Source organism: Sorghum bicolor, chromosome 3, assembly GCF_000003195.3.
Source record: "Sorghum bicolor cultivar BTx623 chromosome 3, Sorghum_bicolor_NCBIv3, whole genome shotgun sequence".
Taxonomy (NCBI): Eukaryota; Viridiplantae; Streptophyta; class Magnoliopsida; order Poales; family Poaceae; genus Sorghum; species Sorghum bicolor.
The window spans coordinates 15,161,189-15,229,246 of NC_012872.2; the positions used below are offsets into that span (position 1 = coordinate 15,161,189).

Genomic DNA, 68,058 nt, shown 5'->3' on the forward strand with positions numbered 1-68,058 from the left:
CAATTGCGATATAAAATGCAACTCATTGCATGGTCAGTGACTACAACACCAAACCTGCCCTGTGCTAAGGTCTTCACAAGAGTTCATTCCCTGCTAGCTCGAACTCTTTGCAGCTTCAATCATGACTACAACACTGGAGGTTTGTGGAATCTTCATAACTCAAGCTCTTGTTGCATTTTTTTTTCCTTCGCATGCTAGTGAATTGAGGAATAGTTTAGATTCATGCATGATGTCTGGTGTGTCTGTATGGACAATATCAATAATCCTGCATTGTGTCTTTTGTGACTGAATATAATGGAATTAATCTCCAAAAGGATACGTTTTTCAATGTTTTTGTTTTGTTTGTTTGTTTGTTTGTATGGTGGCTGTGCTAATCTGCTTGCGTTAAAACTGCAGACACCACGAATAACGGAGCTCCATGTAAGGATGGACTGCAATGGCTGCGGGAACAAGATCAGGAAGACCCTGAGTGCCATTGATGGTAAAGCCAATTCGAACCTGAAAACTAACAGTTTCTTTTGACTCCATCCATTAATCATTCAGATATCCAGCTCGACTAGCTTGTCACGAGCATGATATGATACTCTAACAAGATTACAAGAGCATTTCATGACATCTTACAAGTTAATAATGGAATGAACCTGCACTGTGCAGGTGTTAGCGAAGTATACATAGATCAAGCAACCCACAAGATCACGGTGGTGGGGATGGCCGATCCTGAGAGGCTCGTCAAGGCCATCAGGAAGACCAAGAGGGTCCCCACCATCTTCTCTCACACCGACCCCGCCGCCACCGCCGCAGCCGAGGCTCAGCCGCCTCCCCCTGCCGAGGCCGAAGCCGAAGGGGAGGCCCAGGCGGCTCCACCACCTCCCGCCGACCCGCCAGCAGCCGACGCCGCTCCTCCTCCAGCAGCAGCAGCAGCAGAAGTAGAGGAGGCCGTACAAGCTGAGGCGCCGGCGCCAGAGAACAAGGAGGCAAAGCCGGCAGAGACCCCGGCGGCCACCGTGGTACGCACAGTACATGACGGGTACGGCCATGGTGGCCACCACATGCACAGTGAGCACTGGGCGAAGGCGAACCACTCCATGGACATGCATGGCGTCAGGTACGAAGCATCACCTTACCTAGCCGAGTACGGCGGCTATGGTGGTGGCTTTCCGGTGCAACAAGGCAGGTACTACATCCCTGCAGAGTACTACCCGGCAAGGGGCAAAGGAGATGACACCCAGATCACTACTATCTTCAGCGATGAGAACCCAAACGCATGCAGCATAGCGTGAGATATGAGACCCATAGTCCCATATGTAGCAATCTGCTCAAGGAATTCGTTTCTACATAAACAGATCATCTAGGCCTAATTTGGCCTATGTACGAATTAATGGCCACTGTGTGATTCAAATATTGGGTTTATGTGATGTAGTAATGGAAAGGGAACAATAAGATGCTTAACGTGTACATAGTGGGAGATGATTTTCCTGGCAGCAATCACCACTATTTTCACTATGCCCTTCATGCTTCTCTCTCTCTACCGTCTCAGAAGAATCTATAATGAAGTTGTGGTCCTGTGTGTATTACAAGGAAGTGGCACAGGTGTTCCGTTCCGGTGTTTCCTGACCAAGTAACTTTTTGTCATGTCTAACAACTAGTGTAGCATGACAAGCATATATGCATTTCACATGTTATCCTTAAAATAAAATGTTCTATGCAACACTGAACCGGAAACCCAAATACATCTCTGCAAGGACTGTACCTTAACAAAGGATGTTTGGGGATATTATCAAAAGATGGTTTTGATTGTCAGTATTGGACTCAGTAAGTATGTTGGGGTCCTTGTACAATTACTGGCGTAAATGCCGTAGGGAGATCGCCAAAGAACAAAGGAAAACCTTCGATGACATTATGATTTATTTCTGGTGGAACATAAGGAACGTAACAAAAGAATCTTTTAACACAAGTGTCACAACCACAACAAGTAGCGGCTCTTTGCAAAGAGAACATACAACAGTTTCAGTTGGCATCTAGATTAGTTTTTTTTAAGGATCTTTAGCTTGCTTTGGTTGGTTTCCTCTTTGTATCCTCCCCGTTTATGCCCCTCTCTAAATCCTCTAAGTTATACATAGGTTGGTTCGGTGTGATCGAGATGGGGGCCGTAATAGGGGGACTACTCTTCTAGTTTGGTTTTCCTTTCTTTTTGTTTTTTCCTTGTCTAATAAAAATATTGGCAAACCTTTTGCCACCCTTTCTAAAAAAAACATATGATTTGTATCCCATAAAGTGCAGTAGAGCAGAACCATGTCAAGGAGTTTATGAAAACATAAGCCCTCATTGTATTATTGATTGAAAACATACAAGTCTACTTTTATGAGTAGTGCTATACTCTAATGCATATATTTCGCTATGCAGAATTCCAGAATGATGTGATCTTGATGTCATTTTTGGGTTTTTTTTAGCATAAGAACGAGGTGTTAATCTTTTTTTTAAGCTAGCACCCAGTACATGTCCTGATGTAATGTACAACTATAATTAAGTTCACTCAGGAAAGTAGAATTCTTTGATAAACTGATAGCACAAGAAGTTACTCCCCCATTCCAAATTGTAAGACGTTAGAACTGACTTTATTTCATTCACCATGAAAGAATATATCTTGACATCTGGTACTTTCAAAAGAAAGGACAAGGAAAATAAGAGGTGAGAAATGCTGCAGGGAAGTACTGACCTGGGGAGGTCGTAACCGGAATATATGACAGGGAACAGGATAAGAGGCCGAGTGTTCACATCACTGGATCAGGCAAACTCTGCACACCATATGTTTTGTTTGCCTGTTGCCATGTCTTCCTGCAATTCACACGCAAGGCCAACTGAGACACATGAACTTGCAAGCATTTGTTCACATGAACTCGAGTAACATTTAACATCGATTCTTGATGTGCCTTAAAAAAGTACTCCAGAGCTGTTTTGTTAAACTATGTGGTGAGACATATCTGAAGACTTCTTTACCCTTCACCGTTGTTTGGACTAGTCTGAACTTGCAGCATGGAGCTCTTCTGAAAGATGGGCAATGGTCATCGTTTCAGGACGAAATATTAATTTGACTTTGCATCATGACATTAGATAGAAGAAGTAACTGACTTCTTTTCTTTTCTTTTTTTGAAACATGAAAAAAGAATTCAGCAGTCGAGAGTTTTTTCCCCTGAGATCTAAGGACTTTCTCTACGAAGGAATACATCTCAACGTAGCACCACATTACAAATTGGGAAAAAGTGGAAATTACAAGTTAGATAAATTAAGTGTAAGCATGAAAAAAAAATGCATCAAACATCTATATATATGTCAGGTTCTATTAGCTCTCTCTCATGCATGTATACGGCTTTGTAAAGTTTTGCCATATCTGTCTCACTGAAATCTTTACAGTATACTAGAACAGGAGCAGAGTTCAGCCGTATCTTATATAGTGTACATAAAAGGGTGTTTTAATAAATTAGTCATGTGTTTCAGAAAACTTAGCAGGCGCACATGATTCGTTGTCAGCTGTCACAGTTACTCAGCTACATCTATTTATATGCTGATCTTTGTACCTCCGTGTCAACGCTAGGGTTGTTTCAGAGAAGACACAGCGAGTGGCAAATCTGAATGTAAATCAAGAAGAGTAGTACAGCTTCAGCATTTACAAATCAAAGTAGACTATGAATTACTAGAGGATATGTAGAATCAAAGTGTACAAAACGTTGTCAGTCTAGCATCCCACGTCCATTTGGCTAAAACCTCCACACTGCAAATTTTCTTCAGGCTCCCTCGTCATGTTATATCTGCATTCTCTTCATGAAAGATTTTTTTTCTTTGCCGTTTATTTAAAGTTCATTAGCAACATATAGAAGCAGGATGTGGTCTATTTTGGAGTCATAGTGGCAATGGTCATTCTCAACAGTAAATGATATTTGCAATTATAAGAATTTTCTTACTCTCATGATCTCATCAGGGATAAGCAACCTAGTCTTCGTACATCTAATCTCAAGTGCATGCCTGTTGTGTCCCAATCGACTTCTGTTGAAAGATGCCCCTCAGGAAACCAGCCACGGCCTTTACGAGATGATAGATTCCAGTTGAATCTGAAATCAGTTTTCCACTGTGGCAATATGCCAAAGAAACCAGAAGAAGATATACCACACAGACGCGATAACAATTAATATTATATTCTGTTAACTGAACTTTGTACATTCCCTTTTCATTACTCAGTGAATAATTCATACTTGAAATAGTAAAAATTATGTGTCAATGACAACCACGCACAAATCACATGAGGCTTTGTATTTCCCCCAAATGTTTTTGCACGAAATTAGCAAGTGTTATCAATCAGATAAAAAAACAGTAACTTTCAAAACAAAAGAAGGAAAGAATCCTCAAAAGTGTGAGTTGATATCATGGGCAATATCAATATTGATGACCAGTCATCTGCACAAAAGTTCTTGAAATTCCTTCAATGGATGAAGACAGCAAAGACTAGGAGGTGCCAACGAAGTTTGCTAAGAGTGAGAAATGCAAATAACAGCAATTCAGAATGAAAATAAACCTACATGGGAAGCGCCTAAAAAATATTTAGCAGCAAACAGTAGATGTTATAAGTGGAAGATAAACCCTCAGGAAAAAAAAATCATAGACAAATTGTTGAGACTTTGCATATCATATGGCATTTGTTGTATATAAGGTTTCCTTATTGGGTACATCAAGGTACAAAAGATGAAGCTACAGGGAGAAGTAGGAAAGCTGGTGTAAGCCCAATCAATCAAATATGTCTGAACTAGAAGAGATACAGATAAATCAGACTAGTAGAACTTGACAATTTCAAATCCTAAAATGTCAGAGTCCTTCTGATATTATTAAATTAGAAAAAAAAGTTCAGCAAAATCATCTAAATAGGACCAAAAGAAGTATTTGCAACTTCACTAGCAGCTTCTGCGACCTTATTCCTTGGCTGCTCTTTCGAATAATCTAAGTTGAACCCATGATCCATTGAAGATTTTAGAAAAAATGATGACACAAGAAAAAACATTATCTCTGGTTCATTACAGCAATGATACTTCACAATGACAATCCCATTTAGCAGCAGAGTACTATCTGACCTCACCTTTTTCTTGTATATAACTGGAGTTTGGTATCTGTTTGATCAGATAGTTCAGTTTTTGCAACTTCTTCCCTTACGCAATGCATCACAAACCTTTGCAGCATCTGCACCATATCCAGCATTATGGACCCTTACTATGTTGGCACCATTCAAAATTCCAGCTGTCACAGCTGCAACAGTAGCAACATCTCTCTCAACTGGATTGGCACGATTGCATATTTCGCCCAAAAATCTTTTCCTTGAAGGTCCCAGTAATATTGGCACATGTGAAGCACCTATACTCATTTTTCCCATCTCCCTCCTAATGGATTCCAATCCCATAATTACTTCAAGGTTATGTCCAGATTTCTTGGAGAAGCCAATGCCAGGATCAAGAACTAACCTCCACAATGGAATCCCAGATAACTCTGCTTCTCTCACCTGTGTGTATAGCTCCAAAGCAACTTCCTTGCAGACATTATCATACTGTAAATTTTGTTCGCTTTGCATAGTTGACGGATCTCCCCTCATGTGCATTGCAACATATGGAACTCCCAGTTCAGCTGCAACTTTAAAAATTCTTGGATCAAGCTGTCCACCGGATACATCGTTGATCATGTGAGCTCCTCTTTTCACAGCTTCACTGGCAACTTCTGCATAGAATGTATCCACTGAGATTAACTTGCCCTCCATCTCAGGAATTTTTGTAATCACATCCAGAACAGGAACCAACCTCTCAAGCTCCTCGTTTGGAGATAATCTCTTTGCAAAGGGCCTGGTAGATTGAGCACCAATATCAATGATATCTGCACCTTCTGAGATTAATAACTTAGCCTGAGAAATGGCAGCTTCCACTTGTTGAAACTTACCTCCATCACTAAAGCTGTCTGGTGTCAAATTAAGGACCCCCATGACAAGGGTCCTCTCGCACCAATCCAACAAACGATCCCCAACAGGTAATACCCTTTTAATGCTTTCTGTTCCAATCATAGACTCACCCCCAAGTTTATTCCATAATTCAAAGAAACCGCCACTGCACTTTGAGAGAGAGTGCCAACTTGTTTCAATACCATCGTCACCAGATGCACCTAGAAGGTCAACAAGAGGTGCTAAAACAAATGACCTCTCATGGATGCGCTCATGTGGCACAATTAGAGTCTCACTATTAATCTCGGAGTTACCATAAAGAAGTATGTCTAGATCGATAGGTCTCGGGCCATACCTTATTCCACCAGTGCGTCCAATACCCTTCTCAATTTCTTTTAGCATTTTAAGAAGCTCATGTGGCCCGAGCCTAGTTGTGCCCCGAATGGCAGAGTTAAGAAACCGTGGCTGATCAGTCACATAAGCAGGGGCAGTCTCATAAAGACAGGCATGCCTAGTGATGTTCACGCCTGAGCTTTTCATCAGCTGCAATGCCCTGTTGAATGTACTGACTCTATCACCCACATTACTTCCCATAGCAATCACAATCTCTTGGTCAACTGAACGGCCCTCAAGTGAGCATTGCGTAGACAAACGGGCCTTGAATGGAACAACATGTCTGGAAGCTCTGGTCAAGGATCTTGGAGGATGAGTAAGATCAGACACTGTCAAAAAAACAGGAAGGGGTGAGTGACCATTAGAGGCTTAACTGTTTTTTATTGCATGGTAGTGGATTTAAACAGTGAAAGCTAGAACTGTACCAAAGTAGTTCTTAGCAACTGAATGCATCTTCCTAACCGACTCCTTAGCATGGAGGAGCATGGTTGAACATATGAGAAGTAAGAAAGCAACCGCTTGATATCGATTGTAGTCTCAGAATCTTTCACATGATCTTTAATCCTTCACATCTGGTAATAGGCAAAACACAGACAAATGTGAGGTCTGAATAAGCCTAACCAAAGCTAAAAATAGCGAGTAAGCTGATAAATGTATCATGCACGTAAAGTTGACAACCACGCCAGTTTTAATTTTAAACTAAAAGTAAATACATGTATGACAAAGAAAGGAAAGATATTGCATTGTGTACTCCACTATCAAAGCTTGGTCACCAAAGTTCCAATCATGCACCCAAAAGAGACTCTGAAAGATAAAAGTATCTGCAGTAATGGAGACCGTATAGCTTTAAAGTTTGATGTTGGAACAAGCAAGAGGTTATAATAGCTGATGGCAAGAGAGCTGATGAGATATAACAGAAGAAATAAATGAACAAAAATACAGAAGTTCTCTACCAAACCTGCCCATACAGGAAGGCGCTAGAAGCTTATGCAAGAGAGCTTGTCAGCTCAAGTGTTTTGCTGCTTGAAACTGCTGGGAAAACATGAAATGCTCCACTGCCATGCCATTGTGGCTATCAGTCCAACGAGGCAACCCAAGTGCTCAAATAGCTCTCTCGTGAATCAGACAACTCTTCCTAGAACAAGATTAGCTAATACTCATATTGCCAGACAAATAAAATTTATCGTCACAGTGATCGAATACACATGCTGACTACCGTTCAATATGAACTCCAGGTTTAAATGTATCATGCAGGGCATATCCTATCCTATCTAATAGGTCGAGGAACCAACTACGCGAGGATATTACAACCAAAAAGAACCGCGCTGATTTACCCCGAAGATCTCCCGATGCTCGGACCTTCCTCGGCCTCTCAAGTCTCGACTGGCAGCAGCCGCTGCCCCTGCCTTTGATGGAAGCAGAGGCGGAGGCACGTACCGTGGCGCCGTCGGCGGAGCCCCCAAAGCGTCCACTCGGACGTGCGGCGGCGATGGTTGGGTGGGAGGGCCCTTTGCTCGCAGGCTCGCTCGCAGCAGGGCAAGGCGGCGAACTGCCGGCTGCGGCTGTGTCCGTCCACACGGGGCCGAGTGCGGAGGAGGCGTTTGCTGTTCTGGGCCGAGCCGCACACCTTCTTGATAGCGGGCCGCAAGCAAGGAACGATTCCATTCTTGGGTCACTCCAACCAAACCGTTGACAACTTGACACCGTAGATAAAAAGCTCCTAATCATGCCACATCAACACACCAACCAACTACCAAGACAGCCAGGGTGTTCTGCTCCCGCACCTACTCCATCCTTTCTTTTTACTTGACGTGGTTCAACAACATCTCAGAAACTGAAAACATCGATATGCTTTATTAGTTTCATGGAGATGGACGCTTGATAACTCTTATAAAGCTAAACCTCATTGGTTTTTTTATACAAGGTATCCATATCATTCCCTACTAAGTGATCCACTAAGGCCTTGTTTAGTTGGCAAAATTTTTGGGTTTTGGGCACTGTAGCACTTTCGTTTGTTTGTGGCAAATATTGTCTAATCATAGACTAATTAGAGTCAAAAGATTCGTCTCGTGATTTACAGATAAACTGTGTAATTAATTTTTGTTTTCGTCTAAATTTAATACTCCATGCATGTACCGTAAGATTCGATGTGACGGAGAATCTTGAAATTTTTTGGGAACTAAACAAGGCCTAAATATTCTATTTCTTTATGCAAGGTGTCCACATCATTCTCCACTAAGTCCATGTTACAAAAAATGACCATGTCATCTATATCATGTGAAATACTTTAAATCTTTAATATATTAACATACAAGTCATGTACATACACTATTTGTTTCATCACCAATTAATTCTTCTATAATGTAACTAAATATTAGTTTTTGCTCTATTAGCTTAGCAATTTTTTACTAGATCTACAATAAAATACATGCAAGTCAAATTCATATGTATACATACATAATAGACTAAATACCATATAGAAATGTTATGTATATAATAATTTATTTTTAAGAAAATCCAACAGCAACGTGCGGGTAATTCACCTAGTATATAATAAATACTGCTCCTAGCAAAACATTTCCATGTGTTTGCGACCATCCAGTCCATCAAAATATGGGACACGAAACGTTACACATCTATTTATTTTTCTCTTTTTATAGATTTATTAAGAGAAATAACTTCCCTTATTAATTAATATTATATATGTATTGTTTTAACATTCATGACTTAAGTTAAAGTTGGCAACTATTAGGACTGTATCAAACTAAAATGCAACCTTGAGGTGATTTTCCTCCCATTACAAAGTATGGACATAGCTGCTGATAAATACATTTTAATTTTTTTTATGTTATACATAGGTTGGTACAGTTAAATATCAAGTTTTATGACTTCCTTTAAAGAAATTTGTAATCCTAACCTCTGATCAAGTTTGTAGGAGTTATTTTTATCAGCGTGTGAAGAACCGGTCTTTCCGCTGATGATTATATTAGGAGAGTTATTAATGTTTTATACCCCTGATATGTAAAATTTTACGTCAGGAGACGCACAAATTATACTAATTTGGGCGGTCAAGCCTTATGTCCAGTGCAAGAAGAAGAGTTTGTTGCTTTGCCCAAGCACTCAAGGTCCTGGTAAGGGTGCGTTATAAGAGGTTGCGAGTGACTTCCACGTGTGAGTGAGAATAAAAACGATTGGAAACGATAAAAATAGAATTAAAATATAGAAAATGAACGTGGTATTATAATATAGAAAACAAAAATAGAAAATAGTTGAAAATAGTTATGAAACTAACTAAAACTGACAATTTTTAATGTTTGACAAAATTAAAAAACGATACCATAATATAGAAAACGATATCATAATATACAAAACAAAAACAATCGGTTTAGAATATTTTCATTCTGTTTTCATCTTTATGTGTGAGTATGTGTTGACTGCTCTATTAGAGCCAAAACAATGCATTGGCGCAGCCAAGACGTTTGTGGAGTTTAGGCGAGACGCGGCATAGTACTACAATACACTCAATATCTACTAAGAGATAAACTAGCTCAAACAAATCTAAGCCATTATTTTTTTATTGTATAAATAAATTAAATAATTAAAAGTTAGAAAAAGGAAAAATTATCCGAATACTGTAGTATCATCGGATGAAACTAAAGTGGACGACCCTTGCTTTCTTGGTTCATGCACACTAGACCCTTCCTTTCTTGTTCGTACACACTAGGTGAAAAATCAAGGAAGCGATTGCGGCAGTAGGTAGTTGTGTGTGTTCGTGTTGAATGCACTAGTTTAGTTTTGGATAATTGATGAAACCCTAGTACTAACCTCTATACTAAGTGTGTAGACTTAATGAGGTTGGTAAATGCCAAGTGATGGAGCAAGTGATGATCATGGTGATGATGGTGATGACCACAAGATGATCAAGTGCTCAACTTGGAAAAGAAGAAAGAGAAAAACAAAACCCTATAGAGATCAAGGCAAAGGTATTGCTTAGGTTTTTGGTTTTGGTGATCAAGACACCATAGAGGGTGTGGTCACATTTAGGATAGATAGCCGTACTATAAAGAGGGCAATTCTTTGGCTAAGCGGTTATCAAGTGTCACAAGGTGTCATTGTTCATGTGCATGCATTTAGAACCTAGTGAGCTAACTTAACTCCTTCAAAGAAAATATTTGTGAAAATGCTAACACACGTGCACATGTTGGGTTATACATTGTGGTGTTGGCACACTTTGAGAAGGAGGTGGAGTTTGAAGGGTAGAGAGAGGATGGGTTCCTCTCTCCCTCCCGCCGAGCTTGCTCGGCGGGATTCGGCGCTTTTTGAGAAAATGAAGTGCATTTTTTCTAATGCGCCGGTGGGAAAAATGGAGAAATCGCGGGAGTGTTTCTCGCACCGGACGCTGGCTTCTGGAGCACCGGACGCTGAGTCTGTGCGTCCAGTGTAGTCCGTGCCTGGCTCAGCTAGGGTAAGGCACTGGACGCCAGGCACCGGACGTTGGCTAGAGCGTCCGGTGTTCTGAGTCCGGTGTTGTAGGATCTCTGGACGTACAGGAAGTGGCCTAGAGGGGGGTGAATAGGCCTGTTCAAACTTTTTCAGCAAAGTTTATCAGTCACACAGGCAAGGGCGGCAGTGAGGCCCTCCCAGGGCGGCACTGCCGGCCTCAACAGAAAAACAAACAGAAGCTTAACTGAATTAATTCAAAGTTTACCCAGGGAAATTTAGATCAACTAAATTTCCAAGCTTCCTGCAAGATAGTAGAGCACGAGTATGTAGCTAGAATGTGCTGGAGCCTCCCCACCAAGTAGATCGGCCTCAAATCCTAACACAAACTCATACACAAGTGAAAGCACACAAGACACACGATTTTTACCGTGGTTCAGCTGTTGCCACAACAAGGCTTGGCCTACTCCACGTTGTTGAGGCGCCCACACTAGGACCGGCTTAGCCACACAGGCTTACCTTCTCCTCGTTCTCAAAGCAAGGATTTTACCCCTTGCCAAGAGTGAAGAATGTATTAGCTGCAAGGGTAACCTTACAAACCTTCCCTTGGCTGCCACACAAGTTGGCAAGCTCTAGGGCGACGCCTAGCCGGCTAGGAGCAAGCTCCAAGAGTAACAAACTCAAGGCTGCCGGCCAAACGTGAACCAAAAGCTCTTTTTGACAGTAGGAATCGATGGATCTGCTCTCCAATCGAAGTTTGCTGCCTTTTCCCTCAAATTTTGATGGTTGGAATCAAGGAATGGCTTGGGGGCTTGAGGAGCAACAATGGAGGGAGAGAGAAGTGAGCTCTGGTCAGTTTGCAACGGTTGGGAGCGAGGAAGATGAGCAGGTTACCGTTTGAGACGGTCTGAAAGGGTATTTATACCCAGCTCTCCAACTGTCACAGGGTAGGGCGGCAGTGCCGCCCTTGCCTGAACCAGCCTGAAAACACCAAAGTGTAGAGAGAAAGAATATGCTGGCTAGGCTTGGGTCTGAGGATGTTGAGGAGCTTTTGAGCCTTTGGTTCACAATTTGATCAACAACTTTGGAGTCCCTCTTTATAGTACGGCTTTTCCTATACTCAAATTCAAACCGAAAATGAATTAAACCTCCTTTGGAGCTAGGAAAGCCATCCTTTAGAAATGGGGGATCCTCCATGGTATTCAACAACCTCTTTGCTATATTCCCTGCTTGTCATCTCAGCAAAACTCATTAGTTCCCTAATTCGGTGGTCATCAACGCTAAAACCCACAATAGGCTTGATTGCACTTACAATCTCCCCCTTTTTGGTGATTGATGACAACCAAATTAGAGCTTACAAAAGATAATAATCATAACTGAGATTTAAATGGTCATGGGCATAGGAGCTCCCCCTAAATGTATGATTGGAGTTTTGAATACTCAAACTTGACATGAAATTCAAGCTTCGTACATTTAGCAAGTGATGGAGGACCTCCCCCTATGTCCATGACCTCTGTGGGGTGTAACAAACTGTGTCACAAGATAACCGTGTATGCATATGACAGTTTATACAAGCAGGACAGCATGCTGCTGTAGTAGAGGGCCTCACTGCCGCCCTGGTAGGGCGCCACTGCCGCCCTTGCTACGCCAGCAAGCTGACAGAAATTTCAAAAAACATTACACCACACAAACAGGTTAACCAATAGAATTTAAACTAATATTTAACCCTGACAAGCAGTTCACAAGTACATGTTCACATCCGAAGCAAATAGAGACAAGTAAGTAGCATTATTACAACTTAAAAACAGTTTTTGAAGAAGCACTCATGCTCACAAACTAACAACTAACACTCTCATCGGATCTGAACATGAAGATCTGTAGCTGCAGTAACGAAGTCCAGTCGAAAGAATTGACCCCTCTAATTTCTCTAATTTTCTCCCCCTTTGGCATCAAGTACCAAAAAGAGAAAAGAAGAGAGAAAGAAGAGAGAACAACTCACTCATCATCGTCATCATCGTCACTGGAAACCACAGCATGACCAGCCCTATGAGTAGTAGCTGTGAAGCGAGAGGCACGCGTGGAACGTCGAGGAGCAGCCGCTGATGTGCTAGCCTGCCGCTGTCTAGCATCATCCCTGAACTGCCGATAGACACTGCCTAGTGTCTCCTGAAGATCTGGATCATCATCATATCTCTGGTGCTCATCTTCATCAGACTCCGTGTCAGATAGGTGAGGAAGATCTAGAAACTGAGGAGGTGGAGCCACGGGTGGAAGAAGAGGTAGACCCTGAACCTCTCTAGCTGCATTTATTGCATGCCTGCTCTCCATCCTGTCATCATACTGATTTTGTGTCATGTAAGAGCAAGTGCCAAAAATAGCCTTCACCCATTCTGCCAACTTCTGAAAGCGCTTCTTCTTCCTTCCATCTCTCCTCTGTGGCACACTGTGGCCTCCCTCACTATGGTATGAGCTCTCTACTGCAGGAGGTGGGGCTGTTTTACCACCTTTGGTTTTCTTGATGTTATACACCGTGTGGCTACAATCCTTAGGATATTTGACTCCAGTCACTCTCTCAATCACAAACATCAGATAAGGAGCATAAGGAAGTGACCTCCTTCCATCATCCATAGCATATGCCAGCTCTACCCATATGAACCTTGGGATATTAAATTTATCCCCTTCTGGAAATCTGGACAGCACATTAGTAATATGTCCATTTAGATCAGTGGCATTGTCTTTTGGGTTGAGTGTCATTTTGATAAGGTTGTTCATCACATAATAGAAACTCTTCAACCCAGTCCTCCTGTTGTTCACTTGGGTTGGATCCTCCCACATAAAACTCACCTCTTGTGGTTCAAACCTTCTCTCATTGTGAATTCGAGAGTAGGTTCTATGGTCATTTCCAAAACCCAATATCTTGCAGAAGGTAATGAAATCAATCCTATAATGTGTACCATCTGTCATCCAATGAACCTCATCATTGTCTCTGTTCCAGAAGTAGGTAGGATGAAACTGGGCAAGTATCTCTCTATTCCAGTCATATTTAAAGGACATGAGAGTGGACAGCTCAAACTTATCACATACTTTAATTGCAGCATCAAAATCAGGCTCCTCTTTTGCTTGCATAGCATCAAAGTCAATGAAATGCATCTCACAAATCTTTCCCTTTCTAGCTGGTAGAATAGCAGTGGCATAGAAATTTGAATGAAAAACATTCCAGAAACGATAATCAACACCACTTATCTTGTTGTGAGCGTAGGGATCCATCTCTCTAGCTTCCTCCACAGCTTTCCAGCTTGCTGCATAATTGACTAAGGGATGATCCACTGTGTCATTAGGTGCCTTGAGTTCAAACTCATCAGTGCTGTCCCTCATGTAGCTGTCATCAAACTCTATAATGTGCAGGGGAGTGCTAGAACAACCTATGGGAGAGATGGTGAAACCAGCCTGCTGCAACATTTCTTCTTGCTGAATATACTGCTGCCTTGCTGCTCTATCATCTCCAAAGAATACTCCAGAGCCGCTGCCTCTCCCCCTACCTCTGCGAACTTGTTGCTTGGTGGATATTTTCCTTTTTCCTCGGTCCATCTATGCCAACAATGAGCCAAATCAAAAGTTGTACATCTGGCATATAGTAGAACATATGTAGAGTCAATTGATCAAGTGAGATGTGTAGAATATGGACTGTGGGAACTCCCCCTAACCAAGCTGGTTAGGTGAGGGCGGCACTGCCGCCCTGCAGAGTTTCTGCAATCCCTACTCTACACTTCATCACTTATTCAATTTACACACATGTGCACCACTGTCCATCATACAATTTCTAAGACAGTTCATAAGCAGACTAAGTCTAGATGAGCATGAGCTTAAAGAGGATGAACAAATGAACTAGGATAGATTTAATCTATGAACTTTAATCGATTCACTTTCCCTTCAATGTATTGAAACTGCAGAGAAGCAGTTGCCAAGGCCGGCACTGCCGACCTTAAGCTCCGGCACTGCCGGAGGGCATCTTTCAATACGTCGAGAGAAATCAAATCCATTCAAATCCATCCACTAAACCTCTTCCTAATTCATCATCCATCCCCTAGAAACTAAAACTTTTGCTCAAAAAGTAGACATTGCATAGATCGGGATAGGTTAGGGTTTCACCTTGCTTTGCTTCCTTGGATTGAGGGGATGAGAGAAGAATGTCCCTCCTTGGAGAGGGAGCAGCACACCCCAATGCACCACTGGAGATGACCAAAGAGGCCTCCTCCTTTCTCCTTCTTCCTCATGGCAGAGAGATGGCCGAAGGGAAGAGGTTCCCTGGAACCTTGCGTGAGGGAGAGAGAGAGACCGAGAGGGGGTGGTGCGGCGCAATGAGGAAGAGAAGGGAAGATCACGGGCACAAGTAGAAAGAAAAGAGAAGTGGGCCCAAGAGATCCAGTCCAAGGCAAATCAGCCTGAACCGCTTAGGGCGGCACTGCCACCCTCCTTGACAGCAGAGGGATTTAAGAGAAATTAACTTTTCTCTATTGCTTTAGACATGAACACATACAACCCAAACACCATGACTAGACACAAGGAAACAATCAAACTATAGTCATGATATTTGAGACAAATTTTTAAGAGGTTTTGAAAGACATAATTAAATCTTTTCAAGCATTTTCTCCTATGCATGCTAGTTAATCAAACAAAGTGTGTGCTGGAGTTCAAACCACGTTACGAGAATCCAAGATATTCAGTTCACTACGCAAAGCACAAAACCTTGTCTCGTCTAGAGGCTTAGTGAAGATATCGGCTAGTTGCTTTTCGGTGCTCACATGACGAATTTCGATATCTCCTTTGGCTTCATGGTCTCTCAAGAAGTGATGTCAGACGTCTATGTGCTTGGTTCTTGAGTGACTTATAGGGTTGTTTGCAAGTTTTATGGCACTTTCATTGTCACACAAAAGTGGGATTTTGGTGAATTGACATCCGAAATCACGAAGGGTTTGCCTCATCCAAAGTAATTGAGCACAGCATGCACCGGCTGCAATATACTCGGCCTCAGCTGTGGAAAGGGCTACACAATTTTGCTTTTTAGAACTCCAAGACACTAAGGACCGTCCAAGGAATTGACATGTCCTCGAAGTGCTTTTTCTATCTACTTTGCAACCGGCATAATCAGAATCTGAATAGCCAAGTAGATTGAACTTGGAGCCCTTCGGATACCACAAGCCAAGGTTAGGAGTGTGTACTAAATATCTCAAGATTCTCTTAACAGCCACTAAATGACATTCTTTCGGATTAGCTTGAAATCTAGCACACATGCACACACTAAGCATAATATCGGGCCTAGATGCACACAAATAAAGTAAGGAGCCGATCATGGAGCGGTATACCTTGATGTCCACGGCCTTCCCTTTATCATCAAGATCAAGATGTCCATTAGTTGGCATGGGAGTATTGATAGGCTTCGCTTTCTCCATGTCAAACTTCTTCAGCATATCAAGGGTGTACTTGGTTTGACTTATGAAAGTCCCTTCCTTCAATTGCTTGATTTGAAACCCGAGGAAGTACTTCAGCTCACCCATCATGGACATCTCAAATCTCTTTGTCATAATCCTACTAAATTCCTCGCAAAACGCTTGATTAGTACTACCAAATATTATGTCATCGACATATATTTGGCACACAAATATATCATTGCCAATTTTACGAGTGAAGAGTGTAGAATCAGCTTTGCCTATTTCAAAGCCTTTCTTGAGCAAGAAATCCTTAAGACATTCATACCATGCTCTTGGTGCTTGCTTAAGCCCATAGAGCGCCTTTTGAAGTTTATAGACATGGTTTGGAAACTTGGGATCTTCAAAACCTGGTGGCTGCTCAACATACACCAACTCTTGTATAGGGCCGATGAGGAATGCACTCTTGACATCCATTTGGAACAGCTTGAAGTCATGATGGGCAGCAAAGGCTAAAAGCATTCGAATTGCTTCAAGCCTTGCCACCGGTGCAAAGGTCTCTTCAAAGTCCAAGCCCTCTACTTGAGTGTAACCTTGAGCCACCAATCTTGCCTTGTTTCTTGTCACCACGCCATTTTCATCTTGCTTGTTGCGAAAGACCCATTTGGTGCCAATCACATTGGTATTGGGCCTTTCAACGAGAGTCCACACTTGGTTTCTCTCGAAGTTGTTGAGCTCTTCTTGCATGGCCAAGACCCAGTCCTCATCCGCCAATGCCTTCTCTACCTTATCTGGTTCAATGGAAGACACAAAAGAGAAATGTTGACAGAAACTTGCTAAATGTGAACGTGTCAACACTCCCTTTCGAAGACTTCCAAGGATGTTGTCGGCGGGATGATCTCTTTGAATTGTTTGGCGTAGTCTTGGATGCTCAACACCGTCTTGTTCTTCATCTAACTCTTCATCAGCTTCAAGCTCAAAAACTGGTGCAAGATCCAGCCCTTGAGGTGTTCAGGAGGTTGCTGCTGCTGAGGGAGGGGCGGCACTGCCGCCCTGGACAGCTTCACTGTCGCCCTGTTGCTGAGCAGCAGGTGTGGCTGACACATTTGCATCGAGTGCATCAGCGGAAGACTTGTCAGCAGCATCTTGGGGATCCTCCTGAGCAGTGGCTTTTTCTTCTTGTGGCCTTATGCCACCAAGGGCCAATTGCTTGATTGCCTCACATGGTGGATCCTCCCTTCCTGCAACACTTTCATCAATATGCTCTACTTGAGAGCCGTTAGATTCATCAAATGAGACATCTACCGCAACTTCAACTCTACCAGAGGTTTTGTTGTAGATGCGGTAGGCATGCTCATTTGATCCATAACCAAGAAGAATGCCTTCATCAACTTTAGGTGCAAACTTAGAGGTTTTGGGCCTTTTGTTGAGTATGAAACACTTGCACCCAAACACTCTAAAGTATGACACCTTTGGTTTGTTACCGGTTAGCAGCTCATATGAAGTCTTCTTGAGTTTCTTGTGTAGGTAGAGGCGGTTGATTGCATGGCAAGCGGTGTTGATTGCTTCGCACCAAAATAGGTCTGAAGTCTTATACTCATCAAGCATTGTTCTCGCCATGTCAATAAGTGTTCTATTCTTCCTCTCTACTACACCATTTTGCTGTGGGGTGTATGGAGTTGAAAACTCATGCTTGATGCCTTCATCATCAAGAAATTCTTCAACTTGGGTGTTTTTGAACTCGCTACCATTATCACTTCTTATTTTCTTGATGGGCAGCCCAAACTCTCTTTGTGCTCTTCTCACAAAGATCTTTACTTTTTCTTGTACCTGAGATTTCTCAAAGACAAAGAATACCCAAGTGAAGCGAGAATAATCATCAACAATAACTAATCCATATTTGTTACCCCCGATGCTTAGGTAGGCGACCGGTCCAAAGAGGTCCATATGTATCAACTCCAATGGTTGAGTGGTCGTCATGATACTCTTTGGTGGGTGTGGTACACCTACTTGTTTCCCGGCTTGGCAAGCACCACATATCCTGTCTTTCTCAAATTCAACATTTGTTAGTCCAATGATGTGGTTGTCCTTTTGGAGTTTGGCCAAGTTCCTCATGCCAACATGTGCTAGACGGCGATGCCATAACCAGCCCATGCTAGATTTTGCCATTAAACAAGTCTCAAGCTTGGCCTTACCTTTGTTGAAATCAACTAGGTAAAGCTTGCCCTTCAAGCGACCCGTAAAGACAATAGAGGAATCCTCCCTCTTAAAGACTTCCACACCTTTCTCCGTAAAGAGACAATTGTAACCAGCCTCACACAATTGTGAAACTGATAATAAGTTGTATCCCAATGGATCCACATGCAAGACATTTGAAATGGAAGAATTTGTTGTGATAGTAACCTTACCAAGACCGACAACTTCCCCCTTGGAGTTATCACCAAATATGATAGATTCTTTTGAATTTGTAGTTGGGGAATATGTTGAGAACATACTCTTCTCTCCGGTCATATGATTTGTACAGCCGCTGTCAAGCACCCAACTTGACCCACCGGAGGAGTATGCCTGCAAAACAAGTTTAGTTCCTTGGTTTAGGTCCCCAATCTTTCTTGGGGCCTTGCATGTTAGTCACAAAAATTTTAGGAACCCAAATGGAAGTGTTAAGATACACATTTCTGCCCTTGCCAACATATTTGGCAATCACCTCCCCTTTGCTGTTATTTTTCAACACAAAGGAAGTATTCACAATTGGGCTTTGTGTCTTTGCCTTTGGTTGATAGAAACTTTTCTTTGGAGTCCCCCTGTTCTGCTTTCTGGGTTGCTGGGACTCCCCCTGAGGCTGGCATACCTTCTTTTGTGCTTTCACAGGCTCAGGTTTGAGGTTGGTAGCCTTCCCTTGTCTGGGGAGAGCGGCACTACCGCCCTTCAGGGCCTCACTGCCGCCCTTGGCTGGCCAGTGGGCTCGGGACTGCTTTTGTACCCCCTTCTGTGCAGGCTGCTCTACACCAACCTTGCCTTTGCTCGTGAATTTAACACACTCAATGCCATTCACCAGGTCTCTTCCATTGGTCTTTCCTCCTTTTGTGTGGCCAAGTCCATCCTTGACTTTGGGATTTCTCCCATCCTTGTAGTTTGGCCTATTTTGCTGAACTTCTTTACCTTGTGGTTTGTTCTCACACTTGGTGTTCAACAGATGTGTGAGCCTCGTGATCTCCTTTTTCATAGCCTCCATGTTTGAAAGATTTGTGGAATACATGTTTATGTCAAGATTATTGCATTTTCCACAACTTTCACTAATGGAGGGAGTACTAGTCTCATTTGACTTAGAGGACTGTGAGGTACTCTCCCAAAGAAGATTGTATTGTTGCTCAAGACCTTTATGCTTTTCATCTAAGCCATAATACTTTTGCTTGAGTGCATCTACTTCCTTCTTTGTGAGAGTGTGGCTTTCTTTTTCTTTCTTTATACCTTTCTTTAGTGCAGCCACCTCACTCTCCAATGAGTCAATTTCTTTAATTTGAGCCAGATTTTTCTTAGCTTGCTCCTTGATGTCATCATTTCTTAAATCAATTTCATTATTGAGATCTAGTACTTCCTTCATTAGCCTAGAGATGTAGACTTTAGTTTTATGATCACACTTTTTAGTCATTTCATTAAATTCATCATCACTAGAGTCATCATCACTAGAGGAGTCACTCAGTTCACTACTAGAGATTTCTTTGGGGATTGGAGAAGGTTTGGATTTGGTTTGTACCTTCCCACCCTTTGCCATAAGACAAATGTGGGGGCTGTCATCTTGCTCATCATCGGTCATGTTGTCGAAGAGCCTTGGTGAAGATGTTGATTTGAGGACAGCCATGGTAGCCACCTTCTCATCTCCACTTGAGGTCTCTTGAGTTGAGTCCCATTCATGCCCGATGTGTGCTTCTCCAACCCTCTTGTAATTTCTCTTGTTGTCATGCCTTTGTTCCTTCTTTTTCTTTGCCTCTGGACATTCTGCAACAAGATGCTCGGTGCTGCCACAGTTAAAGCACAATCTCTTCTTCTTGTTTTGGAACTTCCTTGGAGTGAACTTGAATCCATGTTGCTTCAGCCCTCGTCTATGCTTGCTTATGAAGAGAGCAATATCATCTGTCTTCTCATAATCACCATCATCACCATCACTATCACTAGAGGATGAAGATGGATCATATTCTTGAACTTGCTTTGCTTTCTTGGGCTGAGTTGTTGATACTTGCTTGCTGCTCTTGGATTTGCTGCAGCCGCCTTGCTTGTTTGATTGCTTTGCCTTGAGTGCTATATCATTGACCTTCATGCCTTCTAACTTGGCTTGCAGCTCGCCAAGCTTTCTTCTCTCATTAGCCTCTTCTCTTTGCATGTCAAATGTCAACAATCTTCCAAGCACATCACTTGGGGTGAAGTGCTCGAAATTCTTCTTGTCTCTAATGAGAGTGACCATGGTCTCATTCCTTGGTGAGTATGCTTCCAACATTACTTTCACAACTTTATGGTCATCAAGGTCACCACCATAGCCTCTAATTTTTCCGACTAGCACCATCAACCTATCAAACATCTCTTGTGGCCCTTCATCACTAATAATCACAAACCTATTGAGCTTGGCCATCATCAAATCAATTTTGGCCTTCCTCACTTTGTCAACACCTTCATGAGCTAAAACCAAAGTATCCCAAATTTGCTTGGCCACATTCACATTCATCACCCGGTTGTACTCATTTCCATTGAGAGCACTAAGGAGAATGCTTGTGGCTTGATTATTGAAGTGGACAGCAATCATTTCTTCATTTGTTGGATTCTCTGGATCTGTAGGTTCCTGAAATCCATCACAAACAACATCCCAAAGACCGGGGAGAAGAGCTCCAAGATAGCGACTCATCAAATGCTTCCACTTAGCAAAGTCGGTCCCATCGAAATGAGGCAACTTGCCAGCGGGCACGTTGACAAGACACTTCTTGTCTCGGTTAGACAAATAAGAATAGTTAAAGGATACAGCGGAGTATTTCTTTTTATTGCTGTTGTCCTCCTTTGTTGATTTGCCCTTCTTGTCCTTCTTGGAGCGGTTATATGATTCATCATCATCACCATCATCCGTACTAGATGATAGCTCACTTGATGATGCATCATACACCTCCTTTTCTTTCTTCTTCTCTTCTTCTTTCTTTGCTGCCCTTCTTTTGGCTCGCTCTTCTCTTTTGGCTTTTCTTTCTTCTTTTCTCTTCTTTTTGGCAGCTAGCTTCTCATCTTCTTTTCTTTTTGCTTTAGCTTCTCTTCTTGCTTGCCTCCTTTGCCTTCTCTCGGGGTCGGTAGTCATACCACCATCTGGCTTGAGGGTGGAGTTGCTGGCTGTTGAGACTGATAGCTCACTGCTATCACTCTCAACCAGCACATCCTCAGCTTGTCCAGCTGGAATGGACTTATCCTTCGCCCCCGAGCTTCCCGCAACTTCCATACTTCACGCGGTGAAGCGTATACGAAGCAACTTGGCTCTGATACCACTTGTAGGATCTCTGGACGTACAGGAAATGGCCTAGAGGGGGGGGTGAATAGGCCTGTTCAAACTTTTTCAGCAAAGTTTATCAGTCACACAGGCAAGGGCGGCAGTGAGGCCCTCCCAGGGCGGCACTGCCGGCCTCAACAGAAAAACAAATAGAAGCTTAACTGAATTAATTCAAAGTTTACCCAGGGAAATTTAGATCAACTAAATTTCCAAGCTTCCTGCAAGATAGTAGAGCACGAGTATGTAGCTAGAATGTGCTGGAGCCTCCCCACCAAGTAGATCGGCCTCAAATCCTAACACAAACTCATACACAAGTGAAAGCACACAAGACACATGATTTTTACCATGGTTCAGCTGTTGCCACAACAAGGCTTGGCCTACTCCACGTTGTTGAGGCGCCCACACTAGGACCGGCTTAGCCACACAGGCTTACCTTCTCCTCGTTCTCAAAGCAAGGATTTTACCCCTTGCCAAGAGTGAAGAATGTATTAGCTGCAAGGGTAACCTTACAAACCTTCCCTTGGCTGCCACACAAGTTGGCAAGCTCTAGGGCGACGCCTAGCCGGCTAGGAGCAAGCTCCAAGAGTAACAAACTCAAGGCTGCCGGCCAAACGTGAACCAAAAGCTCTTTTTGACAGTGGGAATCAATGGATCTGCTCTCCAATCGAAGTTTGCTGCCTTTTCCCTCAAGTTTTGATGGTTGGAATCAAGGAATGGCTTGGGGGCTTGAGGAGCAACAATGGAGGGAGAGAGAAGTGAGCTCTGGTCAGTTTGCAATGGTTGGGAGCGAGGAAGATGAGCAGGTTACCGTTTGAGACGGTCTGAAAGGGTATTTATACCCAGCTCTCCAACTGTCACAGGGTAGGGCGGCAGTGCCGCCCTTGCCTGAACCAGCCTGAAAACACCAAAGTGTAGAGAGAAAGAATATGCTGGCTAGGCTTGGGTCTGAGGATGTTGAGGAGCTTTTGAGCCTTTGGTTCACAATTTGATCAACAACCTTGGAGTCCCTCTTTATAGTACGGCTTTTCCTATACTCAAATTCAAACCGAAAATGAATTAAACCTCCTTTGGAGCTAGGAAAGCCATCCTTTAGAAATGGGGGATCCTCCATGGTATTCAACAACCTCTTTGCTATATTCCCTGCTTGTCATCTCAGCAAAACTCATTAGTTCCCTAATTCGGTGGTCATCAACGCCAAAACCCACAATAGGCTTGATTGCACTTACAGGTGTCCGCGCATTTTGCTTTGCTCCCTGGGTTTAAGTCTGGTGTGCACCGGACAGTCTGGTGCTCAGCGTCCGGTGACCGTGCGAGTTTGCAGACCTCCCTGAGTTTTAGTCCGGTGAGCGTCCGGTGCTTTGCAGGTTACCGTTAGACTTCGACGCGTGAGTTTCAAAAGGCGACACGTGGCCGTTTCTGGAGCACCGGACGCAGGGGTTGAGCGTCCACTGCCTCCTGAGTAGCGTCCGGTGACCCCGTAGTTTGCCCAGTGAAAAAGCCAACGACTCTATTTGTTTGAGGGGCCTATAAATACGTGTTGGCCGGCTTAGGGCTCACTCTCTTGGCATTCTAAACATACTTGACATCCTTGTGAGCCTAAGCAAACTCCTCCCACTCATCTTCTTCATAGATTTTTCATCTTTGTGAGATTGGGAGTGATTTCAAGTGCATTTTCTTGAGTGATTGCATTTAGTGGCACTTGGGGATCGTTCTAGTTGCGGTTTTCTTGTTACTCTTGGTGGTTGCCGCCACCTAGACGGCTTGGAGCAACGGAGGAGGATTGACACAAGTTGGTGATTGTTCGTGGTCATCTCCCGGTGTTTGTGAGGAGTTTGTGCCTACCTCGGCGGAGAGCCAAATGCAACATTAGTGGATTGCTCGTGTCATTGAGCTACCTCACTTGTGGGTAGGTTCTTGTGGTGTCCTAGTGAGGACGAGGTTCGTGCTACACCTCTTAGCCACCGAACCCCCAAGTGTTGGTCGACACAACGGGGACGTAGCGTGCCGCTAAGCACGTGAACCTCGGGAGAAAAATTGGTGTCTCAATTGTGTTTGATTGGCATTCTCTCGGTGCTTGATTGTTTATATTGGTGATTGGTTCATCCCCTACACGGCGGTATAAATATCTCATCCTATCTTTACTTACCGCAAACTAGTGTAATTAGTTTAGTTGCTTACTTTGCCTTGTGTAGCATAGTTCACTAGTGTAACTTGTAGAGACTTAGTTCTTGTGTGCATAGTGATTGTAGCAACTAGAATTATTGGATATGTGGCTTGCAAACACCCCTTTAGAGCTAGAGCAAAAAGCTTTGCTTTATTATTTACTAACCTCTTGCTCTAGTGAGTTTGTAGAATTTTTAAATTGGCTATTCACCCCCCTCTAGCCATATTAGGACCTTTCAATTGTGGCCGGAGTGTTAAATTTCTTTACATGTTTTATCATGTATATGTGGATATTTTGTCTTAATAAAAGTAATAGAAGTATATAGACTAAACTACTCCCTCCATCCTATATTATAAAGACGTTTGACTTTTTTATCTTAAGTTTGACCACTCATATTATTTAAAAAATTTGTGTAAATAAAGTCAAATTTAAGTCATTCTTGTAGAACTTTCATTAATAAACCAAGTCATGACAAAAAAGTGAAATTTTGCATAATTTTTTGAATAAAATAAATAGTCAAACTTAGTGTCAAAAAAGTGAAATGACTTTTACTTTGGAATGGATTGAGTACTAAAGTTCGTGAGCTCGGGCACCGACCCAGGGTGGCCGAGGCTTGGCTCCATCAGTGAAGGGATGGGGTTTATAAGTACAAGAAGTTGATGGCGATGTAGTCACTCTTGATGTAGTCTCTCTAATCGAAGCTAGAGTCAGAGTACACCTAAATCTAAGAAAAATACGCCAACAACTGTAGGAGTGATGAAAATAAAACAACAAGACAAAACTTGACACAGGTGGTTGATACTTGATAGGCTATAATGAACTCACACCTAGCATGACAATGGGACTTCATGTCTAACATCATTCCATCACTATTCCACAAAATCAAGCGTGGGTCATGCACTCACGTTGCACCATCTAACCCTATGTGGATGGCACCACAATTACTATCACCTTAGATGTAATCACTACAACAATCGAGTTGGACCGTACGACATAGGGAGAAGGACATCAGCACCACATGCTACTCACCCTTTAGAACTCTATCCCCTTGGGTATATGAAGGGTATGAGGGTACCCCCTTGGACACAAGATATAGCATAACCGATATCAAGAGACACACATGATACTGCTCTTTTGTAACATACATTTAGCCCATTCACAAACTTTGAGCACTTAGATACAACAATCCGAGCACCACCCGATCAATGGATATTAAACCTCCATGTTCCATGAACTACCCATTGAATCCTTGTGTGTGATATTGGAAACTAATAGTTGCTGATATGAAGCACCGACACGTGGTCTTCCAAAAAGGTGTATTCATAGTTATATAATTATTCAAAACATCTGTTTTGTATTCTTTAAGCAATCAAAATATTGTTTTGCTTATCAATACCATAAATTGTTGTGTGGCAATGACGCGGTCATGGATAATTTTGAGCCATTTGTTTGTTGTGGAATCAAACTTGGCAGAGAGGTTGGGAAAAGGTGACTTCACTTCAGTCTAATAATAAACCCAATTCTGCTCCTAAATATCTCAAGTTAAATCACTCCAGCTCTAGAAGAAATGTGATTTCAGAGTGGAGGCAAACTTCCAACTCCTATAAACCACACAACATAATGACAAATATTTGGTCCATTAGAAATATATATTCAGTAACTGCTTTCTATGATTATTGACCATGTAAGATGGCTTTGTTTTTACTCCGATACTTATAGAAAACAAAAACTTATCTATTGTTCATGTACAACGGCGAAAGCAATATTTTAGTGATCAACGAAGTATACAAAGCGAATCCTACGTAAGCAGCTTTTATCCATATGCCATTATGAAATATCAAAATTACCTTTATACCATTAACAATTCGAAAAGTTCTCCATTACATTCACATAAAATCGTATAATTTAGAAAGTTCTCCACTACAATCAAATAAAACCTCCTACCCTATAAGTACTCTTGAGAGCCGGCAAATCTTTGAAATTGATGAAGTTATCATATATGCCATGCTATAAGTTAGATAGGTGCCACGCTATAGATTGGAACATATATAATTAATAAACTCTAAAATATTTGCTTTCAGGGGAGTCGAACCTGCAGCCGTCGTTGTTTTATTGATTAGTGGTGCACACAAAGCAGATCCAACATGAGCAAAAGCTTCTGGAAAAATATTCGTCCCAGCAACAAAGCATATCCGAATTTTGCGTAGACGCTAGCAACGGAGTATTGTATTGGAATGGAGTTAGCCGTAACCCAGTCACAGTGATTAGGACAACCAAAATCGATCTAATCGGTTAGCCTTAATTGGGAAAGCTCAACAAATCATGGTTGCAGACGCGGCGAAGCAACCCAAACAAACCCAACTGCGCGTCCGAGGCGGGGAAGGAAGGAAGAAACCGTAGCGAGATATTTGCATTTCAGTCCCTGCGAAGATCGTGTCCTGTAGAGGCCCCTCGCCGCGCCGCTCGCGTCGGGATCCCGCCGTCGCCCTCGTCGGGCGGCGCCATGGGGACGGCGGCGATGGCGACGGCGGTGGGCGGCGCCATGCTGCTCTACTTCGTGCTGAGCCGGCGGCTGGCGGGCGAGGACGTCTCCGTCGGCGGCGGAGGCGGAGGGGGAGGAGTCGGGTCCGGGAAGCGGCGGAGGGGGCGCAGCGCGCCGCGGCGCCCGGTGCAGCCGCCGGCGACGTGGATCGAGGCGGTGGGCACGCTCGCGGAGACGCTGCGGTTCACCTACTCGGAGACGCTCGGCAAGTGGCCCATCGGGGACCTCGCCTTCGGAATCAAGTACCTCATGCGCCGACAGGTGAGAGAACAGAGAACCGTTCCTCCTCGCTATTCCACCATCATCAGGTATTCGGATTGCCTGCCGCTTGGATCCAAGTGAAATGGCTCGGTTTTGTTTCGAATTTGGCTCTCAAGGCTTGCGTTTTGGATCTGAAATGCGAGTTCCTTTGTGCTCGAATTGTGCTTCCCCTATAGCATTCTGCACTCCTTGTAGGAATGGATTTGATACTAAGTATATAGATGCACAGAAAGCAGGTGAGTTCTAGTGCTGATAGCCTTTCATAAAAATTGCTACTAGGAAGGTATCAAGCTGGTGGGTTTTGTGCTGGAGCTACTGCTAATTCTAGTGTTATGCAGTTGCACCTGCAAAGTTAAGGTTGCATAAGTTTGTATTGCTGGTAAATTTTTTAGTTTACAGATACTTCGGTTGACAGAGTTATACCTTTTCAATATTCAAGTTGTGCTTGTTATGAGTAAACATGCCTCTTAAGATGAAGTTCCTGATCTGATTAGCATACTTAATCGTGAGAGAACTGTTAATATGGATCTCTGCGAGATAAGATGGTTGTGATTAAACTGATTATGGCATAACTTTTCAACCGAGGGATTCAGAGCTAAGCTACTAATAAGTTATTAAAGGATCCCAAAACTTATCTACTGTTCCTTTTCTCGTGTTGGGTGTCAAATCCTGATTTTTGAGTAATCTAATGTTCTGTAACCTTGTGTTACTTGTCAGGGCAATTTACATGTTGCCAGTGTATATGCTGGAAGCGAGTGCATTGAACTGAAAGGACCTGAAATCATGGAAGAGCTGATTGTTCTACGGCGGTTGATTGATCTGTGCTTCCTTTTCTCTAAGAAACCATTTCCAGTGTTCCGGGAGTTAGCTGGATTTTCACAGGAGGATGTTCTTATTGAAGAACCAAAGGCGGGGGTGAGTAAGTATTGATAGCTATTTTAGTGTTCATCGATTTCTTAAGGCATGCTCTGTTGCTAGTGATAATATGAATCTAGTTGATTATGTGTTTTTCTTTTTGATTCCCGACATTAGTCCTACTTTAACAGATTTTGAAGCCTGCTCATACAATTCTACGTGATGAGTGCACCAAATCCTTCCTTGTTTTGATTCGAGGGACTCATAGCATGAAAGATACTCTGACTGCTGCTACTGGGGCTGTGGTGCCATTTCACCTCTCACTTTTGGATGAAGGCGGTGTGAGCAAATTAGTGTTAGGCTATGCTCACTGTGGGATGGTTGCAGCAGCCCGCTGGATTGCAAGAGGTGTAACACCATGCCTTCGTGAAGCAGTCAGACAATGTCCAGAATACCAAATCAAGGTGCATATTCATCTTATGGTTCAAACTCGCCATGCCTGATATTGTTCATATAAGGCCTTGTTTAGTTCCGAAAAAATTTCGGATTTTGACACTGTAGCATTTTGGTTTTTATTTGACAAATATTATCCAATCATAGACTACCTAGGTTCAAAAGATTTATCTCGTGATTTACAGGCAAACTGTGCAATTAGTTTTTATTTTCGTTTATATCTAATGCTTCATGCATGTGCTCCAAGGTTTGATGTGACGGGGAATCTTGAAAAGATTTTGGTTTTCGGGGTGAACTAAGCAAGGCCTAAGTTTTGGTTTGGTGGAATTGCTACATCATTTTGTCTCAATAATACCCCTTGACTCGTCATTTGAAGAGCTAATTTTGTTCTGTTAGATTGTTGGCCATTCATTGGGTGGTGGTACTGCTGCATTGCTAACCTACATCCTTAGAGAACATAAAGAGTTTTCTTCAACAACTTGTGTTGCATTCGCACCAGGTATGTCAACTGTTGTCCTGTCAAGTGTCCATAATATATTGGGTTAGGATCTAATAACAGCTGATTTTTTGTTGTCAGCTTCTTGCATGACATGGGAATTAGCAGAATCAGGCAAACATTTTGTGACTACGATTGTCAATGGAGCTGATCTGGTTCCCACTGTATCGACTGCATCTATTGATGATCTCCGTTCTGAGGTAGCTCCGTTTCTCCACGCAGATTTGTTGCTTTAATTAATGTTTCATCTCTGGGGAGAAATGTGATTCTTATTTACACTTACAACAGTAAATATGACACCATGGCTGTTTTCATTGAAAATTTAGTAGCAAGAAATTTCACTCTCTTCCTCACTCCTTATGTCTTATCCATCATCCAGGTAACAGCTTCATCATGGTTAAATGATTTGAGGGATCAAATACAACAGACACGTTTCCTAAATGTCGTTTACCGGTCAGCCACTGCTTTAGGAACTCGCCTGCAATCTTTTTCTGGTGCGAGAGAGAGGGTTGCAGGTGCTGGAGCATTTCTACGTCCTGTTTCAAACAAAACCCAGGTACATATGTGACAAGGAGCTGGCAAGCTGTATAGTTATATTTTATTGGTAGCAATGATGTGGTTCTATAGTGATGCCTGCACCCTATAACCAAAAGTTTTCTTTTGTTAGATTAAGCATTCTCTACTTTATGACCTTATTTTGGACATGGTTGTTTCATAAACTAAATAAAGTCTTGATGCTGAATGATATTATTCAAATATTCAGTGCATGAAAGACGTGCACAGCATGATAGCTTTGTGTCTAGTTATTCTTCAGAGAACTTATCCCCCAGAATCAAAGCATTATTGAACCCTTCTTAACAAATATTCCAATGCAGGTTGTGATGAAACAAGCACAGAATGTTGCACAGGCTGTTGCTAGAAGTCGGTCTGCACTTTCCTCATGGTCATGCATGGGTGCACGTCGTCGAGGTGTAGGTGTAGTTACTGCAAGTTCTAAAGATGATATAAGAGCAGAAACCCATGTAACATCGACAGTTGAGTCAAAGTCCTTCGTTGTAGAACAATGTGTCACCAAGACCATAGAAGAACTGCAGTATACTGCAGCTAGTATTTCTGTTCATGATGCAGCAGACGAAGAAGAGGCTCTTTTGAGTGAGCATGAAACCTCTCGGGAGAATGCCGAAGAAGAAATAACAGAGGGTGAATTGTGGTACGAGTTCGAGAAGGACTTGGATCGACAGACTGAAGTGGAGGCACGAACTCGAGAGGAAGAGGCAGCTGCAGCCAAGGAAATAATGGAAGAGGAAAGTGCTGTGCTAAAAGGTGTAGAGGACAGGCAGTCCTTCACATCAGATAGCTTGGAGAGGCAGCAATTCTACCCACCTGGTAGAATCATGCACATGGTTGCAATGCCTCCCACAGATGCTGACCCAGATGATCCAGTGGCTGCTGACGAGTGCTCTGTTGGAATATATGAGACCCCTAGAGATCTTTACAGCAAGATTCGACTCTCAAATACCATGATCAATGATCACTACATGCCAATGTATAAGAAGATGATGGAAATATTGATTGAGAAGTTCGCAAAGGATGAGGACAGCTATTGTACAGGTTCTACTGTAGAATAACGTGAAGGCATGAATGACCTATATACATCATATAACTGTACAATACTCCCCTTGTTAGCTGTTATTAGCCTCTCTGACATTGCAATATACAAGAGGTGATGTCCTCCTGACCCGTGAAAAAGGATTTTAGTTAGGGTCATGTGAGTGTGTGTGATGTGTAAATGTAAAAGGAAACCAGAATCAGCAATTTAATACCTTTTCCAGTCTCTGTGCTTGTACTTCACAAACATGTGATTACTTGGATCTTGAAATCTAAATGTTTACAAGGCATTTAAAATTGAGGTGTTTAGAAATAACAGCGTTTTGACATTGTTTATCCAGACCAATGGCTACAGCGAACTAAAAAGAGAAGAGTTGCAATGGCGCTTGCTTAGCTAGCCATGGCAAGAAATTTCTTAAGCACTGTTTGATTGTTGCAGTGCGTCTGCATCTGCGTGAATTTAAAGTTTGTTAAAAGATTGACAGTGAGGGTATACCCTGAGAGCACTGTACAGCTGGCAAGGGTTTAAATATATTCTTATCCGTGCTCGTGCACATATTACTATTATAATTATATAAAAGTAAAGGGGCAAAAAGAAAAACAGTTCCACTATCATTATTATCAAATATAAAATAAAATGAATAATAATTTCCAAACAAAGAGCTTTGTCGAGTGTTAGGCCAGCAGCTAACCAGTAAAAAAATAAAAAAAATTAAGCTATGTTCCGGTGTGGTGTAGGCCCCGTTTCCCAGAGGGTAGCAGGGCCTTCCAAAAATTGGCGCGCGAGCCCACCCTAAAGTAGGGGCGGGACATCGCTCGCACCTTTGGCAAGGTGTGTTCTGTCGGGTGTCGGCACGGCACGTCAGTCTCTATACGATCATCAACGGGCCGCCTTTCACCCCCTGACAGGGTCGGGTAAGATTTCCGCCGCGCTCTCGCGCCGCTCTTATAGCGCCCACGCCACGGCCACGTCTCCTCAACTCGCGGTGTGGTACTAAAAACGACATCCAACGCGCGGTCGCCTCCGACCCGACCGACGCTCCTCTTTAGGTTGGCTAGCTTGGTAGCCCGAGTGAAATGAGCCCAAAGATCTTTGTTTGGCCCAATAGCGCATGATCTGCCTGGAGGCTCGAGTCACATTCCTTATTCGGCAGAGGCCGGCATTTTATATAATTTATTTATTTATTTATTTATAAACATATCTGCTTTCTTCCGTATATTTTTCTAAGAAATTTGACGAAAGTTAAAGAAGGTTACTTAAGATAAATCCCATGTAAAATGTAATTTGGATCAGAGGAAGTATATTCTAAGGGCTTTAATTGATTGGTAATAGCTTTGCAATTGACAAAAAACAGATAGAGCACTAACATACCCTCCGTTCCAAATTACATGCCACTAATTTTTTCCCTGGTTGAATTCCAAAAATAAAAGAAGTCCTTGTCATAAGTGAAATTTCTTTAACTTTAACTAAGCTTTTAACAGAAGTATATGTCAGGGGAATGTAACGAAACTAGTCTGACGATGAAGACTTTAGTGTATTTTTCTATAAATTTAGTTGCATTTTGGAGTTTGACTTCAAACAAATCTGAGTAATATATAATTCGGAACACAGGGAGTACTAATAATTCATCTCTGCATGTACATTTACTTGCCTATACAACGGTGAACTGACATCAACAATAATAAACAGAGAGCAAACTGCAACAAAATCTGCCAATGCTCCATGTACAAGGCAACAACTTCAAGTCTTATAAGTCCCTTTTATTTTGCATAAAGAAAGAACGAATCCAATAGGGTAACATCTATTGCCCAAACTAACTCTGATAAACGAACTGTACAAATCCTGGCCACCATATCCTATACTCGAAACTAGCAAGAATATATATGATTTTTCCTTCTTCTTTTTTTCCTATTCGTCCAGGCACGAGATACTTTCTAGGCATCTACAACTATAATAACCCTATAACATGTACAAGTATCCTATAGGACTTTCGCCAAAGGCAGGGAAAAAACTAATGAAAAACTTGTGGAGATGTATAATACTCGCTTTCACTGAAGAAAGGTCTCAAGTCCTCTTGGCACATGAATTCCAAAGGGAAGCAAACAATATGACCCCTGACGGCCTGCAACCGCTCCACTGGATTGACACATGCCAGATCTCCATCCTGTTGAGTTTCCGGGTTCTCTAGGGCAACACCCAAGTCGATGGTTGTGTGGCCAATTTTCTCCTTCCGATGAGCAAAACTTTGGCGAAATTGGTACCTGCAAGAGTTTGGTATCATTTCAGAGATCAGCAAGCACAATATTTCGACTGAAATGGATGAAAACTTGAAGAAGGGTCCTGCATTCCGCACCTAGAATGGATGTGATCGTTGGGAACACATGAAAATACTTGTTGGTAGATCATGGTATTCTCCTGCCATGTGTCAGTTTGTTCAGTTGAGGGGGGAAAATAAGTATTGGTGCTCATTATGTAGCATTCTTATGATAAAAAAATGCAATGGAAAATCATTATTTAGTAAAATCACGACATCCATAGACAGGTGCAGTGACAGATAGTCATACTGGTTTCCTGGTTTAGCGGTTAGTTCAAAACAAAATAGTTCCGTCTCTAACTTGAATAGCTTAAAAGAAATAAAGGGAAAAGATAAAGTATCTCCACCGCACTCACCTTAGCAGTGGCCATCCAAATGCTTTTGTACACTGAATCATCCACAGGATCCATAATGCAACTAACCTGAAAGTGAGGATACACATTAAGTGGAATCGAACCCACAAACTATTCTACTTCTGTCAAAAGCATATGTAAAATGTTCAGGACTACTTTATAAAGGGTTGCCATGAAACAGATTCAAAGAGTGGGTGTTAGATAGTTCAATTGCATGTGTTCAGATGGGAAGAGGGGTGTTTTGTTGTGTGGTTGGCTTTATTCTAGTATACCCTGCTGATCCTCTATGTCTCACTCACTTTATATAGTGTGCAGAAACCTATAGTGATGGTTCTTCTTCAAGTTGTCTCTGTCCAACTAATTTGTCCTGTTTGCACTTGTGTACATGACGTAGAAAGGCTATAAGGCATCTTAGCTCAATCCATGCAGTAGACCTGTTCATTTGCGGTTTTTGCTGGTTTGTTAACCTAGGCTGTCACATGCCATCTAGAATGGGTCGTTCCAGTTCTACAGTTTGCAGAGCAATATCACTGCGCGTTGAGCTGGGCCAGTTTCACTGGCCCACAGTTTAGATGATTTGAACCATTATTTTCCTCCACAGCTATCAACATCCAGTCTGCATTCACTTGTTCGTCCAAGGACTCTCATCAACATATGCAATTTACAACAGAGGCATCCAACCTTGGACAAGGAGCTTGGCGACCTGCGCATGCTTGGCAGCCCACAACTCGCCATCTCCTCCTGACGCTCGTCACCTTCTCCTGAAGGTGAGCGACCTGGTGCAGCATCAGCAGCACCAACTTTCATTCAGTGCCAGGTACACTGGGGGTAGTGCTATGTAGTGATCCGACCATTGGCACAGGACATCCCGACCGACGTGCCATGCAGGTGACTGAAGGCATTGGCATCAGCATTGCAGGCGCCTGTAGTGGCAAATTTTAAGATGATAACGCAGCAGCAGCAGCAATGCAACTGGCGGCCGCCCATCTTCCTTGAGACATGGATGTTAAGCTGGAGAAACAGTCCACGAATAGGAGACAGCTCGATGGAGTTGATGTGCAAGGGGTGGCACGGAGGTGTGCATCCACACGCACGGAGTGGCCTTGGTCACGAACTCCACCACCCGCGTCCTAGAGGTAGCTAGTCCGCCGAGAGGTGAGAGATGCTACTCGAACGGAACCTGACAATTTAAAGGAAGGAGGCTGCATCTTTGCCGTAACTGTGCACCGGTGGTCCAATGCAACTGGCATGCTGCAGATTTGTCAGCTTGACTACATGAGCAGCTAAAACGAACAGCGACAAATGCAAGGCCGGTGGCCAGAACATGAAAGCCGCCTCTGCTCAATATATGTGGTGAATCTGACAGGACAAACAGTTAGCAGGGCTAAACCAGTACAACCCAGCCTGTTTCTTCAACACATGGTTCAAACCAGTAAAAACTCCCTAATCTGCTTTGACTGGTCTGGTCCAGCTCGGATAATGGGTTAGCTGGTTTGCTTCAAAACTGTCATCAGGGCTACCATGCAGTACCAATATGAAATATTAGGACACACGAATTTGAGGTGGTTAGTTGGAATGGTTTGAGATGGGCCTTAAATTGAAAACTGATCAGATACAGCAGGTTGTTAGACTACCTGTCTGCCTGGGTGTCACAATAGGAAGCCAAAAGACAATGAAGGTGAAGCTACTAGGTTGGCAATTGATATCCCATGGTTTAGATAGCATACAATCAACTTTGAGAAAAAAAAACAAACAAACAAGACAACTTAGACTATAAATCCTTCTTTCCTCACAATGCTTCTATACTTATTGCAACTCCCAATTTAAATCATTGGTGGGTAAAGCATAATGAGTTATATAGCCCAAACCTCTCCTGGAAGAAGACCAAGGTGTTCTGCCCATAGAGAAAGTCGTAGGCTGAGGGAGAACTTTCCAGCTTCCCAAGGTCTTCCATCCATTATAGAACTGACAACCTCTTTATCTTCAATAACTATACCAATCTGAAAGAATAGTAAGACTCCGTTATAGTGTAAATAACAGGGGCTGGAGAAGATTGCCTATGTAATCTCGGTAAACATGCCTTGATCTTCACTAATTTCAGTTTGGTCATGAATTAAAACACTCTTCACCTTCAACAGCAAATTTTCCAATAAAAAAGAGTTTTTTTTATACAGAAGAGGAAAAAGAAAGAAAGAAGATATATACAGGGAAGTAAAAGTGATTTACATCCCAGTTTAGCCTAATTGCATAACTTTAGGAGTATCCCTCCATTAGGGAAGGATATTTCTAAGTTAATCAAGCTGCTTGAATTCAGCAGTTATTGCCTGCATGGAGTCGAAGCATATATACTGTACAACCTTTCATCTATTTGGCCTGATAATTACTTATAAGTGTAGAAGAGCACCATGCAAATATGCAAATCATACCTCAGAATCCCTAGATCCAAGCAAGCTTCTATCATTTATGTTAGCTGAGCCAATTAATGCCATGCGGTCATCAATAATCATCAATTTACTGTGCACATATATCTGCAGCATGCAGGTTGTTAGGAAAACAATTAAAGGAAAGCACAGAAAGTAACCTTTGCCTAAAGGCATGACCTATTGAGTGTAACAGAACCTTTTTACCCCCCCCCCCCCCAAAAAAAAAATACCTGATTAGTGACCAAAGGACCCCCATCACCTAATCTGCCATGTGCTCTAAGCCCATAAAATGAGATGTAATCATGCGCCTTCGAGCCAACCACATCATACAGATTTTTAAGAATTGAATTAGGTCCTCTACAAATAGTTCGGTATTGCCAATGCATAATTGCCCTCACAGACGCAGCTCCACCATCATCAATGCCACCCTGAAACAAAATATGTAAATATACAGCCACCCTGAAACACCAACCATGTGTAATCGATACAAAAGCACACTACCTGAAAACCAGGTAAAAGTGGTATGACAATAATAACCCGGAAGCGCTTTTTCTCTTTTTCTGCTCTAAGTATACGCCTATATAGTGCTTCTAATACACGATTCTTAATTGTGTCATCTCCTGAAAGACCTGATATGAAAAACTGATTCTGCAAAGGACAGCAGAAAGAATGTATGTTACAAGGGATATCAGTCTATTTGTAATTATGTGCATATAGAAACATCAAGTCTATTGATTCTCAAACATATGAATGTGAATAACTCTGAATATAAAGTGTTACGTCAAAACATAAATCTTATGGCTTAAAACTGCAGAACTAAAAAACACACCTCAATGTAAACAAAATGTTCTGCCTTTTCAATGAGAGAAAAATAGGCATTGTGGATGCTTCCTTCAATTTCAGTTGTTCCTGCTGACCATGGGCCAACACTTCTAACAACCTAAATAACAGAAAAAATTTAATTGGTTAGATGTTAGTGTACAGTATGATTTTCGTTATTATTTGGTATACAAGCAATCTAAGAGGACAATAATATCATCCCCGATTCATTTCAATCCACTTGGAGACTAGGACAACAGATTAATGCAACCTGGTCTTAACAAATGCTTCATGTGGTAATTTGAGACAAGGGTTTTCAAGTGCCACCTAAGAACAGCTCATGCCTATGGATACTCCTTTTTTATTGGTGTGGAATGACTGGAGATTCAACAACTTTGGCAAGCGAGAAGTGCAAATGAAACTTCAAGATGCTATTTCCATTATTCAAAACTTAGAATCTGTTACCTTCCATGAAATTTTAAAGATTATGCACCATCGGCTATTTGAACAAAAAAAAAAAATCTTTTGCATGACCAAAACCATATGTAATAGTCTAATAGAATACACAAAGATGGTCGCCATAAACAAATCAAGCCAGTGCGAGAATTTCCATCAGTATGTTATGGAATTCATGGTAAGATTGTACTGTGAGAAAAAAAAGCAACAAACACAGGCAAAAATATGTTCAAACAGGCATGTGTATCGGTTGGTAAAACAAACAAGTTATAATGTTGCATTCAGCATAAATCTTGACAAACATAACATTTTCTTCTAACTAGGGACTTCTTATGCTATATCTATTCTCTGAGAAAGTATTAAAGTTCCCTTGAACCACCATGGTCACGTTTACTTGTGTAACAATGAATAGCACTAAGCTGCATGGGGCACGCGTAACACAAAGTTTGGCGCGGCTGAATCTGTAAACCAACATATACATTAAGTACAAATAAAGTATCAGGATATTAATATCAGCAGTGCATGATAACCTGGCAACGACATGCTGCTCGGGGACCAACTTCTCCAACGTCAAGCGCAGAGGCAACTTGATCACCTCGATCTTGTGTCTCCCACCACTCCTTATCTATGTGTTGCATATTTGGATTTGAGGTTCCATAGTGTTTAGACACTGAAACCTCAGGGGAACCGACATTGTCCACAAATCCTTTCATCTGTAAATCTTGTAAAGAAAAATCTTGTTTGGCCTTTCGGTTCGACAGTGCCTGCTGGTTCCAATTGGTTTTATTTGCATGATCTGAAAGACCATTGGTGATATTCATGCCATTCATTCCAAAATCTCCACTTGCAAATACATGGTGATCAGGTTCATGTGGCAAAAGCAACGGAATGTCCTGACATGATGCTGGTGTTGTCAAGGAGTTTAACCTATTGAACTTAATATCCTTATCAGGGTCCTGTTTATTCTCCGTTTCCCCATTTGTTTCCTTGCTTGTAGCCATGTAATGAGGAATTACCATGTGATGATGAGGCATTAATAATGGAATTGCTTGCTCATTCGGTGCTTTATTCCTCTGCAATAGGTGAGATTGTTAAGTTCAGAACTGATACTGATGAAAAATACTCCTAAAGCCAACTGACCTTTGCATAGTTCCATCTCTGAACAAAATGCCTTGCTACATCTCTACATGCTGGACCATAAAGTGCACACTGAACATCATGCCAAGGCATGCGAGGATATTTAGTGCGATCAAGCTCATCTTTCATTGTGTCCTCCCAAGAATTTGGCTCAGATTCCCTTACAAACAACAGTATAATAAGATAAGCACACAAGCTAAAGAATTAATACAAAGTATGCATGCATGTAACCTAATAAAAAAATCCGAATAATGAAAATACCTAGGATTATAGTAATCCTTTCCAGGCCATGTTGATGGAGGAAAATCTGCAACTTTATGCTCAGGGGAGTCATAACGACCAAAGCACAAATCAAGACCTCCAACATAGCATACTTGATTATCAACAACGACAATTTTTTCATGGTGAGACCTTCAAGCCATACAAAAGAGTGAATGGCGAGAATTTAATTAATTACAGCTAACAGAAAATAAACAAGCATAAAACTCCCACTGTACCATAGATATATGCCAGTCGAGAAATGATCTGGGTAGCGCAGAACTTTAACATTCTCATGAATGTTAAGTAGCCTCCGTTTACTGTACATGCTGTTGATTTTCAACGCAAGAGAAACTTCCTTGTACAAAAGAATGTAAATCTGCAAAACAAAATAGCATTTCTTAGTTACTGAGACTGATAATTAGTATAACTAATTAATATGATCATTAAATAAAAAACTAGTGGTGTTTGGCCGGTGCTTCTGCTCTTCAGGAGCTCATCCTGAGGTCGCTTGCTCCAAGTCCTTAGTGGCCTAGTGTGGCAAGTTGGTTTTGGTCGGGCTTTTTGCAGTATGCAGTGTGAGTTGGGTGTGTTTTTTTCTAGCCATCCCGTTTTGTTTAATAGTATTTTTTTCCTCTCTTAATGAAATGACACACAACTCTCATGCGTTGTTCGAGGGAAAAAACTAGTTCCATTGTATAATTCACAAAAAATGACGATTCATGATAAGCATTAAGCAAACTGTGTTCAGTTTCTACTTGATCAATGAAATATTTGAATGCTGAGAATTATGCTCTTGCAGTCTTGCTTATGACCACTTCTGCATTGCAGAACATTTGGGAGCATATAGGAACACTAGACAAAGGAATCTGATTAGGCTAGAAGTACAGAAACATCTACACAGTGGTTTGCTTCAGCTCTTTGCTGGTTTCTGCCTGCCAGCCAAAAGCTGAAACAATCAGCCCAGCTGCTGAGCTGAATTTTGAAAAACTGGAAAGTTGGCTTCTGAGGAAATAAACTAAAAGCTGAAAACACGCTGAGAGTTTTTTCAGGCTTTTGGTGTATTACAACAGTCAATAGCAAAAAACCAACAGCCAGAATCCAAAAAGTCAGAAAGCCAGCTTTTGAGCAAGTCCAAAAGCTGACAGGCCTTCAATCACGGTGCACTAGGTTCATGTCTAGAACAACCATTGTGTGATTAGCTCCTTTTTTTCTCGAACATGGACGAGTGTTGTGTATCATTATATTAAAGAAGAAAAATGGTTCTTCGATGATTAGATTATTTGCTCTGTTACTGGAATATTGGCTAAGTACTGCATTCTTGTCTTACTAATACAAAGCTTATTGACAGAATAAAAGAAGAGAATACAAACACATGCCATACTGTAGATTGTGGATAGGTTTATTTATCATGTGATACAACTAATCCTCAAATGTTTGACTGTAGCATGGCTCATTGACTTGTTTGGATATTGGCCATAGACAAATATTTGAATTGATTTAAGACCTTTACCACCAAAAATCTTGCTGAATTAGGTTAAGATAAATAAAACTTGATAAAAAAGTGGCTTCTTCCAAATCTCAAGATAATGAGTTCCCACTAAGTTTTTCCTCAATACTTTAGAAATAGGATAATCTTAAAATCATTTGTAGCCGAATAATGTTTTCATAAAATATAATCATAGACGAATAACAACTAAAAGCCCGCATTATCAAAACTTAACTAGGATGCGTATTTGTAAAATCCAACATAATCGTCCAAAGGAAAATAAGGAAAAATCGTCAAACAATATCTTCGTTAAACCTAACTTATTCACATCTTAAAGTCCATTACCAACCCTTACAAATAAATGCAATTTTGTAAAAACCAGTTAATAAAGCCCTAATAGATTAGATGGAGCACATACTGGAACCAAGGTTCTAACACTTTTGCTGATTAAAAATAATATATTAAATACCTGTACACCTTGTTTCGCCCTTGATTCCAGAAGACTATCAAGCCTAGAGGATCCATGAAAGTGAAAGGGGCGTCGAAGATACAATTCTGGGCACAGCCACCAGTCAGTTATAAATATCTGCACCCAACATTTAATTATCTTCAATTCTTCATGATATGGCGATGGCTTCAACTTGCAGGACAATTTTCACTTCTTCAAGTGCACTAACCTCTGATTTGGCTTCCTCAATGGAAGAAGCAATAGCATCAAATGCAGCATGACCATCTATGAACCATTGTACCACACTACCATCTTCAGTCAAGCCCCGAGGTGGTGCAAATGAACCAAAGCGGTGAGGGTGACACCAGCCCTCTGGTGGTCGTCGAGCAGCATTTATTGCAGTAACCCAATCTTTTACCTTAGCTGAACTTCTTGTTCTCAGTTTTATTGTCCGCCCCCCAGAAGATACCTTCCACAAGCACAGTATTTAGAAAATTTGAACAAAACACCAATGTCACTTTTACTGCATTACCAAGTTGTTTGCCCAGCAAAATCAAGTCCAGTATGAATGGTAATTTTTATCTTTTTTATTTGAGCTACACAAATTCATTGTCAATTTTTTTTTTCTTATGACACAAAATGAAGCGAGTTATTTGCATTAAGGACTTTAGCTATATGCCAAATAGGGACCATATGTAGATAAAACAAGAAATGCAAGAAACAACTGGTCATCAAACTAGTTTCTCAACAAGTAGACACAAACCTACAACTGTACATAAAGATTCAAGTCCATGAAGTGAGTTCGGCATCATTCAAAGTACCAAAGCAGCTCTGAATCTGGTTCAATTTAAACTATAGGGAAGGTTTCTTGCAAGAAAACACAAGTTTGCCAGTTGTATACATAAGTTTATTATCATACAGATCAAGCACATGGGTGCAATATAGCCTCCTTGTATTTTCATACTAGATAAAATGCAAAACCCTTCTTAAACAATGCACACTTCAACAATACTGGACTACTGCATTTGTTGTGGTGCTTCACAAAATGCTCCTTGCATAGAAGTAGAACACAACTATGTGAGGGGAGTGTGCGTGTTCTGTAAGGGTTATTTCCCTTTCTTTCTTCTTATGCAGCCTCCCTGTGTGTCCGAGAGAAAAAGAACAGAACATTGTGCTGGTTACACCTTGTCTCTTTGAGTGGCTTAAGACTTATTAATAATCTGTCTACTGTAGAAAACAAATGATCGAATATTGAAATTTTAAAGGCAGCATAAATAAAAATGTCTCAAAAGACCCAAGGTGTCAATACCCTTAAGTGCATTTATAAGCTGGACAGGCCACCTCGTACCAGAAAGTCATCCCCACGAGAGAATTGGTCCTTCTCATGTAAGTAACTATAACCCAAGCAGCAATATTTTGTTTTGATTGGACTTGAAGAGAGAGAGAGAGAGAGAGAGAGAGGGAGGGAGGGGGAGGGAGAGGGAGAGAGAGAGAGAGAGAGAGAGAGGGAGGGAGGGAGGGAGGGAGAGGGAGAGAGAGAGAGAGAGAGAGAGAGAGAGAGAGGTTACGCTACAGAACCCATTTAGTTTTTTTTGACAAGAGAGAACCCATTTAGTTGACTTGTTTGGTAGGAGTGATAACATATAAGTCCACTGGAGAGACACTAACAATATTAATTGTTTGATTGGAGTGATATGTCAAGCTGCTAGACCAAGCAATTCATAAATGGAAAAGAAATACCTCAAATCCAAAATGCAATGGATTACGTTCCTTTATCTCCTTTGCTAGAGTGGTTTGGCCTTCATCTCTATCAGTGTAAGGTGACACATCAAAAATAATTATGTCCAAAAGCTTAGGATCAAATGGATCTTGGAGTAAAGCCAAGAATCCTGGCTTCAGTACAGCCCAAACCTATCAAGAAGCAATAGATTTAACAGTTCATATACAAGTCAGCATCATGTTAGTAAAACAAAATAAAATCATCAAAGATTGCTCAGTACCTTTTGCCAGCTACTACTGCAAAAGCTAAAACAGCATGATGAACAGTATCTCTCTTTACTGTCCATCTCAATTTCAATTTTTGGTAAGTGCCTTGCTGTAACATAATCTTCCTTTAGCTTGGGCCCATACTCTGGCAGAAATGATAACAGTGAAACTTCCAAAAATTTGCAAACCTGCATTTTAACAGATGTTACAGTCTAAAAGAAAATGAGAAACAGGAGATCCACTCTAATGGACACGTGCACAATACTTTGGTTATATTTACAAATTTTCATTAAAACTAATATGATTTTTTTTTTACTGGAAACAGGCTTTTGTTACCTCCCTTGAGTTGACAATATCCAAGTTTCCCAAGAAATGGTTCAAGTATTCTTGCATGGCAGCCTTTGCACGATCAGAAATTGATTGCTGACGACCAAGGGCAGGCCGAATAACAGGTAAAACAGCACTTGAAGGAACATTTCTGCAGCCAAAGTTTAAGTATGTTTATTACTACATGCACATGGATATGTGGGAAGGCAACTGCTTCAAGTACATCAAAATTGTTTACAAGATTTCGTTGCTGAAGTTCCATTTTCCTTTTAGTTCAATAAGGAACATTGTTAACAAGCCACCACTTTACCTGTTTTTGGCAGAGTGTTCATCATGCTGTGAAGGAACATGCACATCATCGGCTTCATCATCATCATGTACAACTGCTGGCATATGCTCCCCGATCCCCAAATTTTGAAGCCATTCTTTGACCTTTAATTAAACAATGGAGATTAGTTCAGTTCTTCATGACTGAAAATGAAGCTTCCACACAAAGTAATTGTTATGCCAAGTAGAGTTGCCAGTCAAAGAAACGGATATAATCAGGTCAGCAAAATCACTCATTTAGAAGGCGCTGCTATATTAGGGGGATAAAACCCCAAACAGCTCTCAAAGTAAAATGCATGTGCTGGCTCAAGCAAGTGAAAATGACAGAAAACATAGTGAAATGCAAAATGTAATGAGAAGCAACTCCTTTTGTCAAGAAAAAAGGTGCACTATATGGAATATATTTGCAATGTGCTGTAACCAATGCATTTAGTGGTTAACCAGAAAGAATAAGTATATTCAAGCACAGCTCAAAATAATCATAAAGATTATGTAACCAACCTGTTCCTGTTTCTCATGAAATTCTTCAAGAAATGCACGTCTCTTCAATGCAAAATGTAGATATAGAACTTGTGAAGCCTTCTTATATAGAAGCCACCTAAACTGAGAGAAGAACTAGTGAACATTATTTTAATGGATTTCAGACTTCATATTTTGGGGAATTGCATAGGCTAGAAATTCAATAAATGAACGTTAACCAAAGCAATCCCAAATATTCCAGTGGTCCTTGTTTAGTTCCTCAAAAATTTTGCAAAATTTTTCAGATTCCCCGTCACATCGAATCTTTAGACGTATGCATGGAGTATTAAATATAGATGAAAATAAAAACTAATTGCACAGTTTGGTCGGAATTGACGAGACGAATCTTTTGAGCCTAGTTAGTCTATAATTGGACAATATTTGTCAAATACAAACGAAAGTGCTACTATTCCTATTTTGCAAAATTTTTTGAAAGTAAACAAGGCCGGTTTTCACACTATTCATCAACAAGACAGCAATGTACCATGCTATGCTACATCAACTGATGCAAGACTATTCAATTTTGCCTTCACTCGATGCAACCACAAGGGGACATATCACATCAATCTTTTTCCTTGGTTGATTGGCAGCAGCACCCCAGTTCGCATTTTGTTCTCTGTGTCCACCCGTCACTTCACCCAGTCATCTAATGACATCAGTACATCACACTGAATGTCTCATACATTTGCCACCAGATTGCACTCTAATATTAACCCACCCACCCACCAAAAAAAAAGAGAGACCCTTTGAAAGCAAAAGAGACAAAACAAAAACTACCTGAGTTCCATGTAAGCATATACTTTTTCTGTTTCCCAGTGCACGCACAAAGCACCAAATATAAGAAATGTTTAATGGCAGTTGATTTTACTGAAACCTACGGGTTACCCTTTTCTTTAAAAGAAGTTTAATGATAGTGGGCCATACAAAGTCCTAATCTCCTATGTTAATTATTATTGAATGGTATACAATGATCACCTCAACCACTTGTACCCAACGAAAAGATAATGGACTTTTGAAGGAGTAGCAAGAAGCTCAAATTGCTAAAGGACATCAGCACACTGAACATTGGCAGAGGCGAAATGTTCACCAGCTTTTTGCATCGAATGGAAAATCCCAGACGGAACTCATGCAATCATTGAGTCACGCACTGACAACATTGCAACCCAAAGCACATAAGAGGTATCATTTTCCTCCACAGTAAGCCCAATAAGTTTTTTGTGAAAAAGGAATAGGAATTCAACAAAGGCTACCTTTATTATATATAAATAAAGTATACACACTTCCATATTCGCATCGACATCAGAGCAGCACGCTGCACGCCCGAATTGAACCACAAGCCACTCACTCACAGAACCCGAATCGAATGAGCAACTCAGTTGTCGGCACCTCAAGTCAAGGGATAATCGAAGCTTCTGAGATCACCTAGAAAAATGTAGTCGGAGCCCATCGGGGGAACAAATCACCCAGACGCCCAATCCACGCAGCAATTCTAAACCACCAAATGCCAGGCACTACTGCGCTGCCCACCCAACCAGAGGAGCTAGCAAGGCCAGACGAATCCGGAGGTGGGAAGAGGTGGCGGCGCCCGGGGACGGACCTGCTTGTAGTGGACCTCGATGGTGTAGGAGAGCAGCATGGGCGTGATGTCCCCGGCGTCGGGGCGCGAGACCCCGACGATCCTGGCCCGCGGCAGCTCGTCGAACACCCGCGCCGACTCCGGCAGGCGGAACGACGCCGACGACGCGGCGCCCAACCCCTCCGGCTCGGGCGGCTCCGGCGGCATCCTGACGTACCCGTGGCCGCCGTGCTCCTGCTCCTCCTCCTCCTCGCCGGTCATAGATTCCTCGCGGGGTATATATGGATGGTTTGGCTTGGTGTTTGGGAGTGCGGGCGAGACACGAAGCGGAAGCGGAGGAAAGGGGCGGTGAGCCGGTAGGTGCCACGACCGGACTGCCGCGCCGTGGAAGGAAGGGGGAGACGTGCAGATGGATGTGCTCTGCTGCCTGCCAAATTTGGGGTGCTTTTGGCTTTTTCCTTGCCAATTTTTTGATTGAATTTATATTTCTGATTTCTGATGATGATCTTATTTTGATGGTTTAGGACTTGTTTAGTTCATCCAAAAATCAAAAACTTTTCAAGATTTATCGTCACATCAAATCTTACGGCACGTGCATAAAACATTAAATATAGATAAAAATAAAAATTAATTGCATAGTTTATCTGTAAATTACGAGACGAATCTCTTAAACCTAGTTACTCCATGATTGGACAATGTTTGTCAAATAAAAACGAAAATATTATAGTATCAAAATAAAAAAAACTAGATCTAAACGAGGCCTTAAGCTAGTGCCTTGTTTACTTTAAAAAACTTTGCAAAATAGAAATAATAGCGCTTTCATTTTTATTTGACAAGTATTGTGTAATCATAGATTAACTAGACTCAAAAAATTCGTTTTACAAATTAAAGATTATTTTTATTTATATTTAATGTTTAATATATGTGCCGTAAAATTTGATGTAACACTACTTTGAGACTAACGCATGGACGTCTCAACATGGTGGGACGTGACAAGTTCCATGAGCCACACGTCCGTGCCGCACGTTTGTGTGAATGTACCTCCTACTTCCTCCTTTCTAAAATAAATCTCTACATCTCGTTTCTAAAATAAATCTCTACAGCTAATCTCAATTTTAATTAGATTTATAGAAATAATGTTAAAATTTCTATCTTCAAATAAATTTACTAAAATTATATATTTAGCCAAAGTTAGAATTTTTTTTAAAACTCTTAGAAATACGAGATGGAGAATTATTTTGAGATAAAGGGAGACCTGAAGTATATCTCCTTAAGATAAATGATAATTTCATGGGGCACCAATTTGATTATAGTTGATAATAAAATATGTATGCTGATATTGAAAAGCAATAGGTTGAATTTTATTATTTTTTAAGTCTTGATGCTCGGTTGTAATTATGATTTGTTTGGTTGCTGTCCTAAAAGACGCATATCTATCGGACAACAAATTTTGACCACATGACATTCAAAATGAGCAATCTAAATTGCTATTCTCTCTGTTCCATATAGTGTCCTTACCACTTCTTGAGAAAATCAGTTTTTTTTTATTTTTTTACCAAATGTATATAATAAAACATTAATATTTATGGTATACAATTACTACCATTAGATAAATCATTAATATATTTTCATAATAAATGTATTTACTAACATAAATATTGATAATATATTTTCTATAAATCTAGTTGAACTTAAAAAAATCTAAACACAAACACATATATATCGTTTGGCATACCCTATAACTGTAGCATACGGAGCGTAGGTCCCTCACACGTGACAAGCAAAATTGTGAAAGTTCGAGAGTGGAACTCCAAGCGTCCTATGGTGGTCAAACGCTGCGTTCGTTTGGTTTATAAGTTATGGCAAAAAATATTGTTGCTGATTTTTATGAGAGAAAAACGCTGCTGAATAGCTGATAGATTCGGCTGATAAGCTTAGCGAATAATATTTCCAGTTATGGCTTTTTAGACTAGCGAACAGGCTCAGGTAAATGTGCAAAAAGAACTCCTAGCCGCAACATGTTGAAACCGATATAATACCACTATAGGTCTGTTTGTTTTCCCTTGTTAAATTTTAGCCAGCTAAGTTTTAGTCAATTTAGTAGCTAAATTTCATCTTCAAGAGCATATCTAAATCTCATTCTTTAAATCATCATTTGGAGAGCCATTTGCATAAAAAACACTTTTTATATCTTTTTACTCTTCAACATATTTTCTATATCTTATGCACACTATAGAGAGTCATTCTCATCTTTTATTTTTAGCTAATAAAAAATCAAAAATAAAAGATGGCTATATTTAGATAACCATTTAGATAAGTTATTGGAGAGATAAGCTATTGGAGGACAATTTTTCATCAAAATCTATATTCCTAGCTTTTAGCAAGGATTTAGAGAGTCTCTTAAAGACGTTCTAAAATAGTTTAGTCTCACTAGTCACTTAAGAATAGCTAAAATAGTTTTAGCTGACTAAACTTTAGTAAGTGGAACCAAACATGCTCTCCCTATTTGGAACATTGGAGTAGTAAATACGGTGACAGCCTTACTTGGAGCATGATATTTCGAGTGGCAGCTTTTTCTGCATTACCTCTTCAAAAGGAACGTAATTCTACATTTTAAATTTACCTTTAATCATACTATGTTAAACTAGAATGTAATTTTTGTAGTGAAAAGATGTTCGCTCGTGAAAACGGCGGGCAAAGTCGAATTATTATTTTTATTATACAAAAAATCGTCCTGCTACACTTCTCTAAACGGCGCGATTTCAAATCGAGTCCAACAACGGCTAGATCAGGCCAGTCGTGGAACCAGTTGGTTTATTGCCAAGGTAAACGACATAATTGACCCATGCTGTCAGGGTTACAGTATATATATAGAATACAGTCAGAATGCAAATGCGAAACAGGAATTTCGAATGCCATTCGTTCGTCTTTGTTTAGTGAGTTTATACAGTATTATTAATTATCAGCCCGAAAGTGACTTTTTCAGCAAGGACGAGGGCAAGTTGGGTCTTGTTTAGATCCAAATTTTTTTTGATTTTGATACTATAACAGTTTCGTTTTTACTTGACAGTCCAATCATAGACTAACTGGGCTTAAAAGATCCATATCGCGATTTACAGGCAAACTATAAAATTAGATTTTGTTTTTATCTATATTTAATGCTCTATTTACGTGTCGTAAGATTCGATGTGATAAAATATTTTAAAAAGTTTTTTTTTTGTTATTGAGGTAAACTAAACAAGCCCTTGATCTCAAGCAAAAGACACAATTCAATTAAGTACACGATTACTGTCATACATCGATGAGATGACATGGACAGATGGTATTTTGAGAGGAGTGCACGAATATGCGGAGTTTGGTGCGGGAGATCATTCCTTGCAAGATACCACGAGGCACGAGCTGACGCAAGTTGCGGGTCTGCGCTGCAGCTGCCGCCAAATGACACGTGAATTGTCTCCTACTCCTAAGGTTATTTTCAATGGACAATGTATCTAAATTTTAAAAATAGCGCACAAAAATTTTATCCTAACAAAACTCTCTACTTATATAAAACTTTTATCATCTCTCTTCATTAATATGATGCCACATTAGTGTCACAGAACCGACCAAATTATAAGAGTTCAAGTGAGGAAACGATCGATCTAGCAATCAAGTTTCCAGACTTGAGCTCATATAATCCCGGTAGTAAACTAAAATCACGAAGGACTTCAAACCAACTTTACAACATACCAAGATCGTAATAGTTCAGCACAACACAGCGAATGTTACATAGTTCATACATTGCCGATGAAGCGGCACCACATCGGAGTTGCTTAGTTATTACAATACAAGTTTTGAAGTAGCGGAAGCAAAATAGTTTACACATATTTCACCAGTTCTTGTTACTGCTAGAGTCTTATCTCATCCACCAAAAGCATTAGGGTACGGAGTTGTTAGAGAACCGCGCCCAACGGTTTAGTCCTCATCCCCCGCGGGATGGATGCAGGTCTTGCAGAAGCCATCATAAAAGACATCATCTGCAACAGGTGGGAATAAACCCTGAGTACGAGGATGTACTCAGCTAGACTTACCCGTCTAACCAAACATAAAAGACACCAAGGATCATGCAAGGCTGAGTATATTTGTAGCTAGCTTGACTTAGACAAATTTGCCAAAAGCTTAAGTGGATACTACACCATTTGTAAAAGCATCATATTAATCATCATTAGCCTACCACTAGATTAGCATCTGGACTAAACACTACACTTGATTATTACAAACAATAATAACCATATCAAGTTCATCATATGTTCTTCCTTGCTATCATCAACATCATTATCAAGAACCTTTGTACTTAGTGAATGCTATGTTTGCCGTTGCTCTGTCAAGTTCTCACTATCCGGGAGAGACGGCGATTCGAATCGATTCCTATCCAGCTGGAGGGTTATTTCTAGCACTCACCCAAGCATCTCCCGTCGGAGAGCAAGCGGGTCACCTTTGGTACGACTCAGGAATCGCGGCTCCGATCAGCGCCGCACTCCTAGGGCTGCCACTCTGCCTGGGAGGTCAGGACTTTTAACTCACCTGCCTTTGGTCTTACGCCAATGGCCCCCCACACACCGCACTTCCTCTGGTAGTGCGCACTTTATACTTGCCGGTCTTACGGCCTGAGTCATACTACTAGGCTTCGCGGTCGGAACGAGTTATCCGGCCAACTAAGTGTGAGACATGCGTTCAACATGACAAGAGGACGTACAACGATCGGTCCTTAGCTGCCACAGACCGAGTTACTACAACCTTGCAAAACTCTGCCCGGCTTAAGTCATTTTTATCAGATTCTTTCCCACGATAGCACATATAGTCAATCGTGATCTGACACAACCCTAATTCGCGCAGGTGACAGGATATCACCCGACTTCTACCGATTAAAGCATGGCTAAGCTGCTACTTGATCCTAACTCTACAACCAGATGGTGGTAAGATATCTAGACAAGGAAAGGGTATAATGCAGCAAGGGCTTCATCACAACTCCTATACGTAATGCATCAATAGATATAACATAATCAAGTATGCTCTTGAAATTAAAGTGGGAGACTTAAGATGCTCCGGGGCTTGCCTTTCACGAACGAAGCTGGCTCGTGATTAGGGCACTCGACCTCCTCTTCGGGCTCCTCTTGTCCGGCTGGCTGGACCTCCACCTCCTGAGTGATCTTCGGGCCTTCGTGGTTCACCCGATCGAACTCGAATGAGGCTGCCGCTTCCGGTGCACCTATTGCATGCACGATGAGTAAGAAATATGTACATACTAGATGAGGATGAATGCTTAGTAACATGATTAGAACTTCACTGGACACTCATTTACGGAATGACTCTTAATACATGCTCACAAAAGATGACTAACTAACTTAGTAAGATTCATCAAGTTAAACCATAAACAGCAACAACCAAATAACAGGGCAGCTCAAAGAACCAATCATAACTAAAGCTATACAGATCCAACAAACATGAATGAGGACATTCTGGAAAGCTTATGAAATTGTTTACATTTCATCTTTAGGCATCACAGCAAGATTCATAAGTTAAACAGGTCAACTAAATAAAGTTCCAGGTTCTGTCTCAGAAAAACAGAGAGAGCACCTAGTTCTGGAACCCAAATTGGAAGAGCCATAACTTTTAGACTACTAGACCAATTGATCCCAAATTTAAACTGCAGCTAGCTCACAATGTTTACAACATCTTTGATTTAGACAAGTTAGTCAGAAAACAAAGTTATCTTTAGACAATACACAGATTACTCTCTTGCTGTCCAGAACAGCTATAAACCTTTAATTAATTATTTGATGACATAGCAAAAACATATTTAGTGTCAACCAAGTGGCTTATAAGCAGAAGCATAACCTAAGATTACCAGAACATCACATGTTGACCCCTGAACATGCAATAACAAGGCATTTATTAATTTAATTCCATAAAAGAACATAATTACAAGATACCATTAAGAGTGCTCAGAAAAATCTACAAAAATTACAGAAGCACAAGCATGGCATCTGGACATTACCATAAAATTTTCAGAGCAATTGCACATGCCAAACGTAAGATAAGTAATTAGCATGTAACAAGGTGCTTATTTCATAAATTAAGAAACATGGCTTAAATAGTGTCAAACAACAGATTTCAGATTATTCACATGTTACTACTACTATAAACAAGCTTGACACCAAAGGAGAATACCAGCATAAGCTTCAAACACTTATTATGATTTAAATATGAAATCAAGCCATTAGTATTAACATAAATTACATATAAGAGACACAACACTCCAAAAATCATGAAATATTTATCAGAGCATTCTAATACTACTCAGAGCATAGCATAAAAATTTCACAGCAATTGGAGCAGTACATCAAAAGATATGAATTTACACATGATTAACAAGATTAATTCCTAACAATTATTTTTCACAGAAAACATGGTGCATATTATATTTTTATTAAAAACTAGCCATCTCAGGGATCATCACAAATTTGTTTCACAAATTTTGGAGCTTAGAAAACTGGAGATATGATTTTTACAAAATTACAAGAAATCCAGATTTTAAATAAAAGAGAGGAGGGAGCCGTTGTGTCCTGACAGCGGGACCCGCGTGTCAGCGACCCAGAGAACAGAGGACACACTCGTCGAGGAATGCTCGCCGACGATGAGCTTGTCCGGTGGATCCAAGGGCACCATCGTGCTCCTGGAGTGATTCCCCCGTCGATAGAGGTAGGTGGCTCTAGGGTTTGAGCGATAGAGAGGGGTCGCCGTCGGCCATGGCGGCACGACGGAGCTACCTCGGCTTACGTCGGCCATCTCCGACCAGTAGAGCGTCTAGGAAGGGCGGCTTAAGCATCAGTGAGACAGCGTGGAGCTTTCTAGGTAGAAACGCCTAACCCTAACGGCTCCGGTGAGTCTGCTCACGTGCGGGGTGCTCGTCGGCGGTGAGCACGACAATGCGGTGGCCGTGTTCCTGCGCGATGGTGGCACCAAGGCTGGAATGGCGTGGCAAAGACCACAACCGAGACCTAGGCAGACTCTAACGTGACTCGGAGAGAAGAAAGAAGACAAGGACGGAGCAGCGATGAGGTTCGCCGGAATCGGGGTCGCGACGGCCGTGAACCCGATGACGGCAATCTCGCGAAATGTGGCTCACCTCGGGGAGATCTCATCCAACCAAGAGGTGGAGAAGATAGAGGAGCTCGAGGCGGACTTGGAGACGCTCGGAGGAGAGGCGAGGCGTGAAGACGAGCGCGCGAGAAGCTCGCGGAGCTCTCGGCGACAATGGCGATGGCGTTTCCGCCGTCGGAGTCGCGAGAGAGAGAGAGAGAGAGACAGAGTGGATGAGTGCTGGCGAGCGTGGGGTGTCGTGGCATCCATGACGGCGTCGATGACTTGACGAGTGGGTCCAGCGCCGGCGTACGGTCGCCAAATGGCAGCCAGGTGCTGCGCTGGTGTTGGGTATTTTAAACGCAAACAGAAAAATCAGCAAGCGCACGGATACCGATGTAGCTTTCACCCGGGAGTATTCCAGAGTATCGATTTTCCACAGGGAACGTGAGTGTACTAATTAAGATCCAAGATCGCCTAAGGATAACTATATAATTATTTTTGGTGGGAAGAGAGGAAGTTTCCTGAGAGTTCTCTAGTTGATCTAAGAATCAAGAATTACTTCAAGATTATCTATATCGGGACATCAGAGCACTAACCACAGAAAGAGATGAGAAGGGGGCTAGGAAGGTCTGACTACGGTCCTACAAACAACGATCCGAACGTGGTGGAATACGTCGACCGTTAGGGCTGTCACTACCCTAAGGCTACCACAACAATCCGCAGGATTGGGTGCAATTCCAGGTAATCGCAAGACTAAACACCACGTCTAATCTATTAATTACTACTCTAGCGTTATAAAGACTAGAGCACTTGATGCAAGCGGGAATCCAATAAATAACTTGAATGTAAATAAAAGTAATTAAAGAACTCAGGAATTATGAATTGAAGAACCTGGAGAACGAACCAGATGCTGCTAAAGTATAATGTTGAGGAAGATCCGACAGATCCGGCTCCTCCTCCGCTCTCCTCTTCTCTCTCCCTATTTTCTAGATTAAAACTAGAACTAACTAGAACTAGAACTAGAGGAACTAGAACTAGAACTAGATGAACTAGAACTAGATCTAGATGAACTAGAGGTAGAACTAGAAGAACTAGAGGGATCCTCTCTACTTGGATGAAGAATTGAAACCCTAGCTTTGATTCTGTAGAAGAGGTATGATCTCCAGGGGCCAGGGGGTCTGGTTTTATAGTCCCTTCAAGTGAATATGGGCCGTTGGATCAAACTGACATTGATTGAACGGTTATCCTTGATCTTTTAGGTCGGTGGAGCAATATCCCGAAAGAGAGTCCTGATTGGACTCTGGCTGAGGGCGGGCGCCCAGGAAAGGAGGGCGGGCGCCCTGTCCCTGAGTCCTCTCGACCTCCGCTTCGGTCCCGTGGCTTCTGGAGTCTTCTAGATGATAGAAAATTGCGCGGCACGTTAATATCTCTATGTAAACCTGACGTGTGGGCCTTTCTTCCTTATTTCCTGATAACCCCTAACCCCCTGCAAAAATAGACAAACACCAAAACTCGTGGAATTCTGTCAGATAAAACCCTAAGTCTAGGTGTTGGTTGCATCTGGATCCTTTTCCATGATTAGTTGATGGTTAAATGTGAGCATTAAGGACCGTCAACAAGCTCCCCCAAGCTTAACCTTTGCTCATCCCTGAGCAAAAATGAACTTAAGAGTTTCTGCAGTGGTTTCATGCCTTAAAGATATAAATGCGTTCAAACAAGATCTCATCTCTGGGTTAGGATAAACTGGTAAGACTTAAAACTTACTCATTACCTTTCACCATGGGACTTGTAACCGTCACTTCTGTCTTGAGTAGTTAAAAGATAGAACGGTCTAGTCAAGCACCATGTCTCTTATTCTTGATCAGCTATAGCTCTGGAGTTTTTGCAGATTTTCAAATAAAACTCAGAGATTCCTTGTATGACTCTCTCTAGTCTCTCTTTTGTGGTATTTCTGGATCCTTACCAAGGCATTAATGGTGTATGCCTTCTCTCAAAGTATGTGGTATTTGTGGTATAAGGCATAGTGGCATTGCCTTCTCTCTCACCCTAATCTAATAAGGCCTTTGATATCTGGAGCTCATAGGTGGGATACAGCTAATACATACTTACAAGACATTTATTGCATAGTCAAACCATGGATCCAGAAGAACAAGTCAATAAGTCAAATCAAGATGTGCATGTGTGGCGAATGAATGGTGTATGGTGATGATGGTGATAACAATGGTGAAAGTCTAATTCTACTTTTGCTCTTTTGAGGGGATACATACCTTTCTTGCACTTTGAAGCTTTTTGAGGGGAATGAGATGCTCTATATTTTCTTCTTTTTTTTTCTCAGGTGGGTGTCTTGTACCCCTAATTCTACTGTCGGACACCTGTCCATTTTTACCTCTCGTCTCACTTTTTTTTCTTTTCTTTTTTCGAGGTTCCGGGCACTTGCCCCTTTTTATTTCCTCGTATTTATTTTTTTCCTTTTCTCTCTTTTTTTTCTTTTTTAGAGCACTCATCTCCTAAAATAATATAGCAAGTGGTAGTAACCAAGATAACTTGAGCATTTATTTCACAGGGGAAAAACAGAAATGTTTTTGGCTATTCTCTCCCGGATTAGGAGTAGAATATTTTTTGGTGGCTCTGGAGATGGAAATGAGTGGATGTGTGTGGATGCGTACTTCCAGAGTAGAAGCAGCATGTATGAGTGAACGTGCAAGTGAATCTTGACTTAACCACATGACAAGCTCCTAAGGGTCTACACAGCTTGACCACACTCAATGCTCATAAGCCGTAAAAAGTAAATGTGTGGCTCAAAGTCTAGCAAGCATGTATATATGGCTGTGGTAGGAATTTAAACTCTCATCATACAGGAACTCATCATGTAATATTTTAAAGATTTTCAAAGATAAAATTCTCCAAAATTCTAGCATCTCTAAGAACAGATAAACAGCAGCTCAACCTTCCCATATCATATCTGTTAATGACTTAGACTTTAGATCAAGTACTCTTCCCACAAGTTTAGGTTTAGAGCAAATCTTAATTTATAACAGTCATGCCTAAACTTAAAAGAGATTTCAATTTTGAGAACTAGTCATGGCAGAGCAACTATTCATCATTTTCATGTGAGAGCTTATCATGAGGGTTCATAGCAAACTTTATTTATTTATTTATTTATTTATCAAACTAAGCAAAGATATATATAAGCACAAAATCTTTATTTGGGTTTTTATGATCATGCATCTTTTTATTATTTGAGTAAAATATAAACGTGAGTAGAACACTTAGCTGGATAAATGGGGGTGCTCTCCCCCAAGCTGGATTTTGACGTAATTTCTTCTGATGTAGCTAGCAGCTGGCGGAGGTGTATTTGAATGTCGGCAGCACCCTGACAGTGATTAGGATGTCCTCCGTCTGCTAGTCTTCTTTGATCCTTGAATTCTCTTGGCAAGGCGTTCGGTGTTTTTAAGTCCTCCGAACGGGACTCTCCATTTTCTCAGTCGTCTTGGGATTCGCTGGATGGCGTAGTCGGTGGTTCCGGTGGAGCCTGCTCTTTGTGTATAACTATCTTCTCTCTCCACACCTGACTCGGTACTACGGTCTCCTCAGGACAGTTTTGTTCAAGCTGTATGTCTTCTGACCTTACAACTTCTCCTTCATAGTCCGCCCATCCGTCCTTGATGATTTGCCTCTTCTGGTTACGGTTGCGTCGTCTTCTTCTTGTCCTGACGTACTTAGAGTCTTCAACTATATAGTTAGGGTCAGTAAAACAGTGGCGTACCTTCTCTGAGGGGAAGTGCATGTGGACTTCTCTGGTTCCAATGTATATGATTGCTTTAATGGTGCTAAAGAACGGTCTTCCAAGGATGATGGGTGGATCGTACTCGTCTTCTCCCATGTCAATAACCTTAAAATCATCTCGAGCTGAATGTATGTTGGTTGTAAGGGCATGGTTTCGTGCAGGAGCTGATAAGTGACTATGGCCATTATGTTGACGTCAGATCCGGTGTCGTAGAGTGTCTTCTGAAAAGAATATCCGTTGATTGTGCACTCAATGCTTGGAACACCGGGGTCATCCTTCTTGGTCAGGAACGGTGACTTAAGTTGACGATCTTGACCTCCTTGAACTACAGTGACCATCTTAGCTGATTCGGTCCACATTTGCTTGTTCCTGTTCCTCTTGTTGGTCCTCTTCCTTGGTTCATGTCGGGAATGCTCTGAGATTTGTGTAGTCTTGTTCTTGAAGGAAAACGTCTCCTTATTCCCCTTGATGTAGAAAGTGATCTTGGTAGCACTAGCGTAGATGACAGCTCCTGAGGTGTTTAGGAATGGCCTCCTCGGATGATGGGTGCCCTCTCATCAGTATCAGTCTCTATCACCACGAAGTCTGCTGGAGCGTATAAGGTACCAACTCGGACGTAGAGGATCTTCAATATTCCCTTTGGGAAACTTAGTGTCTGATCTGCAAGCTGCAAACACATGGTTGTTTCTAATAAAGGATGTGTAAAGAATTTTTTTATAGAGTACCCTGAGCATAATGTTGACGCTGGAGCCAAAGTCGCAGAGTGCTTCTAGGAAGTCCACCATGCCGATGGAGATCGGGATGACGGGGCGTCCTGGATTGTCTCTCTTGACCGGCAGAAGGTCAGTAATTACTTCCACAACGGGGTTACTCCAGTAGTTACGTCCTCAAGCATCTCAGGGTAGTGATTGCCTGAGTGTCCAATATCTCCAGTGTGTTTGTGCTCGTAGATCTAGGTTCTTCACTTGGTGGAGTCTGGGAGTTGTAAAACTCCTTCATATTTTGCTCAAAGTGTACCTGCTCATAGAGACAAGGCAGAGATCAAGTGCATGGGTCCTATTGGTGGAAAACACCAACAGAACCAAAAGTGTATTTGTTCTTCTCTAACCTTTAGCATAGTGAGCAAGACAAAGTTGATGGACAACAAGATCATGAGTGTAGCATTTAAAACATTTGTCAGATCAGATCGCTCAACCTAATGGAAAGATAATATATCTATATTTATGTTGTTTCTTTTATATATATCTTCCAAAGATTGAGTGTGCAACAGTTTAGCTCATATGATTAGGAGTGTGGGATCACAAAGATGAAAGGACTAAACATATTGAATCGATTGGGTTGGTTAATCTAGAGTTGTAAATCATATATGTTTGTCTTTTTTATTCATGTGAACGCCAGAACCAAGGAGAAGCTTTATAAAAGTGATTGTCAAGTACCTTAAGATGTTACCTTACTTGAAGAGTGATGGTACAGTATCACCTTGTGGAAGCTTTCCTTTCTTAGCGGTTGTGCATCGTGATTGTGGCACCCTCCATGGATCATCTCTTGTGAGCTATGCCTTCCTTGTGTAAATTGTTAACCTTCATGCGTCTATCTCTTTGTCTCCAATGTGAGTTTATCTCAGGACTTCCGAGGTCGATATTGAAAGTTTTCCTGCAGGGGTTAGTCCAACAAAATATCCAATATCTACTATAGCATACTATCGACTCAAAGATCAACCTAGACACCATGTCTAATTTGATTTAGGAGGGCATTTTAACTTAAGCATCATGCTTAATTTAAACTCCCTTGGACGTAAGATCATCAGCCCTAAACTAAGCACCATGCTTAATTAAGAGATAAATGAAACTACTCCAAGCCTAGACATATACTAAAGCAAATAAAGGTAGCATGAGAGCATTTATAGAGATCTACTCAAGTGGAGATAAAGTAGCGTGATTAGTATTTAACAAATTGAGCATGTCTCAAAGGTAGGGACAACCAATATAACAACATGGCAAAGGATGTTTTTATGTAAGTACTCCCCCAAGCTTGAATTTTGCAAAATTCAAGTTTGGATGAATTTAATTCAATGTTGTATGATAGTTGGTTGGACATACCTTGTGCTTGTCATTCATCCGATCTTCTTGCTCCAATCCTGAAAAGGTTAGTGACAAGAATACCCGAAGGAATTTTCTACAATTATCCTTATATGCTCAATACACAAGGTAATGTTGCAAATAATTAAAAGCTCATGTTATGATCTGATCAGTGCTTATTTTAGGACACTAAGCTTGTCCTTGGGAAACCATCAATTTATGTGGGCGAAGTGGTTTCCCCTCCAACGCTGACCTATATCAAGATCAACTCAACGAGATCTGCAATATTTAATATAGACATATGCATCGACAACCGCCCTTTTAAAGTTTTTATGAATAGAAAGGAAGAGGGGGTTGGAGATCTCGAATGTGGTGATGTTGGAGAGACCAATGGATTGTGAAGATGTTGCATATGAGCATGGAGTAAATGAAGTGGCTATGAAATAAATTCCATGCTCATTAATGCTTAGAGTGAAATCCATGTGGTATGGTGAAAGTGATAAGGTGAGTGTGGTAAAAAAAAGGAAAAGAAAAAGGATACACGGACGACTTGGTTCGAAACTAGCACAGCTACCGTTCTCCGGCAACGGCGCGAGAAAGCTTGTTGGGTATTTTAAACGCAAACAGAAAAATCCGCAAGCGCACGGATACCGATGTAGCTTTCACCCGGGAGTATTCCAGAGTATCGATTTTCCACAGGGAACGTGAGTGTACTAATTAAGATCCAAGATCGCCCAAGGATAACTATATAATTATTTTTGGTGGGAAGAGAGGAAGTTTCCTGAGAGTTCTCTAGTTGATCTAAGAATCAAGAATTACTTCAAGATTATCTATATTGAGACATCAGAGCACTAACCACAGAAAGAGATGAGAAGGGGGCTAGGAAGGTCTGACTACGGTCCTACAAACAACGATCCGAACGTGGTGGAATACGTCGACCGTTAGGGCTGTCACTACCCTAAGGCTACCACAACAATCCGCAGGATTGGGTGCAATTCCAGGTAATCGCAAGACTAAACACCACGTCTAATCTATTAATTACTACTCTAGCGTTATAAAGACTAGAGCACTTGATGCAAGCGGGAATCCAATAAATAACTTGAATGTAAATAAAAGTAATTAAAGAACTCAGGAATTATGAATTGAAGAACCTGGAGAACGATGAAGAACGAACCAGATGCTGCTAAAGTATAATGTTGAGGAAGATCCGACAGATCCGGCTCCTCCTCCGCTCTCCTCTTCTCTCTCCCTATTTTCTAGATTAAAACTAGAACTAACTAGAACTAGAACTAGAGGAACTAGAACTAGATGAACTAGAACTAGATCTAGATGAACTAGAGGTAGAACTAGAAGAACTAGAGGGATCCTCTCTACTTGGATGAAGAATTGAAACCCTAGCTTTGATTCTGTAGAAGAGGTATGATCTCCAGGGGCCAGGGAGGTCTGGTTTTATAGTCCCTTCAAGTGAATATGGGCCGTTGGATCAAACCGACATTGATTGAACGGTTATCCTTGATCCTTTAGGTCAGTGGAGCAATATCCCGAAAGAGAGTCCTGATTGGACTCTGGCTGAGGGCGGGCGCCCAGGAAAGGAGGGCGGGCGCCCTGTCCCTGAGTCCTCTCGACCTCCGCTTCGGTCCCGTGGCTTCTGGAGTCTTCTAGATGATAAAAAATTGCGCGGCACGTTAATATCTCTATGTAAACCCGACGTGTGGGCCTTTCTTCCTTATTTCCTGATAACCCCCTGCAGAAATAGACAAACACCAAAACTCGTGGAATTCTGTCAGATAAAACCCTAAGTCTAGGTGTTGGTTGCATTTGGATCCTTTTCCATGATTAGTTGATGGTTAAATGTGAGCATTAAGGACCGTCAATAGCTGGTCGGCCACGACGGCGAGCACGGCATCCATTCAGAAGCTGCGGTACTTGACTGACAGAGCCACTTCGACGATGATTAATTCCTAAACCGTTGCAGATTAGGAGATGATGTAGTTGACAAAGTTGGAGTACTAAACGAGTTCTACAAGATTGTCAACAGGAGCAAAGACCAAACCGGCCTGGATAAAGAGATATGAAGTTTCCAAAACTGATCAAGCAAACTGGTGGTGCCACGACTTAGCAAAATTTTGCTAAGTGCCAAAACAACACCCAAATCTGCCTTGCAAGCACTTTTTGAGCATGATGTGATCATTTTCATGAGATGGCCATGAAACAACTTTTGTTCCTTATAAAATTTGCTACAACTTTGCTCTAGGTAGTTTTGACATGCAAACATTTTATGAATCACTTTTTTAAAAGCCTATGCAAAAGAGGTTTTTAGGGCCTATAAGTGAAAGTATGGCTTAGGTACTTAATTTGGAGATGTGACCAACATGAACATTGTTCCAAAAGTTGAGTTAAGCATAGATGAACTATTTACCAAGGCATAGAACACAAACATAAGCATGGCACAAGCAACCATAAGCATAGAAAGCATATTTAAGCAAGTTAAATCATACTTTTGCATAAAATGACATGACCCAAGGTAAATGATGATCATGATATGCTTATGAAGATGATAATGCTCATGTTATGCATGTGAAAGAATGCAACCATAAAACTAGGGTGTTACAGCCCTCCCCCTTACAAAAATCTCGTCCCGAGATTTGAAAGCTTACTGATTTTCGAAGAAAGTTTTATAAATTTCTTTTAAATAGTCCTCTGTTTCCTAAGTGGCATCTTCCTCCCCGTGGTTACTCCACAACACCTTGTAGAACTTAACCACATGATTACGAGTCACCCGCTCCTTGCGGTCAACAACCGCTATAGGTTTCTCCTCATACACCAAGTCAGATTTTAACTTGATATCCCGAACTTCCACTCGTTCTTCCAGAACACGAAGGTATTTCTTCAATTGTGATACGTGAAAGACAAGAAAGATAGCTCGAAGCTCAACTGGTAGTTGAACCTTGTAAGCTACGTTCCCTTTTCTCTCGAGAATCCGATAAGGTCCCACATAACGGGGTGCAAGCTTTCGCTTGACTCTGAACCTTTGTACGCCTTTCATCGGAGACACCTTGAGATACACATGATCACTGACTGCAAACTCAATCGGCTTCCTTCTCTTATCAGCATAACTTTTCTGACGAGCTTGAGCAGCTTCTAGATGTTGCTGGATGGTATGGATTTGCTGCTCTGCTTCGTTCATGAAATCGATGCCATAATACCTTCGTTCCCCGGGTTCCACCCAAATCAACGGGGTTCGACACTTTCGACCATAGAGGGCTTCAAACGGAGCCATCTTGATGCTCTCTTGGTAACTGTTGTTATAAGAGAACTCTGCTAACGGTAACCATTTTACCCAAGAACCTTTTGAAGAGAGAGCACATGCCCTCAACATGTCCTCTAGGATTTGGTTAACACGTTCAGTTTGGCCGGCCGTTTGAGGATGATATGCAGAACTACGAACCAAGTGAGTACCAATTTGCTCATGAAGACACTCCCAAAAACGGGCAGTGAACTGTGGTCCACGATCCGATATGATAGTCCGAGGCACACCATACTGACGGACAATGTGCTCGAAGTACAATTCAGCACAAGTATAACATCTGGACATTACCATAAAATTTTCAGAGCAATTGCACATGCCAAACTTAAGATAAGTAATTAGCATGTAACAAGGTGCTTATTTCATAAATTAAGAAACATGGCTTAAATAGTATCAAACAACAGATTTTAGATTATTTACATATTACTACTACTATAAACAAGCTTGACACCAAAGGAGAATACCAGCATAAGCTTCAAACACATATTATGATTTAAATATGAAATCAAGCCATTAGTATTAACATAAATTACATATCAGGGACACAGCACTCCAAAAATCATAAAATATTTATCAGAGCATTCTAATACTACTCAGAGCATAGCATAAAAATTTCACAGCAATTGGAGCAGTACATCAAAAGATATGAATTTACACATGATTAACAAGATTAATTCATAACAATTATTTTTCACAGAAAACATTCACAAATTTTGGAGCTCAGAAACTAGAGATATGATTTTTGTAAGATTGCAAGAAATCCAGATTTTAAATAAAAGAGAGGAGGGAGCCGTTGTGTCCTCACAGCGGGACCCGCGTGTCAGCAACCCAGAGAACAGAGGACACACTCGCCGACGAATGCTCACCGATGGTGAGCTTCTCCGGCGGATCCAAGGGCACCATCGTGCTCCTAGAGTGATTCCGCGTCGATAGAGGTAGGTGGCTCTAGGGTTGGAGCGATGGAGAGGGGTCGCCGTCGGCCATGGCGGCACCGCGGAGCTACCTCGGCTTACGCCGGCCATCTCCGACCGGTAGAGCGTCGGGGAAGGGCGGCTTAAGCATCGGTGAGACAGCGTGGAGCTTTCTAGGTAGAAACGCCTAACCCTAATGGCTCCGGTGAGTTTGCTCATGTGCGGGGTGCTCGTAGGCGGTGAGCGCGGCGGTGCGGTGGCCGTGTTCCCACGCGACGGTGGGACCAAGGCCGGAATGGCATGGCACAGACCACAACCGAGACCTAGGCAGACTCTAACGCTACTCGGAGAGAAGAAGGAAGACAAGGACGGAGCAGTGGTGAGGTTCACCGGAATCGGGGTCGCGATGGCCGTGAACCCGACGACGATAATCTCGCGAAATGTGGCTCACCTCGAGGAGATCTCGTCCAACCAAGAGGTGGAGAAGATGGAGGAGCTCCAGGCGGACTTAGAGACGCTCGGAGGAGAGGCGAGGCGCGAAGACGAGCGTGCGAGAGGCTCGCGGAGCTCTCAGCGACAATGGCGATGGCGTTTCCACCGTCGGAGTCGTGAGAGAGAGAGGGAGAGAGTGGACGAGTGCTGGCGAGCGCGGGGTGTCGTGGCGTCCATGACGGCGTCGACGACCTGACGAGTGGGGCCAGCGCTGGCGTACGGTCGCCAAATGGCAGCCAGGTGCTGCGCTGGTCGGCCACGACGGCGAGCACGACGTCCATTCAGAAGCTTGACTGATAGAGCCACTTCGACGATGATTAACTGCCAAACCGTGGCAAATTAGGAGATGATGTAGTTGACAAAGTTGGAGTACTAAACGAGTTCTACAAGATTGTCAACAGAAGCAAGGACCAAATCGGCCTGGATAAAGAGATATGAAGTTTCCAAAACTGATCAAGCAAACTAGTGGCGCCAGGACTTAGCAAAATTTTGCTAAGTGCCAAAACAGCACCCAAATCTGCCTTGCAAGCACTTTTTGAGCATGATGTGGTCATTTTCATGAGATGGTCATGAAACAACTTTAGTTCCTTATAAAGTTTGCTACAACTTTTCTTTAGGAAGTTTTGACATGCAAACATTTTATGAAACACTTTTCTAAAAGCCTAAGCAAAAGAGGTTTTTAGGGCCTATAAGTGAAAGTATGACTTAGGTACTTAATTTGGAGATGTGACCAATATGAACATTGTTCCAAAAGTTGAGTTAAGCATAGATGAACTATTTACCAAGGCATAGAACACAAACATGAGCATTGCACAAGCAACCATAAGCATAGAAAGCATATTTAAGCAAGTTAAATCATACTTTTGCACAAAATGGCATGACCCAAGGTAAATGATGATCATGATATGCTGTTGACACCGTTTTTGGACACGTACCCAGGGATTAGTAAAGTATAGATCGGCAGGTGGAGCAACGGTAACTAGTTTGCAGAAGAGTTGTCGATGGGGATAGTTGCCGATGAAGAGACGATTGAATGCGACTAAGTCCAGAGGTGGTGACGTGTTCTTACCGATGATCGATATGAGTGTTTGCCGATGGCCATAAGAGGAAGTCTGCCTATGACTCTGAAGGAAAGTGTGGAGATTGCCGATTGATCTGTGGCGATGTCCCGGTCGGTTAAAAGGGGGTAGTTTTATGTTTTCCTTAGTTATTTAAATTCGTTTTGTATACGGATTCTGTTTAATTTGGAATTCGAGTCCTAGACACGTATGATTGTAGCTCTTTGAGCAGGGTATAAATGTAGACCCTAGGGCCTTGTAATCAATCAATCAAATACAAGTTTTTACTCATATCCTAGTACCTACTTTTTCGACGACTTCGTCATATTTTCCTTTTATTACGAGTTCTTAGGAATTCGTCGACTTAAGCTCGGCGTATTCTCGAGTTCCGCGTGAATACCTCTTGGCCGTGACATCCAGGCACATCATTGTTGTCGGGACCAAAGTATTCGAGTTATCACCTTTGCCGATAGTAAGGTCAAATCGGCTGGCACGCCTCAACGTTTGAATAGGGTATTAGCCCTTTGTGTTTGCAGATCAGCTTTTGCATCAACACATCTTTTGGCACGCCCGGTGGGACAAGATTCAAGATCAAGATCAACATGTCGAACACCGATTTCGACTTGGAGAACGTCATCCCCGTGACGGAAGCCAATCTCAGAGATGAGCAGAAGCAAGCTATTGCAAAAGCCTTGGAGGATTACAAGCAGCAATGTTTGAAGTCCTTCAGTATCAACATGAGCGGCGAAGTAATCCAGAAAGAGGCATTGCCGGCACCTCGGCAGGTTACTTTTGAAGCCAATCCTGGTAAATTTCAAGACATGGTTGATAATGCTATTAACCGTGCCTTGATCAATCAAGTTGGTGTGCTGTCCAATACGGTTTTCAATGTCGTGGCTAGAACTTTCAAAGAAGGACAATTGCCACCAAATTATGTGGGCCCTGTCTATCATCAGCTGGGATCACCAGTGGTCACAGCTCCATCGGCTACAACAGCCGCTACGGGTGTAGAGGTTACTTCTCCTCCAAGCACACTAGGACTCACTAATGTGCAATCTACGCCGATGACGACCAATCCATCAACCTCAGATGAGCAAATCAAGCTTGCTACAGATCTACTCGCATCGGCAATGTCAGGATCTGTTCCTCCTAACTGGTGGGGTTATGGTATGCCCCGGAGATGATGTTGAAGACACCCAACACGTCTCAAACGGCTGACATGAGAGGCAAGGCTCTAATGGCATCGACACCTCCAAATCTGCCGATGAATCAGAGTCCCCAGTATACTACAACTACTATAGCAAGACCTTACACTGGGAATTCTCAAGCTCTAACGTTCCAGATGCCTAACGCATCGGCAGACTCAATGTCGACGCAGCAGTGGTTTATGACACAGCCAGGGTATGTCAATTCAATGATGATGCCCAACTACCAGTCATCGGCAGGGCCTATGCCGATGATTGCTAACAGTGGATGGGCGGAGCAGTTAGTTTTTCCATAGATGCCTCAATAGAATCATCAGGCTCCAGGGTTCCAACAAGACAAGGTCCCGCCTGGATTCTAGAATCAAGGGTTAGCCAACCAGCCGATGAATCTTGGTCAGCAGTTTGGTGGCCAGACGATCAACCCCATGTTCCATGCAGATCGTGCGCCTCAGCGACACGTGGAAATGTATCAGCAGGCGCCAGATCCACAACCACCCCATTGGCGATATGCCGATGCTTATTGGGCCGATAAGATTGCTGAAGTAATGAGGGATCAATTTGGGATAAAACCCAAAGTCAACACTTACTCTTATCGGACACCGTATCCTCCTGCATATGATTTAATTCCACTTCCAAATCGGTACAAGGTACCAGATTTCACCAAGTTTTCTGGGCAGGATGATACGTCGACCATGGAGCATGTCAATAGGTTCATCATTCAATGTGGGGAAGCTGCGAACAGAGACGAGTTAAGGGTTCAGTTGTTCTCGTCATCGTTGTCTGGATCGCCGTTTACTTGGTTTATATCGCTGCCTCCTAACTCAGTGATTACTTGGGCCGATCTGGAGAAGCAGTTCCACAAGTACTTCTTCTCTGGAGTTCATGAGTAGAAAATTACCAATTTGGTCAGATTGAAGCAGCACAATGATGAATCGGTTGAAAGCTTTGTGCAGAGGTTGCGAGAAGTCAAGAACAAATGTTATAGCCTGGTTCTGGATGATCGGCAGCTTGCCGATTTGACTTTTCAATATTTGTTGCCACATATTAGGGACAAGTATGCTTCTCAAGAGTTCGAGAGCCTAAGTCACTTGGTGCAGAGGATTTCTGACCAGGATATTAAACCTTTTGAACCCAAGAGAGCATGGAACAAAAAGGTATCGTTTGTCGATGAAGCAGCAAACTCGGATTCTGATGAAGAGCCAGTCATCGGCTTGGCAGAGTGGGTGAAAAATAAGAAGCCGATGTCGTGCCCTTTTGGGCATAAAGAGCCAGAGAAGTTCGAATTTGATATCACTAAAGCTGATAGGATATTTGACTTTCTACTTCAGGAAGGGCAAATCAAATTGTCGCCTAATCATGTGATTCCATCGGCTGAAGAGTTAAAGAAGATGAAATACTGCAAGTGGCATAATGCAACCTCTCACAGCACCAATGAGTGCAAAGTTTTCAGGCAACAGCTGCAATCAGCTATTGAATCTGGGAGAATCAAATTTGATAGTTCCAAAGCTCAGAAGCCGATGAAGATCGATCAACATCTTTTCCCAACAAATATGTTGGATGCTAAGGGAAAGACCAAGGTCTTGACGTCGGAAGCAGCTGAAAGGAATGCATCGGTAGATCCTCAGCATCAAATTACTACTGCCGATGCCAAAGGAAAAGGCTTGATCCAAGAGGGAACTAACTCGGGAAGGCCTCCCTGATCTGGTATTGTGATAACTCATAGAAGGCCTCGGGAGACTTGGCAGCAACGAGAGGATCGGTATCGGCGCCAGCAAGAAGACTATCGTAGGGAAGAAGAAAGACGCCGACAGGAGTGGAATCGGCACAGAGATCACTGGAATTGCCCATTCTTTATCCATTGCTGGGAGCAGAACATCAAGTTGCCCACTGTTAGAGATTGCCCTGAATGCAATGGTTATGATCGGTATGACAGATCCGATCGGCGCTATCACAATGATAATCGGCGATTTAATGGGCCGATTATGGGGAGAGCGTCAGTTCATGATCGGCTAGGGGGCAAACTCAGTGTACACGATAGGCTTGGTGATCGTGTTGAATACTTTCCTAGAAACCAGGAAGAGCTTGAAGAGATCGCTAATGAACGAGTTTCCGATGAGTTCATATTTTACAGGGACGCTAATACTCATCGGATGGAGTCAAGGGAACATCGTCGTCCATCGGCAAGGCAGTCATCACTTCCCCCATAGTGTCTAGAGGGGTTGACTAAGACGTAGAAAAGGAAACTGCAGCGTGAAAGACAAGAAGAGCTAAGCAAGGACGAGAACTCTGGCCAGTCTGGGGATCAGCAACAACCAGATCCTAAGGGGAAAGGGCCATCGGCAGGTGTTAACATGGTATTCATGTTACCGATGGAGTTCCTTGCGCCATCCAGTGATGATGAGGAGTTGGAGTTTTCCGACCAAATAGCTCAGTTGGCTCTGGATCCAATGACAGCTATCTTTGAAAAGCCTGCCGACAATGAAAGGCAACATCTTAAAGCTCTGTTTGTCAAAGGAAGAGTTGACGGTCAGCCAATAACCAAGATATTAATTGATGGTGGGGCTGCTATCAACATCATGCCGTATGCAGTCTATCAGAAGCTTAGAAAAGGAGATCAAGATTTGACCAAGACCGATATGATGCTAAAAGACTTTGAAGGAAATGTGTCTCCGGTTAAGGGGGCAATCTGCGTCGAATTGACCATCGGCAGCAAAACTTTGCCGACAACCTTCTTTGTGATCAGTGGAAAAGGTGCTTATAATTTGCTGGTAGGGAGAGATTGGATTCATGCCAATTGTTGCATCCCATCTACAATGCACCAGTGCTTGGTTCAGTGGGTAGGTGACAAGATTGAGATTGTCCCGGGGGATTCTTCTTATGTCATTGCATCGGCAGAAGCAGACACCTGTGAAAGGACTAGGTGTATCTCGGGAGAAATTTGGGAGAAGGATTTCCTCAAAGTTGCCGATTATGAAATGCCACCGATCCAAGCAGTCGGTTCTGATGAGGAGTTTTAATGGATAGATTCGCCGATGATGGAAAACTAGGCCAGGGATTCACATCGGCCGATGATTTGGTAGAGGTAGATATAGGTAATGGTGATAAGCCTAGACCTACTTTTATTAGTGCTAAGTTAAATTCTGAGTGTAAGCAGCATTTAACTGATTTGTTAAAGGAATATAAAGATTGCTTTGCTTGGGATTATACTGAGATGCCTGGTTTAGACCGATCGATTGTTGAACATCGGTTACCCATCAAGTCTGGATTTCGGCCACATCAACAGCTAGCTCGCCGATGTAATCCTAACATTCTTCTTGATATTAAGGCCGAAATAACCAAACTTATCGAAGCTAAATTTATTCGGCAGTGCCGGTATGCCGAATGGATTTCCAATGTTGTTCCAGTTTACAAGAAAAATGGAAAGCTTCGGGTTTGCATTGATTTCAAGAATCTTAATAAAGCTACACCGATGGATGGTTACCTAATGCTGGTTGCTGATCTGCTAGTTGATGCTGCGGCTGGGCATCGGGTCATCAGCTTTATG

The 68,058-nt window shown here is 42.0% G+C and overlaps 4 protein-coding genes across 4 annotated transcripts in view; 2 read left to right on the forward strand and 2 right to left on the reverse strand.

Annotated features, from left to right (window-relative positions):
- The window catches only part of LOC8079619 (heavy metal-associated isoprenylated plant protein 5), a 1,507-nt gene extending 4 nt beyond the window's left edge, over positions 1-1,503 (forward strand). The window contains exons 1-3 of the mRNA XM_002455482.2: positions 1-139; positions 397-481; positions 655-1,503. The exon at positions 1-139 is cut by the window's left edge and continues 4 nt beyond it. Of these exons, the coding sequence (XP_002455527.1) occupies positions 122-139; positions 397-481; positions 655-1,280 (729 nt within the window). The 5' untranslated portion in view covers positions 1-121 and the 3' untranslated portion in view covers positions 1,281-1,503. The remainder of the gene's footprint in view (positions 140-396; positions 482-654) is intronic.
- Positions 4,652-7,964, reverse strand: LOC8060337 (folate synthesis bifunctional protein, mitochondrial). The gene is made up of 3 exons (XM_021457490.1): positions 7,693-7,964; positions 6,784-6,930; positions 4,652-6,687 (listed from the first exon to the last, which is right to left on the reverse strand). The coding sequence occupies exons 2-3, from the start codon at positions 6,842-6,844 to the stop codon at positions 5,171-5,173; spliced, it is 1,578 nt and encodes a 525-aa protein (XP_021313165.1). The 5' UTR covers positions 6,845-6,930; positions 7,693-7,964; the 3' UTR covers positions 4,652-5,170.
- On the forward strand, positions 26,009-30,346 carry LOC8079620. The gene is made up of 7 exons (XM_002455483.2): positions 26,009-26,706; positions 27,424-27,621; positions 27,753-28,025; positions 28,411-28,513; positions 28,592-28,710; positions 28,890-29,066; positions 29,386-30,346. The coding sequence occupies exons 1-7, from the start codon at positions 26,407-26,409 to the stop codon at positions 30,136-30,138; spliced, it is 1,923 nt and encodes a 640-aa protein (XP_002455528.1). The 5' UTR covers positions 26,009-26,406; the 3' UTR covers positions 30,139-30,346.
- Positions 31,804-45,025, reverse strand: LOC8060338 (phospholipase D zeta 1). Its single transcript, XM_021456955.1, has 20 exons — positions 44,573-45,025; positions 42,958-43,059; positions 42,440-42,561; positions 42,139-42,280; positions 41,817-41,990; positions 41,557-41,727; positions 40,046-40,285; positions 39,838-39,954; positions 38,119-38,258; positions 37,883-38,032; positions 37,625-37,781; positions 37,015-37,557; positions 36,039-36,149; positions 35,711-35,857; positions 35,440-35,637; positions 35,213-35,314; positions 34,655-34,786; positions 32,790-32,855; positions 32,473-32,534; positions 31,804-32,380 (listed from the first exon to the last, which is right to left on the reverse strand). Exons 1-20 carry the CDS (start codon positions 44,810-44,812, stop codon positions 32,131-32,133), a joined length of 3,366 nt encoding a protein of 1,121 aa, XP_021312630.1. The 5' UTR covers positions 44,813-45,025; the 3' UTR covers positions 31,804-32,130.

What these genes read in the sequence shown, in the direction of transcription:
- LOC8060337 (XM_021457490.1), bottom strand. Translation starts at nt 6,844, where the DNA reads ATGCTCCTCCATGCTAAGGAGTCGGTTAGGAAGATGCATTCAGTTGCT. An exon ending in AGTTGCTAAGAACTACTTTG is followed by an intron (nt 6,688 to 6,783) that starts GTACAGTTCTAG and finishes TTTTTTTGACAG; the next exon opens with TGTCTGATCTTACTCATCCT.
- LOC8079620 (XM_002455483.2), top strand. Translation starts at nt 26,407, where the DNA reads ATGGGGACGGCGGCGATGGCGACGGCGGTGGGCGGCGCCATGCTGCTC. An exon ending in GTCCAGAATACCAAATCAAG is followed by an intron (nt 28,026 to 28,410) that starts GTGCATATTCAT and finishes TTGTTCTGTTAG; the next exon opens with ATTGTTGGCCATTCATTGGG. An exon ending in TTGATGATCTCCGTTCTGAG is followed by an intron (nt 28,711 to 28,889) that starts GTAGCTCCGTTT and finishes TCCATCATCCAG; the next exon opens with GTAACAGCTTCATCATGGTT.
- LOC8060338 (XM_021456955.1), bottom strand. Translation starts at nt 44,812, where the DNA reads ATGACCGGCGAGGAGGAGGAGGAGCAGGAGCACGGCGGCCACGGGTAC. An exon ending in AGAGATGGAACTATGCAAAG is followed by an intron (nt 37,558 to 37,624) that starts GTCAGTTGGCTT and finishes CACCTATTGCAG; the next exon opens with AGGAATAAAGCACCGAATGA. An exon ending in GTCCTTTGGTCACTAATCAG is followed by an intron (nt 35,315 to 35,439) that starts GTATTTTTTTTT and finishes TGCATGCTGCAG; the next exon opens with ATATATGTGCACAGTAAATT.